Here is a 72,089-nt window from a genome sequence, read left to right on the forward strand (position 1 = left end):
GACTGAACAAAACGAACCTCGCCAAAAAACTGGTGTGACCAAATGACTAATTTATCTCAGCCTTACATTATTTAGCAGACCCTATTATACCAAACCAAACAAAGTTCTTTATGGTACAATGTTTTTGATCCATCGGTCTGTCAGTCCTGTTCTCGTTATTGCAACTCCTCTGAAACCACATAACAGAGTTTTATAAATCTTTGTAGATAATGAGGAAATTATGAAATTATCAATTCATTGATTTCCTATATACTCCTACAACAGTTTGTCATAAAATCTGTCTAAAGACCACAACAGAGTTTCATGAATTTTTTAGATAGCTAGGACATGCTATGTAAATGTGCATATTGGCAGAAAATCATGATTAAAATTTTTATGCCCCACCTACGATAGTAAATGGGCATTAGTTTTTGTTGAAGGTCAGGTCCAATAAACTTGAAACTTAGTACATATGTTTCCAATAATATGTTTTTTTCTAAGCTTAATGCCAAAGAAGGTTTTTTCCCCCTATTTCACGGTCCACTGAACAAAGAAAATGATAGGGCAAGTGGGGAACGGTGTACGATGGACACATTCTTGTTTTTGTCGAGCCTGCGACTTTTGTCGCAGAAAGCTCGACATAGGAATGGTGATCCGGCGGCGGCGGCGACAGCGTTAGTTCACTTCTTAAAAGCTTTATATTTTAGACGGCGAACGACCTGGATGCTCCATACTTTAAATACAGATGCCTTAAGTTTGGAAGTTTCCGTCTGTCACATGTCCATTGTCCTTGAACTCATTTTCATGGTTCAGTGACTACTTGAAAAAAAGTTAAAAGTTTTTGTAATTTCTCTCATATTATGGGTAACTATGTTTAGTATTTGCGTACCTTGGTCAGCATGCCCATCAGACAGTTTTCACTTGACCTCGCCATCATTTCATGGATCAATGAAAAGGGTTAACTTTTTGGTGGTCAAGTCTATATCTCAGATATTATATGAAATATGTCTTGTATATTTGGTGTATGGAAGGATTGTAAGGTGTACATGTCCAACTGACAGGTGTCATCTGATCTTAACCTCATTTCCTTGGTTCAATGGTCAAAGTTAAGCTTTTGAGTTTTGTTCGTTTTTTCTAATACTATATGCAATAGGTCAACTTTATTTGGTGTCTGGAAATATCAAGTGTCATCTGACCTCGACCTGATTTGTATTGAATGATTGTAAGGTGTAAATGTATTCCTCATTTTGGTCATATGACCTTGATCTCAATTTCTTTGGTCATGTTATTAATAAGTTTATGTGATAATTGTAGTAAAACTTTATATTTAGGTCTATCAACATAAATAAGGCGAGAAATTTCAACGTGTGTACTCTTGTTAGGAATTAGGAACTATGCCTTCTGAACTTAGAATTTCGGCCTAAATATACTTCTGCATATCTTCTGAAATTACACAACAGAATTTCATGCGTGTTTGAACTAAATAATCTGTTGAAATTTTGTTTGTTTAGTGACAATGTCGGGCTGTGAAGTATGTGAGCGTGCTCACAAAGGTTCTTTGATTACACACAGTCAATGCATTGTCTGTGCTTCCCAGATACAGTCTGTATGCATTTTCTTTGTTGTAAATTAAATTAAGTTTATGTATTGTACATCGTTCTTAGTCTTTATACATTGTTTATATGCTTTGACTATGAGTCTAAGATACTTCTATTGTCGGTATATCTTAGATTTAGTCGGTTAACACTGTCTATGGATCAGATACACAGTATGTATGCATTGTAAGTTGTTCCAAGTTGAAATAAAAGTCTGTATGTTTTGCCTGTTACTGCAAGATAAAGTGTGTGCACTGCCTGTGGCTCTTATATAGTCTGTATGCATTTTCTGTATGCTTTATCTATGGGTCTAATTTTTAGATACAGTCTGTATACAATCTGTATCTCTGACCCATATACAGTGTCCAAAAAAACTCTGTTTTAAGATCTCTAACCCATATACAGTGTGAAAATGATCTTTGGTTCTAAGATGCATTTTGTTTGATTGGCTGAATGCTTAGTATATATTGGTTTCGATATATGGTCTGTATGTATTGTATGGATCTTATATATTTGTATTTTTTTTCCATCTGATGAGTAAGCCTTTTTCAACTGATTTTTATAGTTCGTTCTTATGTTGTACTGTTACACCAAAGTCCCAGGTTTTTGGAGGTTTGGGATCCCGCTAACATGTTTAACCCCGCCACATTCTGTATGTGTGTGCCTGTCCCAAGTTAGGAGACTGTAATTCAGTGGTTGTCGTTTGTTTATAATATGTTACATATTTGTTTTTCGTTCATTTTTTGTATATAAATTAGGTCGTTAGTTTTTTCGTTTTTTCTGTTGAAGGCCGTACGGTGACCTATAGTTGTTAATTTCTGTGCCATTTTGGTCTCTTGTGGAGAGTTGTACGGGGCGCCGAATGGGACTCTTGTGGTTTTGTACTCAAAATTCAATTTTGTACGGACAAAAGTGACTTTTGTTCAACAAAAATAAGTTCAGTTTAACAAAATTTGTATCATACTACAAATTTAAAATTTTGTCATACAAAATTATCTATCAGCGGACAAAAGTCACTTTTGTCATGACAAAATTCATTTTTGTTACACAGACTAGAATTTTGTTACCTAATTTGAAAATTGGGCGACAAAAGTCAATTTTGTATTCAAATTAGTTTAGTTTGGTTTCTGTGAACTAATTTGCATACAAAATCGACTTTTGTTACACAAAATTGACAAAAATGAATTTTGTTACACAAAATTGACAAAAATGAATTTTGTTTCAACAAAATTGACAAAATTGACTTTTGTCTCAACAAAATTGACAAAATTGACTTTTGTCTCAACAAAATTGACAAAATTGAATTTTGTCTCAACAAAATTGACAAAATTGACTTTTGTCTCAACAAAATTGACTTTTGTCTCAACAAAATTGACAAAATTGACTTTTGTGAGACAAAATTGACAAAATTGACTTTTGTCTCAACAAATTTGACAAAATTGAATTTTGTCTCAACAAAATTGATTTTTGTCTCACGAAAGTCAATTTTGTCACATAAAAGTCAATTTTGTTGTTACAAAATTGAATTTTGTCGTCACAAAAATGAATTTTGTCGTCACAAAATTGACTTTTGTCTCAACAAAATTGACAAAATTGACTTTTGTCTCAACAAAATTAACAAAATTGACTTTTGTCTCAACAAAATTAACAAAATTGACTTTTGTTAACAAAATTGACTTTTGTCTCAACAAAATTAACAAAATTGACTTTTTTCTCAACAAAATTGATTTTTGTCTCAACAAAATTGACAGAATTGACTTTTGTCTCAACAAAATTGACAAAATTGAATTTTGTCTCACAAAATTGAATTTTGTCTCACAAAAGTCAATTTTGTCTCACAAAAGTCAATTTTGTCTCACAAAAGTTAATTTTGTCTCAAAAAAGTCAATTTTGTCTCACAAAATTGAATCTTACCTCACACAATTGACTTTTGTGATTTAATTTCCATATCAGGTAACAAAAGTCAATTTTGTATGAAAATATGTTTATATTTGCATACCTTTTAGACAAAATTGACTTTTGTCATGACAAATATGAATTTTGTCTACAAAAATGAATTTTGTCATGACAAAAATGAATTTTGTCTACACAAATGAATTTTGTCATCACAAAATTGAAGTTCTCACAAAACAAGTCTGTAGCACATAGTTTTGTAAGACAAAAATGATTTTGTTATGACAGAATTGAATTTTGTACAAAACCACAAGAGTCCCATTCGGCGCCCCGTAAGTTGTCAGTAGTGTTTGTGGGACAGAATGAACCCATAAAGGTGGACGTCGGACGCTGACGCTATATTTGGACCTGGGTGTGAACGCCGACGCCATATTTGGGCCTTAACGCGGACGCCATGGTCGACCATGAAATCGGGACGCGAATTTGAGGTTGGACCGTATGATTCGGACATCGAGACACCCACGCCATATTTGGGCTTTAAACTTGGACGCTATACCTTAATGTTGCATCAGACTACCCTTTAAAGTGACGTCATACCCTTAAAAGTGGACGGTATATTCTCGAAAATGGACGAGAATTTGTTTTTGATAAACGCTTACCCAACCCCTAGGTAATAAGTCTGTGATAATTCTGAAAAGAATCTTCTACCTCTTAAATAATTAACTGCTTATACATGTTTATAACAACTGTAAGAATTCTCCAAGATATACTATTTATATTAATCAGAAAAACTGTCACTCAATGCAGTAGGCGGAACTATTCCCGTGTAAAGAGAATTGGATTAAAATGTTTGATATCAATACATAAAATATTTGTCTTTATCTTTTTAATTTTTGGATTTCTTATCTTATTAACATGACAATCGTGAAACATTCAGTAGTATTGCTTTCTACGGAAGCCCATTTAGGACTTCCCAAAAATATAAAATTATTTGAATTCGAAATCACGAATTTAAATTGTTATCTCGAATTTTATAATTCGTTTTAACAGATTAAATTTGTGATAATGAATTGGTGAAAATCGTTATAACAGATCTTGTAATTCGTTATTAAGAATTAAATTCCTTATCACAATTTTTTGTAATTTGTGATAACGAATTGTAGAATTTGTTTAAACTGATTAAATTTGTGATAACGAATTTGTGGAATTCGTTACCACAGTTTTTATTGTAATTGGTAATTTCAGATTAAAATTCATTATCACAGATTTTTAGCTCACATGGCACACAGAATAAAGAGAGCTTTCTTCCTCACTCTGCACCCATCGCTGTTTATTACTTTTACAAAAATCTTCTTCATTAAAACCTTTTTGACAAAGTGAAACAAACTTGACCGCAATCAATTTAGTTTTAACGCATTTTACACTATACCTAGAAATTTTTGTCGTGTAAACGGGTGGGTTTATTAGCCAGTGACCCAGTTTACACACCGAAACTCTCCGGGGGAAAATATGTCTAATTCTCATATTTCTTGACCGAAATATTTTTATTTTTTATTTTCTACCAAAGTTTTTTTTAAGCGGTGAATATCATTAGTGTGTGTACCTGGATACATTTTACACAGATGCAACGGAAATAGTTTCACCAACATGGTTTATCGAAATGTAAACCTAGGGATGAAAATCTTAGGTTTTACACTTCGATTAACCATGTTGCCGAAACTAATTCTTTGCTTCTGTGTAAAATATATTAATTGGCGATACACACGAAGGAAATCGCCTGTCTAAGAAGACTTTAAATTAAGAAAAAGGAATACAAATGTTACTGTCACGAATTATGGGTATCAAACACATTTTTATGCCCCCGCCGCTAGGCGTGGGAGAAGTTTAGTCTAGCCCTTGTCCGTCAGTCCAGTCCGTTTTTCGGGTACGTTCCCAGAAATGGTTTCCGTTTGCCTCAACCAAATGTTATAAATTCAACTTATACACTATGCCAAATACTAAAACACACAGATACAATTTGAAATTGAAGGGCGTCTCTTTTATAGTTCGTGAGTTATGCCCCTTTACAAATGGTCAAAGACGTAGTATTTATTCTGTAATTTCCGCTCTCTACATTTAGTTTGCCTCAACCAAATGTTATTGAATTAATACACAATGTTTATTAACACAAAACACTGAGTCTGATAATCAAGTTTGAAATTGGGTGACGTCACTTTTACCGTTCTGAACTTGTGCCCATTCAGCGCTAATTTACAAAAACAAAACAAAACCAACAAACAACCAAATTAAGTGTCCAATCAATTTTGCTAATTTTTAAAATAGAAATCGTTAAAACTAAATTGCTCGTGGTCAAGTTTGTTTAACTTTGACCAAAAGGTTTCAGTAAAGAGAAAAAAGCTAACTTAACCCTGTGTGCCAGGTGAGGTAGTTCAAATTTAGGTGAAAATGTTTTTAATCTGGAAACACAAATTACATTAAAAAAGAATGTGATAACAAATTCCACAAATTCGTTATCACGAATTTAATCCGTAATAACCATTTATACAATTCGTTATAACGATTTTAATTCGGTATCACACATTACAAAAAATTGTGATAACGAATTTAATTCGTAATAATTCGTAACGAATTACAAAATCTGATATAACGATTTCCAACAATTCGTTCTCACAAATTTAAGCTGTTATAACGAATTATAAAATTCGTAATAACGATTTAAATTCGTGATTTCGAATTCAAATTATATTTGTGGGAGGTCATATGGGCGTCCGTAGCTTTCCGACTTATTTGAACCACTTAATTAATATCCTATGGTCCTGTTTAACATGACATCTCAAATAATTAGATTAAGAGATAAAGCACATCTGGTGATTAAAAATAAGTATCTTTATACACTTTCTTTCAATAACATGTTTACAGGTGTACACTTTTTTATTTGGTTCTAATTAACGGACACCAATTATAAAAATATAGTCTGTGACATTAAATAATTATCTTTATCTTTTAGATAAGCATGACAACCGTAAACATTGAGTAGTATTGCATTCCAACTCATTTCAACCACATATAATTACTATCATATGATTAGGATTTCAACCCAAATGATTAACTAAAACCACGTCTGGTCATTTAAAATTGTTTCTCATTTAACATAATCTTAACTATATATTTGAAAATTCCACGGTCGTAGTTGGTTTTTATCTTCAAAAATACACGGATAATATATTTAATCAATCAATATTTATATACAAGGAGTTTGGATTGGGTTTACAGAATAGAGAATAATGGACGAAAAAATAAATAAAGAATGATATGGGCGAGAAAAATAAAGAATAAAGAAATATGACCAAAATAAATATAAAGAATAGTGAAATAGGGACTGGTAAAATATATCGAATAGAGAAATATACGGCTGCTTTATAAAAAAATTATAAAGGAATACAAACAAATACGACTGTTACAGTATATAATTGCAGTAGCATTTTTTGTTTGTTTGTGCACGTGCAAGAATTATGTCCGTGCAGAGAAACAAGAACCGGTTTGAACCGGTATAAATGAGATGATTCTGGCTCTGTAGGTGGCCGGCTCTTAGCATACGGTCCAATCAAACAAGTTTTATGTCTATATAGTCCTTAACATAAAATTATGATGAAGATTACTAAATGCTTAAGGAAGAAAGATGATCAGGAGGATTCATTGATTATACAGAAACACAAAAATTTGTATTGACTATAAAAATTATTTCAACCGTATAGAAGATAAATTAGTCTACTGTACTTATACACAACACATTTTAGCCTATTGCAAGGCAAAATTTATGTTACTATTCAATATACCCTTTATCCCGCGGGGTGGCCTCTTTTACAAGACCTATACCTATTGTATTTATGGTTAACGTGTTCTAAACATTCATGAATTATTTGCCACTGGGCGTTAAACAATCAATTACTATTTCCGTTTATTTCCTTAAATACGGCGTTGAGTATAACAAAGCTGTAAGAGAGATACTAAAGGTTTCACTGGAAGTAACACTATGGACGAGTGTTGTTTATTTATTAATAGCGAAAACTCGCTTTCATCCATCGTTTGAAAATAACGTACGTGGCAATTTCAAAGTGCGCCTTGAAAAACGCTATACGTTGGATGGATCGTGGGAATGTGCATTGAAGGTGTCGTTCATACCGGAATTAGAAGCCTAAACGAGACGCATGTACTTCTGTTCCGATTTCGTGCACCAGTCGTACGTTAGGGAAAATCTCTCCATATTCTCCAGTCGATACGATTAAATGAAGATATCACGGACGTGACGTTTGGGAAACCAGTCTATTTCACGGTAACCAGGAATGAATTGTATCACATCGAATTTGTTTTGAGATACGATCATCTTCAAATATGTCGTCTAAAAGATGACCATGTATTTCTCTTGCTATATTTTCGAAGGAAGTGAAGTAAATCTATAAGAGGAAACTACTCACTGTCATTTAGGAAATTACGAGTATGTTTAATTGCAATATTTGCTGTAAAGTGTATGTGTGGCCGCACAATCTTCAAAGACATATAAGAAGTAAGCATTCTTCCGATGAGCCACTATACCACCCAGGTGTTACCCAGCAGCAGCAAAAGCAGTAACAGCAGCAGCAGAAAAAGAAGCAGCAGCAGCAAAAGCAGCAGCAGAAGGCTTTCGTGTTTAGACACCCTTTCACCATGATTGTGTCCGGTCCAACCTCCTGCGATAAAACTTATTTTATTTTATTTGTTTCAACACATAAAAAAACTGTGAAGTCCTAGTCCAGACAGGATCGTTTGGTTGTATAGAAGGTGGCAACCTCTTTACGAGGAACTACAACGAACATGCAGTGCTTCCACGCGTTGAATTCATTCGTGGAATTCCTTTTGATCTCGAAAGGGACGACTTTTTCGATCCCAACATTCGAAACATGATCCTATTAGATGACCTCATGTCAACATCGGACAAAGACTCCAGAATAAATGATTTGTTTACGGAAGGGTGTCACCATAGGAATTTATCGGTCGTCGTTTTTAATCAGAATTTATACTTTGGCAAAGACCCCACCCAGAGACGAAACTGTCATTATCTCATTCTCTTTAATAACCCCATCGATCGACAGCCCATCGTGACTCTTGGGCGACAGATGTATCCTTCTCGAGGGGACTTCTTTCTCCTGAAATTTGAAGAGGCAAAGAGGACACCTTTCGGGTACTTTCTTGTTAACCTAAAAGCTAGAACCCCAGAAGCCTCCAGATTGCACACAGAGGTCTTGCAGGTCGGTCAAGGAGAGACACCAGACGGACAGAGGGATGACGACCGTCTCTCGAATACTTTTGAAGACGATAGTTCGGTCTCATCAGACGAAGATATTGCCGACAAGACAACACATATTTCGTCAGAGGATGCTGAAACACGGAAAGATCTCATCGCCTGTCAGGATTGCGGAGTACTTAGTGTTTGCTCACCTACGTGGATGAGAAGCCCAACGTCAGCAAGGTTGTGGGAATCAAAACGGCATTGCCCTTAACGATGACCGGGAAAGATGTAGAGGAATGCTTTGAGTGGATTGCCCGTGACCGTTTGCTGTGCAGAAGACTTGCCTAGATATGTGAGCGACAGGCGTAGAAGGTTTGTGGTCAATACGGACAACTGTGATCAAAAGGGGAGACATTGGGTTGCATTTCATTTCCCCGCATCGGGTCCATCAGAATTTTTCGACTCCTCAGGACGATTACCGGAAAAGTACCAACGCTATTTCAGAAATGTACTCATCGTCAATGGACCGAAATACTGTGTGGTTTGCAATCAAATCCAACCCGATGATTCAGATACATGTGGCCTGTATTGCATTTACTACGTCAAATTGAGATGTCGGGACTCGAGATGAAGGACATTATCAACAACTTTTCATCCACTGACACGATTCAGAATGACAGTAAACTCGTAGCTCTATTTGGTTAAATGAAAAATAATGATACAAAAAAAAATAATGAAAAAAGAAAGAAAAAAAACAGAAGAAAAGAAAAAAAATCTTAAAACACCTACATGGATGTATAGCAGGTCTCAAGTCTTGAAAAACTCTTTCTAGGGTCACTAAAAGTATTCACCCTGGAGGGTAGCCTGGTCAAACATTAAGATATAGCGTCCAGGATTTAAGCCCAAATATGGCGTCGGCGTCTCGATGTCCGAGTAATATGGTCCAACCCGAAGTTTGCGTCTTGATTTCAGGGTCGACTATGGCGTCCGCTTTAAGGCCCAAATATGGCGTCGGCGTCTGCGCCAACTTTCGAATATGGCGTCAGCGTCCGACGTCCACCTTAATGGGGGTCATTCTGTCCCACAAACACTACTGTTGTCTCATTGACAATCATACAACATCTACTTTTTTATATAATATATGTATTATCTATACGTATATATTTTCTATATACGAATTTTACATGTTTAGATGATGCAATGAAAATTCAGAAGATATGTGGTAATATTGCCAATGGGAAACTTATCCACCAAAGACAAACGAATGTGAATCAGCCATGAGTTACACATATGTATTCATGTAAAATGCTATTAAAACCCATTCCTGACTAGATGTGACGAAAAACGAAAACTAACAGCCCGATTAATGTTGAAACGATAAACGTAAAATTAATATCAAAGACAACATCCAATAACAATACAGTGCTCCTATATATAGTCTACCAACAGTATTTATCTATACCTACCGTCGGTGGTTAACATGCAATACAGTACTCCTATTTACCGTTTATCAACAGCATTTGTCTATACCAACCGTCAGTGGTTAACATACAATATAGTGCTCCTATATACCGTCTATCAACAGTATTTGTCTATACCTTCTGTCGATAGTTAATATACAGTATAGTGCTCCTATACACCGTATATCAACAGTATTTGTCTGTACCTACCGTCGGTGGTTAACATACAATACAGTGCTCCATTACACAGTCTATTGACAGTTGTCTATACCTACCGTCGGTGATTAACATGCAATATAGTGCTCCTATATACCGTCTATCAACAAAATTTATCTATACCTACCGTCGGTGATTAACATGCAATAAAATGCTCCTATATACCGTCTATTATTATTTTTTTTCTAAACCTACCGTCGGTAGTTAACATGCGATATAGTGCTCCTATATTCCGTCTACCAAAGTATTTATCCATATCTACCGTCGGTGGTTAACATGCAATACAGTACTCCTATTCACCGTATATCAACAGTATTTGTCTATACCTACCGTCGGTGGTTAACATACAATATAGTGCTCCAATATAACGTCTATCAACAGTATTTGTCTATACCTACTGTCGGTAGTTAACATACAATATAGTGCTCCTATATACCGTCTATCAACAGTATTTGTCTATACCTACTGTCGGTAGTTAACATACAATATAGTGCTCCTATATATACCGTCTATCAACAGTATTTGTCTATACCTACCGTCGATGATTAACATACGATATAGTGCTATTATATATACCGTCTATCAAGAGTTTTAGTCTATACCTACTGTTGGTAGTTAACATACAATACAGTCCTCCTATATACCGTCTATCAACAGTATGTGTCTATACCTACTGTCGGTAGTTAAAATACAATATAGTGCTCCTATATACCGTCTATCAACAGTATTTGTCTATACCTACTGTCGGTAGTTAACATACAATATAGTGCTTCTATATACCGACTATCAACAGTATTTGTCTATACCTTCTGTCGATAGTTAACATACAGTATAGTGCTCCTATACACCGTATATCAACAGTATTTGTCTGTACCTACCGTCGGTGGTTAACATACAATACAGTGCTCCATTACACAGTCTATTGACAGTTGTCTATACCTACCGTCGGTGATTAACATGCAATATAGTGCTCCTATATACCGTCTATCAACAGAATTTATCTATACCTACCGTCGGTGATTAACATGCAATAAAATGCTCCTATATACCGTCTATTATTATTTTTGTTTCTAAACCTTCCGTCGGTAGTTAACATGCGATATAGTGCTCCTATATACCGTCTACCAACAGTATTTATCTATACCTACTGTCGGTGGTTAACATGCAATACAGTACTCTTATTCACCGTATATCAACAGTATTTGTCTATACCTACCGTCGGTGGTTAACATACAATATAGTGCTCCTATACACCGTATATCAACAGTATTTGTCTGTACCTACCGTCGGTGGTTAACATACAATACAGTGCTCCATTACACAGTCTATTGACAGTTGTCTATACCTACCGTCGGTGATTAACATGCAATATAGTGCTCCTATATACCGTCTATCAACAGTATTTGTCTATACCTACCGTCGGTGATTAACATGCAATAAAATGCTCCTATATGCCGTCTATTATTATTTTTTTTTCTAAACCTACCGTCGGTAGTTAACATGCGATATAGTACTCCTATTCACCGTCTACCAACAGTATTTGTCTATACCTACCGTCGGTGGTTAACATACAATATAGTGCTCCTATAAAACGTCTATCAACAGTATTTGTCTATACCTACTGTCGGTAGTTAACATACAATATAGTGCTCCTATATACAGTCTATCAATAGTATTTGTCTATACCTACTGTCGGTAGTTAACATACAATATAGTGCTCCTATATACCGTCTATCAATAGTATTTGTCTATACTTACTGTAGGTAGTTAACATACAATATAGTGCTCCTATATACCGTCTATCACCAGTATTTGTCTATACCTACCGTCGGTAGTTAACATACAATATAGTGTTCCTATATACAGTCTATCAATAGTATTTGTCTATACCTACTGTCGGTAGTTAACATACAATATAGTGCTCCTATATACCGTCTATCACCAGTATTTGTCTATACCTACTGTCGGTAGTTAACATACAATATAGTGTTCCTATATACCGTCTATCAACAGTATTTGTCTATACCTACCGTCGATGATTAACATACGATATAGTGCTATAATATATACCGTCTATCAAGAGTCTTAGTCTATACCTACTGTTGGTAGTTAACATACAATATAGTGCTCCTATATACCGTCTATCAACAGTATGTGTCTATACCTACTGTCGGTAGTTAAAATACAATATAGTGCTCCTATATATTGTCTATCAAAAGTATTTGTTTATACCTACCGTCGTTGGTTAACATACAATATAGTGCTCCTATATACCGTCTATCAAGAGTTTTAGTCTATACCTACTGTTGGTAGTTAACGTACAATGTAGTGCACCTATATACCGTCTATCAACAGTATTAGTCTATACCTACTGTCGGTAGTTAACATACAATATAGTGCTCCTATATATACCGTCTAACAACAGTATTTGTCTATACCTACTGTCGGTGGTTAACATACAATATAGTGCTCCTATAAACCGTCTATCAACTGTATTTGTCTATACCTACTGTCGGTAGTTAACATACAATATAGTGCTCCTATATACAGTCTATCAACAGTATTTGTCTATACCTACCGTCGGTGGTTAACATACAATATAGTGCTCCTATATACCGTCTATCAAGAGTTTTAGTCTATACCTACTGTCGGTAGTTAACATACAATATAGTGCTCCTATATACAGTCTATCACCAGTATTTGTCTATACATAGTGTCGGTAGTTAACATACAATATTTTGTTCCTATATACCGTCTATCAACAGTATTTGTCTATACCTACTGTCGGAAGGTAACATACAATATAGTGCACCTTTATACTGTCTATCAACAGTATTTGTCTATACCTACCGTCGGTGGTTAACATACAATATAGTGCTCCTATATACCGTCTATCAGCAGTTTTTGTCTATACCTACCGTCGGTGGTTAACATACAATATAGTGCTCCTATATACCGTCTATCACCAGTATTTGTCTATACCTACTGTCGGTAGTTAACATACAATATAGTGCTCCTATATACCGTCTATCACCAGTATTTGTCTATACCTACCGTCGGTGATTAACATACGATATAGTGCTATTACATATACCGTCTATCTAGAGTTTTAGTCTTTACCTACTGTTGGTAGTTAACATACAATATAGTGCTCCTATATACCGTCTATCAACAGTATTTGTTTATACCTACTGTCGGTAGTTAACATACAATATAGTGCTCCTACATGTGTATATACCATCTATCAACAGTATTTGTCTATACCTACGGTCGGTGGTTAACATACAATATAGTGCTGCTATATACCGTCTATCAAGAGTTTTAGTCTATACCTACTGTTGGTAGTTAACATACAGTATAGTGCTCCTATATACCGTCTATCAACAGTATTTGTCTATACCTACCGTCGGTGGTTAACATGCAATATAGTCCTCCTATATACTGTCTATCAACAGTATTTGTATATACCTACCGTCGGTGGTTAACATGCCATACAGTACTCCTATATATCGTCTATCAACAGTATTTGTCTGTACCTACCGTCGTTGGTTAACATGCCATACAGTACTCCTATATACCGTATATCAACAGTACCTGTCTATACCTACCATCGGTGGTTAACAAGCATTACAGTACTCCTATATACCGTCTATCAATACTATTTTTCTCTACCTACCGTCGGTGGTTAACATATAATACAGTGCACCTATATACCGTCTATTATCAGTATTTTTCTAAACCTACCATAGGTGATTAATATGCAATATAGTGCTCCTATATACCGTCTATCAATACTATGTTTCTAACCTGTTTCTATACCCACCGTCGGTGGTTAACATGCAATACAGTGCACCTATATACCGTATATCAACAGTATTTGTCTATACCTATCGTCGGTGGTTAACATGCAATATAGTCCTCCTATATACTGTCTATCAACAGTATTTAGTCTATACCTACCGTCGGTGGTTAACATGACATATAGTACTCCTATATACCGTATATCAACAGTACCTGTTTATACCTACCATCGGTGATTAACAAGCAATACAGTACTCCTATATACCGTATATCAAAAGTATTTGTCTATACCTACCGTCGGTGGTTAACGTAAAATATAGTGCTGTCTATTAAAATTATGTGTCTATACATACTGTCGGTGGTTAACATACAATAAAGTGCTCCTATAAACCGTCTATCAACAGTTTTCATTTATACCTACCGTCGATGGTCAATATAACGTATTATATGGTCCGTATATAGTGCTGATATACACCGTCTGTCAAAAGTATCTGAATTTACCTACCGCCGGTGGTTAACATACAATATAGTGCTCCTATATACCGTCTATTAACAGTATTTCTTTATACCTACCGTCGGTGGTTAACGTTAAATATAGTGCTCCTTTATATACCGTCTTTCAATAGTATTTCTTTATACCTACTGTCGGTGGTTAACATAGAATTTAGTGCTCCTATATACCGTCTATCAACCGTATTTGTCTATACCTACCGGCGGTTGTTATCAAAACAAACTATTTTCAATCGACAGTCCAAAGTTTCGTATCTATACTTCACTCTGAATGACTGATGACATTTATTTGACCAGTAACATTCCCTATTGTATTCATTATTTAGTTTTTTCCCTGAACTTGTCTGAAATATTTGCGGCTGTACTGATGGCAAACAACAATCAATCAATTTCTTAAAGTACTTCTTAATCTAAATAATATATTATTTTTTAATCTAACCAGTAATATGTGATCGGTGAATGTACGTATGACAATTACGCCAATTTTGAAAAAGCATATTTTTTTTCATTTGCGCACATTGACATTTTTTAATTTGCGCCAAATTGATTCGAAAGGTTAGGTCTGATAAATTTAGATGATAAAATTAAACTTGTTTAACCAAACGCAGCAATTCAATGAACACAAGCTACAATATAGATAAATGTGTGTATAGACACATGTTGAGCTCATGGGTATCATCATTTAATCACACTTCTGGTACCCGAACATTTACTTTCATATATGGAACCGATGCCATAAAGAAAAAAACAGGCTTTAACTTATAAACATTTTGATAAAAAAGGGGATGCTTTATTGTAGGGAAGATATCACAAGGTTGCAGTTCAACAGAAGTGTTGCATGACAATACTCAGTTAAAAAAGATTTGTGCATATGCAAATGTGCTTTTTATGTCAAACTGTTACAATCTTATTTTATAAAGTGCTACTTCAAGTGTGATGTACACTTGCAATAAACTTATCCTGCTTTCAATCCCCCTCCTCCTCCTCGTCACGTGTGAGCAAGTGGCAGGTGGCAAAAGGCCAGAAGGAATATTTTTGTTATTATATAAATAAATTCTATACATCTTATATGCCTCATGACTTGTGTTTACCTGTTAATTTGTGAAAATGAAGAAAATAAATTTGGTGAAAGAAATAAAAAAAAATAGGCGCTAATTAAGTGCAGATTGGCGCAAATGGAAAAAGCCGAAGCAAATATAATCTTTTCTCGTATCAAGATTTCAAGATTTTATTCATAACCTCAGACACATACTTGTGTACAAGAGGACAATAATATATACAACCATATTAAGATAATACATAGCGAGACAGGCGGGACAAACGAAACACAAATACATAGTATATTTTAAAAGACAATTGGTATAATTAGATTAAGTATTTTATGATTTTCTTCACGAAAATTGATAATTTCCTTTGAACTTGTACGTTACATATAGACAACAAGCCAGTGAATTTCTTCTTGCTTGGATTCATTACATAGTAATTTGGTACAAACTTTGATCTAAGAGCAGAAACATCAGCATTTTTACAGGTAAACAATATATGAAACTCATCCCCTATTCCCTCATTACATAATGTACATATTCTATTTTCCCTCGCGATCCCCGCCCATCTACCCGTCTCAATAGGTAACTTCAAATTCGAGCATCGAAGTTTAGATATGTAATATCTGTCCTTGGGTAATAATCGCAATAGATACGGTTCCAAACCAAACTCGAGTTTAAATTAATAAAGAATAGAATTCACCCCTATCAGATCAAATTGGTGTTTTCTTTCTTTTTTTCGTTCAGTTTCATCTAGTCTATTTGTTCATTTGACTCTGTCTCCATCACGACTAGGATGCATTTTAATTTATAATGTCTGTAAATTCAGAAATTAATGCGAGGTTTTTATTATTGCGACAATAATTAAGACTCGCATTTTGAAGTATTGCGTTTGAATTAATCAGCATTTTTTCTTAATCGTTGTAATCAAAATCTCATTTCAGGCTATAATGTCACTCATCGCATTAAATATTTATCAATTGCACGCAACAGATTTACATTCAAAAACTATGAATTTGATGTATATTTGACAAGATTAGTTCGTTTAAGGTGCTAAAAATTCTATAATTAGTGTATTATTCTCCCAAGTTTATTTGAAAAGGTATAATTCCTCTATACAAATGGCAAAATCTTTCATAAAATATCCAGTAAGTTGGATAAACGTTTACCAAATCATCCCAATACAGTTTGATTTATATATTCACTTTGCTATTCCGTTCTTGCACAGTGATATAGTTCATTTTGCGTCATCCCATATTCTAGCAAAGGGAGATTATCTCAGCATCACCGTTACATTAGTAATAGCTCTCGTACATAAAATAGTTAGCTCGAACTGTATGATCCTGTGTGATCTGATCTTTATATTAAAAGTGCATAAATGGTTCACATATGGGTCTTATTTAAACATTAAACAGTATCAAAACAATTAGTGCATTATAATATAACCAAATAGGCATGCAAAAAAGAATCAATAGGCAAAATATGCTTGTCTACCGTCTAATTCTAATTGCTAATATTTACTGTATTGTACATAGCTCAATTCCATTCCATTCCATTCAATTTTATTTATTTTTTAATTTTCAGCAGAAAACAGTATTTCTAACAATTAAATTGAATTAATTTGATATGACGTTGACACACGGTAATCACTCTCATGTTTTTATTTACATCGCTGTCAATCATCCGATAAAGATGAATATTCATTACTACCCTCGGTAGTTAACGTCCCTCGATGGTTAACTTTAAGTGCCTACCGTAAATTTTACGGACGCAATCACGAGTTGGTTGACCGTTATGGAATATCTGTTTCACAGATCATGATATCGGATATATATGTTCATTATGTCGTAACTACAATTATGTTCCATTGTCAAAAATGTAACTGATCGAAATATAGACAACTTACCGGGTTTATAATAATATAAGCAACACGATGGGTGCCATATATGGTTCAAATTCTCATATTTGATTTATAACAATGTAGAACATTTATCCAAACTACTATTTGTACTTACACAATTAAATATTGAATATCCTATATCATTGAACCAAAATGCCTCCTTGATCTATATATGTACAATGCATTTTCCAAACACAATCAACATGAACTAGCCACAATTTCAGTAAATGCCAACTAGGTATGCCCAGTCAATATTGTGTAATTTTTGCAATGTTCTGGCAAACATATAGAATGGTCAAAGTTTACTGCAATCTTGCAGCAAACATATAGAATGGTCAATTGAAAGTTTTCTGCAATCTTGCGGCAAACATTCTTTATTATCTTAACTTTCTGGCAATCTTACAGCAAACATTGACGTTTCTGCAAACTTGTCGCAAGCTTGCAGCAAAAAGGAGCTAGCAACAAACATCTGCAAACACTATTTTCTATTTTCCTGCAAACAATTCAGTTCCATAATGGAGGCTCCATGTTGAAGGCTGTACCTTGACCTATAATGGTTTATTTTTATAAATTGTTACTTGGATTACAGGCACTTGTTTTATCCAGACGGAGGTCGAATATCCATATTAATAGAAGGATAATCGAACTTCGTATGGATAGAAACAAGTGCATTTTTATATTGGAAGTAAAGTTGTGTCATTGGCACTCATACCACATCTTCCGGGCTACATCTATTTATAGTTATTGTATGGTGTGTTTTTGAATACTGGTTGTCTTTTTCTTGTTTCGCCATGGCGTTTTCAGTATATTTTTGACTTATGAGTTTGAATATCTTTCACCTCTCTGTTGAGAGAAGTATTTGTAACTTTTTGGGACATAAGGTTGTGCAGACAGATTCCATAGGCCTATCCTATACTAGCAGATACGTATAATCATGAACGCTATTTTTTTCTAATATAAGCTGTTCTATTTATCACTATTCTAAGTATAATAGGTAATACACAGTCTGATAAATGCTGGTAGCTGCATACACTGTATAAGTATAGTCAGATTATATGGGCAAACATGATCTGTGGTTATGATATAAAATATGCATTTAATGAAATTATACGGGGATATATAACGTGAAAGTACCCAAATTGCACCTATTTTGACACTTTTTAAACCCACGTTTATATATGCTTCAGACCAAAGTTTCATTGTGTGTTTATTTTGTAGATATATCATTATTTATTATACTAGAACACACCCGTGATATTGCGGGTCCGTGACTGAAATAAAGTATATAACTATGCGTAGGCCTTATTTTAGTATAATTGGTATTGTCATGCCGATTATAAGATGCACAGTTGTCTCTGTTTTCAAATCTTTCTGTTTGAACCCGTTTGACCTGGAACGTATCAATTATTGGTAATATTAATTATTTGGAAAGCAAAAGTTCCTGGAATGGAGTATTTTTTAATCAACAGCATTGTCCTATAAAGTTGACATCTTTGACTCGCTGTTTTACGTCATGCCCGCTAACAAATTGAAAACTGTACCTAAACGCCTTATTTTAAGTGCAGATTTTTAGTATTCGTATTGTTATCTTAGAAAGTCTTACTCAGATTAAAATACTACAATAGGGAACAATTTGGCAATAATTGAATTTAGTAGTGTCAACCCTGTGATAAATACTACAATAGGGAACAATTTGACAATGATGGAATTTAGTAGTGTCAACCCTGTGATTATGACCTGTGTATATAGCAAAATCAAATGCACCGTTTCGTGGTGCGCCTGTCAGATGCGGATCGTCCAGATAAGGTAATAGGTAACAGGTGAATCTATTGGTATCGGTATCGGATCCAATTTTAACCGTTTCTGTTCAGGTGACCAGTGGGCACCGTTCAGCGTAACTATTATCCTTGTGCTATCGGATTCGACCCGAACTTGTTTATTATTGGCAATATTAATTTAATATGTGGAAAACAAAAGGGTCTGGAGTGGTGTAATTTTTAATCTACATCATTGCCCTATATTAGCTATATATAAAGTTGAAATCTTTGATTTGTCGTTTTTACCCGATGACGGCTGACAAATTGGACCTCGTTATTTTAGTATTATCAAGGATTTGTATAGTAAATACAAATCCTTGGTATTATACAAATCCTTGGTATTATAGATGGTTTCACCAATTTAATTTTGAATCCATATGGAATCATAGAAAAAATGGTCTGAACTAACCTCCAAACCATCAAGGATTCTGTAATGAGGAGTACCAAAATTGCATCCATACTTAAATTCGCATCGTTAAATTCTAATAACAGAGCTTTCACAATTTGCTTAATTTCTTCAAATATATTGAATAATTGGATATTAGTCCATATAAAAAAAGAAGATGTGGTATGATTGCCAATAAGACAACTGTCCACGAGACCAAAATGACACAGACAGTAACAACTATAGGTCACCGTACGGCCTTCAACAATGAGCAAAGCCCATACTGCATAGTCAGCTATAAAAGTCCCCGATATGACAATGTAAAACAATTCAAACGAGAAAACAAACGGCCTTATTTAAATAAAAAAAAATGAACGAAAAACTAATATGTAACACAAAAACAAACGAAAACCACTGAAATACAGGCTCCTGACTTGGGACAGGCACATACATAAATAATGTGGCGGGGGACTTTTATTTTTAGTCCTACAACTAGCGGGATCCCAACCCTCCCCTAACCTGGGACAGTGGTATAACAGTACAACATAAGAACGAACAATAAAAATCAATTGAAAAAGGGTGCTTACTCTTTATTTTTTAAGAAATCGATACTTGTAACATATTGTATTTGCTAATTTAAAAAAAATGACGTTTTGAAGACTTCGGATGGCGACGTTTCCGTACATTTTACTTTTTCAGTAAATAGTCCATCTGTTGATAAATACTGTGAACGTCACAAGTTTGTGTATATCTAAATATGTTTACCAATATGTTTACCTATATTGAAAGACGTGCATTGTATCAAATCATAAAAATACAAATTGTTTAGTCTCTAGGCCATCTTGTAAGATTTCCGTTGCTAATTTTGATAAATAGATGCAATTTGGGTACTCTGTCACGTCAACTATATGACACATAACTTTTTGAATGCCTCGGCAAATTAAAATTCAGGAATTGCATTGAACATTCTATGACCTATAAGTTTTTTTTTTTTTATTAATAATTGATAAGATCACCAATTCTTGTCTATTATTTCAGCGAGTCCAACAATTTTGGTTTTCCTTTCTTCCGGTCAAGAAAGGGTGCTCCAAAAAGGAGGAGTTTACTAAGAGGATAAAAATCTAACTAACATCATAACATTAGTTTCCGTTCCCCTTACCTTTAGTTCCCTTGGATTTTTTTTATTGTGGATCATGGAATACAAGAATAAGATAAAAGGAAGAGACAAAAGCTGGTAAAATACTCACACATCTCCGATTTATGTGAGAGAACAAACTGAATGGGAATCAAAACAAATCGAAACGAAACGAATACTTTATTACATATGAAAAAATACCAACATATGATAACTAACGTATCGTCGTGTCATATGTTTTCGTATGTCATATGTTTTCGTATCAACCACATTTCGTCGGTTTCGACTGCATACGCGTACATTGTGGCATGTTTTTCTGTTTCTATATTTAGAACAACAACACCACTACAACTTGATATATTTAAAACATATTCAACGTCGCTTTTTAAAGACGTTAGAACAAATTAAATAAAACTGACCTATTTAGCCATTTTTATTTAATGTCAAAAATACGCATCACTAGAATAGTTGTGGAAAAAAATTCTGAAGGGTTAAAATAAAGTCCAGATATGTTTATTGCAAGTCAGACACCGGATCTTCAAGACATATGACTGTCATGTGTTTTTTTGGCCGTTTTAATCACAAACCATCGAGTTAAAATTAGCAGGGTTCTTATATAAAATGGTTGTTCAAAATCCAACTATTCAATATTTCATTGACAATTTTTTTTTATACATCCTTGATACATGAAGATGAAAACAGTCTTAACTTTTTATATTTAATCATAAATTTTGAAAACTGCATTTTATTTTAGAAAAAATAATGTATTTTGTACAAACCAGGTGCCAATCTGAAAATTAATCAAAATCTAAAAATTTCATCACACGAAACACCAACCTTACACTATTTACTAGTAATTTTTAGTACTGAAAAGTATTTAATAACTTTTTTTATGATTCAAGCGATCATCAGAACCACGACTTTAGAAAAAATTTATTTCCGGATTTTGTAGTCATTTCCTGTCCGTGTACTGATCCAATTTTTATTTCATACGAAAACATATGACGCCGTTTTTTTGACATACAAAAATCGCAAAGTAATCGGAAACAGTAAAAAATCGTAGAAATCATTGACAAAAAAACTAGATACCTAAAATCAATCTACAGGACATGCTTTTTAAATCTGAGTAAACACCTAAATAAAAACTCAACAGTAAAAACCGTAAGCAGTGAAAATTGTTATTAGTACGAAAACACATTACACGATGATAATTAATTATAAAAAGTGCATGTGATTATTTTGTGTAAACAGTTTTGATGTTTCAAGTGGTTCTAATAGTAACAGGTATCAAGTGATTGTTGTAAAAAGCAAAGACTCCAAATGTTGCAATGTCTTGTGTCAACATGGTCTAGTGTTTCAGATTATGAAATAGCAATAATTAAGGGAGCTACCATGTGATTTTTATTGGGGGGGATGAAAAATTTTGTCTTGAATTTTTTTTTAGTTGTAATCTCTGTCCTGCCTTTTTATTTTTCACTCTATTCGGTCCTGCCTTTTTTTTTTTTTAGTTTATCCTGACTTTTTTTACCATGTTCATGATGTTTACCATGTTTACCTTAAATGTCATCCTGACTTTTTTTTACGCAAGTGTCTCATCGGTTACACGCCATTATTCCGACAGCCCATTAGTCCGACAGCCCATTGGTCCGACAACCCATTAGTCCGACAACCCAACAGTCCGACAACCCATTGCTCCGACAGCCCAATACTCCGACAACCCATAAGTCCGACACTTATCAAGTCAAGTATCAGGGTAAAATATTTTTTGTCTCTCTGTATTATTACGTTTATGTAATAGCATATTTTAAGAAATAACTCCGTATATGGACCATAATTTGCTATTGGGCTCTGTTTCCTATAACTATAGAAAAGTGATAAAATGTGAATTACTGTAAGAAAAGTTGTAACTACATCTAAAGATACCATTATTTTTATCAACATACAAGTGTATGCTACTCTTCCCTAGAAAACAAATTGAAATATACGAATTTCAAAGATTCTACAACCGTATTTTTGTGTCGTTTCTCGCGTTACTTTTTGCTTCTGAAGAGCATAACGCTGACTGATTTATAGATAATCGTCACCGGCAAATTCGTAACTTTTGCTTTCAAATAACAAAGAACATCGACCAATAAGAATAGTGAGAAGAAAATGCAGAGAACTATAAGTATTTATGTAGCAGATGTAAGAACAGTGGCGTGATTGTTGTGTCCGATTTCGTAACGCAAATTTTAGATGATGTAATCTGCTTTGTTGTAATAGAATTCTTAAAAACAATATGCAAATATGAACTCTCGCGAGATGTTCAAACAGGTAAATCAGAGATGATTTACATTCTTGTTTTGATCTTCGTAATAATTAAGTAAGAAAATGACGTTATCGTTATGCGTTACATTTCACACGAAACAGAAGTCCAGTTATTTATTAAAATTGTTTTTGTCCTAAGTTCTAACTATTTCCGGTCATACGTGAAACATGTGACTAACATGTGATAACGCCATTACGGCCGGATGTACGAAATACTAGGTCTAAACATTGTTTTTGTTTCCAACGGGATGTTAGCAAACATAATCTGTAGACTTGTTTCGTCTTGTTTAAAAGAGGAAAATACAATTGTCAAAGAGATTGCGCCGGTGGTCTGTTATTTTTCCTATGTGCATAATGTTACATACGATCCTGTGTGAAAATAAATGCCCAATGACTTGACAAAATCGATTTCATATTTGACAGACGTTAGAACACACTTCGTTTCCCGATAATGACGTGAAGAGTCCTTGGAAAAATCAATCGAAATTACGTCTCTTATCATTGTACCTATGCTCGTTGGATTGATTTAACTTCAGCAGTAAATATTACTGGATATTTTAGGTGAATAAATATAATTTAATAAAAAATACATGTTAATATACCGTTACACTTGGAATGTACAAAGTTGGCATCTTGGTCACAGTTTTTAATTAATATTTTTTATTCATGTTCTGCAAACACTTATCAGAAACGCAATAAACTTGTCAAAGGAGAAGTAAAATTTTACCATGCATGACTTGAAAGGAAGTACTTTATTGATTTTAGCCCACTAAAGTAGGTTAAAATGTGGAAACCATGTAGATGGTGTACAGGTCACAAGTATCACATTGTGCCTATTTTAAAGATTTTAATTCCAAGTTAAAAGTTTTTTTCTTTACTGGATTTAAAGAATGTTACATTGCCAATGATTTGGAATAAATTGTATATAACTGGAATATCAAAACCAAATATAAATACATTTTTTTGGCTTAAACATCAAGATACAACGATTATGGTATCCTGTATCAATGAAGAAAATATGGAAAATTTTGAATAAATTGTACTAATTGTTTTCAAAACAAGCACATATTTAGGAAATTTATAATACTGTTACATTTAAGATGGATTTTAAGAAAAAGTATATTGTTCAGATTATTTTAAGCAGATTTTGCAATAAAATAAAACTAAAAAAATGCTTTCGGTTTCTTATGGTTTCCTGTCAGGTTTAAAAAAAACTTTAATATGACATTGAAAATAGATTTTAAATATTAACATGAAGCAAGTGACACTAGTAATGGTGTTTATTTATGCCTTTTGAATTATATTGTGCAAAATAAAGAAAATAAAATTGGTTTCCTGTTTGGTTTCATGTCGCGTAAACGGTGAATCAAAATGTATCAATTTTTTCTCGAAAAACTCAATTGTTCCATTCATACTATTCTAACACCAACACAACCCACAAAATAAAAGTTAAAATTTTAGAACTTATAAAAAAGGATACAAAAAGAAACCAAAGGCCGAATACCAAATTATGGTCCATATATTACATAAGACTAAGGTAGTTCGAATACTTTCTATATATTCAATTCGAAATCTGTATATAGAATAGAACAGTATATAGAATAGAACAGAAAAGAATATTTCATTTTCCAAATAACACAGTCTATAAAGAGCATACAAATCATGACCAACCAGTAATGGTGCGAGCTACTGGTGATACCCCCGCTCAAATATTTCGGTAAACAGGAAATTGTTGAGATGTGAATCTAAAAAAGCATCACACAGTATAACTGACTTATATAAACCTTGAAACCAAATTTCAGAAATCATTGTATTGTAGTTTCTGGGAAAAATATGACGAAAATGTTCAACTTAGCTCTCATGTAAAAAGTGTCCGGTAAACAGAAAGTTGTTGAGTTAAGAATCTGAAAATGCATCACGCAATAAACCCGACTTTAATAAACCCTGACGCCAAATTTCAGAAATCCTTGTAATGTTTTTTCATGAAAAAGAAGCAACGAAAATATTCACGGGGCGGACGGACGAGCTGACGGATGGACGGACGGTTAGACAGAGGTACAAATGTAACACAGTATACTCCCCACTTTTTAGAAGCGGCGGTATAATGATTGTGTCAACATTAAGACATTACAATACTAATTTATACTAGTTATATTTATTTCGCCATAAGCCTCAGTCACAATATGAGCCAAAACAAAATAGGAAAAAAAGAACTAACACATTGAAACAACAGTCAGTATCAAGACCTGTACTACATAATTCAAATGAACTAATAATAAAATCATAATTTTTCCAATAAAAATTAAGTTTTCTTGTGTTAACATCGAAGATTAATCACGTTTATCTAACTTTTTTAAGTTCTGACAAGTGCTAGACATATGCTGAAAGAGTTCCTCTCTCAAATTATTATGAAGGGAGCATTCGATTGAAAAATGACGCTCATACTCAACCTATCAGCTGTACAATACGATTTTATAGTATCTTGCATTTTATATTCCTAATGTAGTGGATGAGCACCGATTCTTAATTAACAATTGAACTACCTTTCTTAAAATCAATGATATCTAAATATTTTTCTCCTTGAAACATAATGAAAAATAAGTGTCAAGTATGCCACAAAACACATACTGTTTTTACAACTAGATAATTTGACAAAGACACAAGCGTGACAAGAATTTCACACATTGTCTTAGATTTTTTACTAGTTGTTATTGGCTTTTAAATTGCACTCGTTCTATTTTTAAAAGCAGTCATTTTGAGTTGACTGTTTGTTTCTTTGTCATATACAGTCCCTGAATATCACTTTTCCTCATGAATATTTAAACAGAGGTTGCCGAAATGTTCATGTCCGTCATACTTGTTTTTCGTAATAAGTTTTGTTGTAAATCACAAGTCCTGCACCTCCCCCAACCATTTTAAAGGAGGGATATTTTTCCTAGATTTTGAAATAAGCTTGGGATATAAAATTAGTATCCCTACAAATATATTGAGTGTCATCTCTCAGACTATGTATGATCTATCGTTTTTGGAAGTGACTTGTAGTTGTCTCAGTATTTCGTGGATTCACATTCCCGAACATGATACCGTATTCATAAAAAAACACCAGGCGAACTAGAACATCACAGACTGACAGTTGACACACAAACGACGAAATGTAAACAAATAAATACCCAAACACGTAAAACGAAAGAGGGTCGAATGTAAGGACTTAGCAGTAGCAATTAGCATGTGTATCAACTCCAATAGAATGAGACAACTATCCCGCATGGAAAGAATAATAGGGATCAAAACGGACAACCCCAAATATTGGAGAGAACAGAGTTGGTCTTTTTAAAGAAAAATTACCAATACACACAAGACAGATGCATTGTCGGAGTAATGGGCTGTCGGAGTAATGGGCTGTCGGAATAGTGGGCTATCGGAGTATTGGGCTGTCGGAATAGCGGGCTGTCGGAGTAATGGGCTGTCGGAATAATAGGCTGTCGGAGTAATGGGCTGTCGGAATAATGGTTTTCGGACTAATGGGATGTCACCGTCTCATCCTGCCTTTTTTTTTAACTCAAAATTCCTGTCCTGCCTATTTTTTTTCAAATTTCATCCTAGCCCCCCCCCCCATACAAATCAAATGGTAGCTCCCTAAGGTCAACTGTAGCTGGGAACAGTATATTTAACAGAAAATGAATCTGATACGCTTTTCAGTATGAAATTTATAAAATCTCAGACTTTCCGAGACTCCCTGAGATTTATGGATTTTGATAGCGTCTGACTGAGTGAAATATTATACGAACTACTCAATGAATAAACCACATAACTCTAACTGTAAATAAATACAAGTTTTATCATTAACATGATTAAGTAGATATATTTTGTCATATAAAATTACCAAAATAAGTTTGATTTATTTGATGTGAAGGGCTTTATAATAGTTTGGAATTTGTAAATCATCACAGCAATGGCCGCCATTTTTTTATTACCTTGTTTGCATTTTACACAATTCTGTAATGAAACGCTTGCGATTTTAACAAATTTGAAGTGACAGTAAAATACACATGATACAAGTTTGATACAATTGCATCACGATAAAACTAGATTGAATTACATTTTAATGATATTATTAGAAATTATAAGGATAACAGCAAGTCCGTTTTAAACACATGTTCGTTTCCATATTGTGTCTTTATTAACTTTGGCCCTGACAATTAAATCGACTACAATCAGGTAGTGTCAAGTCCCGTCAATATATGTTCCTGACTGTAGGCAACTCTTCTTCTACTAGGGTATACACAGTATTCCTGGCTGTCCTGAGAATCTGTCCTGCTTGAACTATTGACATCATACAAAAATCACTATCCATTGCAGTCTGCACCAAAAACTTTTTCAACTATTAGTCCGAAGACTTATATTCCAACATTTTTCTTATTGGTCAAAACAAACTTTTGCAAAAACTTACTAGTCCGAATGAAATTTTACTAGTCTGGGGCATCGGACTAGTGGCTAACCGTGCAGACTGCATTGTTGTGTCAGCAGTCAGGGCACTTACTTAAATGAGTGATTTTCTAAATCACTGATTCAAGTAACATATTATTCATAAAGGTTGAAAGTAAGAGTTATCTTTCTTTAATAATCACCTATTTAAGTAGTACAAATTTATCACTAGACTAAGTGATTTAATTTTAATGTAGTTTGAATATAGAATACTAATGATCCAGGGACTAATTATGTTTCTAAACTTATCAGAACCAACATCTGTGTTGTCTAGGATGACCAGGTCATTTCAGGTGATGACCTTGTACTGAATCTAGGATAATGACATAAAAATCACTTGTGTAAGTACCATACCTCAATTTCCTTCCCAAAAATCACTTCTTTAAGTATCATTATTTTAATAACCCCCACTAATTTCAACACCCCCGAACAGTGAAATTTTTATTGCGAACAGTAGAATTTTATTACATAATCTGAAAGATGAAACCTTGAACTTCACAGGAAAAATACTCCCACTGCTGGGAAAAATCTTTTAAGAAAGTATCAGTTCATTATGTAAAGCCATTATTATAGCATTTTTTCAACTAAAATAGAATTTTCAGCTAAATGATAGCATCAAAGGCATTAACCTTGCTACTTAAAAGAAGCAAAAAGTTTATTTTTTTTCAATTTTAATAATTAAAAGATATTATTTAACACCTACATTGTATGTGTTTAAAATTTTGAAAAAACTACAAAATTCTAATTTGTGACAAAACCTCGAATTTGCTACTCAAATAAGTGATTTAAAAATCACTTATTTCAGTAAGTCCCCTGACTGGTCAAGTCCCGTCAATATATGTTCCTGACTGTAGGCAACTCTTCTTCTACTAGGGTATACACCTTATCAGTATTCCTGGCTGTCCTGAGAATCTGTCCTGCTTGAACTATTGACATCATACAAAAATCACTATCCATTGTTGTGTCAGATATTTTGTATTATGACGTCAACATTTTAAGGGAACCTGAGTGATGTCCGGTAATGGACTGCATATAACGATAACAATGGATAAGGTGTATTATTATTCCTATACTACAGAGCTTTCAAGTGCCTGCTACATCATGTACATCATTTTGTACATACATGACATACATGACATATTGTACTTCAAAAAAGGATAACGAAATTTATAACAAAAATAACAAAGCTTTTATTATTTGTTAAAAAGGCGATCGTGACTATTCAACTGTGCATAATTTCACGCATGAATTACCAAGCATACTAAAAGTTTGTGTGGTAATGACATTTCACCTAATTTCAACATTTTCTCGCCAAATTTTGGGGGTTTGAAGGCAAAATATTTTTTTCCACTAATCAGTGACCTATATTTTTAGCTCACCTGGCCCACAGGGCCAAGTGAGCTTTTCTCATCACTTGGCGTCCATCGTCCATCATTGTCCATCTTCTTCCATTGTCGTTAACTTTTACAAAAATCTTCTCCGCTGAAACTACAGGGGCAAATTTAACCAAACTTGGCCACAATCATGATCATGATCATTGGGGTATTTAGTTTAAAAAATTGAGTGCGGTGACCCAGACAACAAACATGGCTGCCATGGCTAAAATCAGAACATAGAGGTAAAATGTAGATTTTGGCTTATATTTCTGAAAACAAAGCATTTAGCATGTTTAGAGCAAATTTGACAGGGGGTTAAATTGCTTAACAGGTTAAGACCTATCTGCCCTGACTTTTTCAGATGAATGAGACAACCCATTGATGGGTTGCTGTCCCTGAATTGATAATTTTAACATGTTTAAGGAAATTTGTACGTTTTTGGCTATTTTCTTGAATATTATTATACTGTTATAGATAGAGATGAACTGTATGCTGCAATAATGTTCAGCGTAGTTACAGATCTACATTGTACAACAAAGTACAAATAAGTCAACATGACCAAAATGGTCAGTTGACCCCTTAAGGAGTTATTACCATTTATAGTGAATTATTAACAATTTTTCATAAATTTTTGCAATCTTTTATAAAAATCTTCTCCTCTGAAACTACTCAGACAAATTTAACCAAACTTGTCCACAATCATCATTATATTAGGGTACATAGTTTTAAAAATGTGTCCAATGACCCTGCCCACGAACCAAGATGGCCAACACGGTTCAGTGATATTGTTGGCTTTTTTCAAACTACCTCTACCCTTTTTTATTGAGAAAATGTGGGTCATTTTGATCAAATTGGGAAATTTATAATAAACCCTGAATTTGACTGGAACTTCAATTTGGAGACACCCTTTCTAGCTCTACTCAGACTAGGTAAACCCTCATTTGAAATGAGACCCCTTATTATAAGTGATGTTACATAAGCATGATAAGTAGACCCTCAAATCTGCACATATAGTCATTTTAGGCATCATGGGCATGAAAAATGTTTTTAAAAAATGAGTATTTTTCAGTTTATATTCATCATGTTCATGCACAATAACTACTGAGACTGCACTGTTTGGGAAAAAAGTTGTCTTTTTGGGATTAATTTTACACCATTTTTTTTCAAATTTGGATTCTTCTCCAGGGGAAAAAGCCTTTCTTCTCTGGTAATTTAAGGCAAACAATATCACTGTGGTTAAAAATAGTACATAGTGTAAAATGCAGTTTTTGGCTCATATCATGCATATCTCTGAAACCAAAGCATTTAGAACAAATCTGACATAATAAAATTGTTCATTAGGTAAAGATATATATCTGCCCTGAAATTTTCAGACCAATCAGGCAACCAGTTGTTAGGTTGCTACCCCCGAATTAGTAATTTTAAGAAAGTTTTGCAGCTTTTGGTTATTATCTTGAATATTATTATAGATAGAGATGAACTGTAAACAGCAATAATCATGATAATGTACAGCAAAGTAAGACCTACAAATAAGTCAACTTGACCAAAATGGTCAATTTACCCCTTAAGGAGTTATTGCCCTTTATAAACTTTAAAAAAATTTAAAAAATCCACTGTAACTTCTGGGCCATACATGTTCATTATAGAAAGAGATATTTGTAAGAGCCTCTTGTTAATTTGCCTATTCTTTTTTGAAGCTATATTTCAACTTTTTATATCACAGTTTTGGACCAATTTTTTATATTCCGATAAAGTATGTCCATACCTCTATCATTTCATTGAAAAACGGTCCCTTTTATCATGTTTTAACATACTTTTTTAAGCTTGAATGGTCCGGGACCCTCTTAGTATTTTTTTCGGCTAATTTGATTCACTCTCTGCAAAGACTAAAATAACAAAAAAAATACAGCACTCATCATGCTTATAGATACTGATAGAAATCACTCAAGCCATCTTTAACGAACATGTTCAATACAAAACAATGTAATAACACGGAGGTGTTTAATGACTAAGATTAAAATTTAGGGCGTCTAATGGTAAGTGGAAATAGATTAATATGTCTTCTATGTGTACATGTGATTATGTACATTTTATTGCAGTTTACATGTTTCATATTACTGATCATGCTGATGGATCTGTATCAAAATGGTAAGGGAGCTACCATTTAATTTTTATGGGGGGGGGGGGGCTAGGATGAAATTTGAAAAAAATAGGACTTTTGAATTAAAAAAAAAAGGCAGAATGAGACACTTGCAAAAAAAAAAAGTTAGGATAAACTAAAAAAAAAGAAGGCAGGACTGAACAGAGTGAAAAATAAAAAGGCAGGACAGAGATTACAGCTAAAAAAAAATGCAGGACAAAATTTTTCAACCTAGCCCCCCCTATAAAAATCAAATGGTAGCTCCCTAATCCAATATGATTATCAATGATAATAGCTTGCGATTATGCCAATAGAGGAAAGACTCACGCTACCAGGCAACTGGTGTGCATGGTGTGAAAAAGCTACCAACATCTCCAAGTTGATCATTATACATAATAAGCTTTTCATTTATAAGTAAATCATGTAAATAATTCAAATACAGAAGCAAATTATTTCTTTTGAAACATGAGGAAAGGGTTGACAAATACAAACCATGTTATGGATTGGTTTTATTTTATGGAAAAACACTTTGTAATAAGTAATTATATTTTTTTTTTATGAATAATTTAAAAAATCTTTATAAATGATAACTTTTTAAGCAGCACATGCAAGACTTCATTTGACATAGACATGATATAAGAAGAACGACATTTGCATTTTTTTCAGGTCAAATGTATCCTCTACCAAAATTTCATCAGCTCACTGGCCTTTTAGATATTGTGATATCGTAGAAGTAGAATCTTGTGAGGAAATTTTTGGAACAGAATTATTGGACCAAATACAGGCTAAAAATACATTGCATTGTATAAACTCATGGAATGGAACACAGTAAGTTTTTGTAAATAATATTATGATTATCAATAAAATTGAGAATGGAAATTGGGAATGTGTCAAAGAGACAACAACCAAACCAAATAACAGAATATATTGCTGTTCTTCACCTGAAAGTCACAGTTAGGCCTTTAACATCAATAACATGGAGCAAAAAAACCCTCACCTCACTGCACTAATAATAGATGTCCTCACTTCATACTCAATATATAATACTTCAGCCTGTTGAATGGTCTGATAAACATATAAGCCATTAGATTTAATAAACACTCAGGATTCAAGTCACAAAATAATGTTATTACAAGATACAGGAATCTAATATTTGTTCTAAAAATATCAATGATGGCATTGTAAAATATAAAAATAAGGAGATTTGGAATGATTGCCAATGTGTCCACCAAAGTTCAAATGAAGTCATCTTTAAAAATTAGAGTTATCTTCCTTTGTCCAGAATTTACTACACACAATGTTTTATACAATGCAATATTAAATTAAAATTCCCACTGATAAGTTAAAGCAATTTTAAGAAAATCAGTTATTTATCTCTCAGTCAATACTTTTCATTATTTAAAAATCATAGACAAAAATTCATATTATAATTTTTATACGACCGCAAAAATTTTAATTTTTTTGGTCGTATATTGCTATCACATTGGCGTCGTCGTCGTCGTAGTTGTCGTCGTCCGAATACTTTTAGTTTTCGCACTCTAACTTTAGTAAAAGTGTTTAGAAATCAATGAAATTTTAACACAAGGTTTATGACCACAAAAGGAAGGTTGGGATTGATTTTTGGAGTTGAGGTCACAACAGTTTATGAATTAGGGGCCAAAAAGGGGCCCAAATAAGCATTATTTTTGGTTTTTGCACCATAACTTTAGTATAAGTAAATAGAAATATTTATGAAATTTAAACACAAGGTTTATGACCATAAAAGGAAGGTTGGGTTTGATTTTGGGAGTTTTGGTCCTAACAGTTTAGGAATAAGGGGCCCAAAGGGTCCAAAATTGAACTTTGTGTGATTTCATCAAAAGTTGAATAATTGGGGTTCTTTGATATGCCGAATCTAACTATGTATGTAGATTCTTAATTTTTGGTCCCGTTTTCAAATTGGTCTACATTAAGGTCCAAAGGGTCCAAAATTAAACTTAGTTTGATTTTAACAAAAATTGAATCCTTGGGGTTCTTTGATATGCTGAATTTAAAAATGTACTTAGATTTTTAATTATTGGCCTAGTTTTCAAGTTGGTCCAAATGGGGGTCCAAAATTAAACTTTGTTTGATTTCATCAAAAATTGAATAAATGGGTTCTTTGATATGCCAAATCTAACTGTGTATGTAGATTCTTAATTTTTGGTCCAGTTTTCAAATAGGTCTACATTAAGGTCCAAAGGGTCCAAAATTAAACTAAGTTTGATTTTAACAAAAATTAAATTCTTGGGCTTATTTGATATGCTTTATCTAAATATGTACTTTGATTTTTGATTACGGGCCCAGTTTTCAAGTTGGTCCAAATCAGGATTCCATATCAAGTATTGTGCAATAGCAAGAAATATCTAATTGCACAATATTGTGCAATAGCAATTAATTTCCAATTGGAGTTATCCTTCTTTGTATAAAATAGTAGTTGATAATATATGTTGGAAATTTGCCGGACATGACTATGATGTCATTTTCTATTTTTATTTGCCAATAACTTTATGTAAATAACTTCATTGGAAATTTGCCAATATAAAATGTTGCTGATGAAGCTTTTTTTCCTTATCTTATCTAAAATGTTTTTAGATAATGTATGTTGGACATTTGCCAGACATGACTATGATGTCATTTTCTATTTTTATTTGCCAATAACTTTATGTAAATAACTTCATTGGAAATTTGCCAATATAAAATGTTGCTAATGAAGTTTTTTTTATTGTTTTATACAATAAACAATGTATATTCACTTTTACTACCAACCAATCTTTACCATTCAGTGATAACAAGCACTTTATTTTACATTTTAATATTTTATGATGTATTTAAAAGAGTAGTTATTGTTGCAAACTCCATTAGAAATTTGAATTGATATCAGTTTTGGAAAAAGGGAAACAGGGATGTGAAAAAAAAGGGGGGGAGGGGGTTAAATTTTTCTCATTTCAGATTTCATAAATAAAAAGAAAATATCTTCAAACATTTTTTTTGAGAGGATTAATATTCAACAGCATAGTGAATTGCTCAAAGGCAAAAAAAAACTTTTGAAGTTCATTAGACCACATTCATTCTGTGTCAGAAACCTATGCTGTGTCAACTATTTAATTTTAGATTAAAAAAGTTTGAAGAAGAAATCTTTAATTGATTTGTAAAATCTTGACATTTGTTTTGTGTAAAAAAAACCCATGTAATGTCAAAAATTTGATCACAATCCAAATTCAGAGCTGTATCACGCTTGAATGTTTTGTCCATACTTGCCCCAACTGTTCAGGAATCGACCTCTGTGGTCGTATAAAGCGGCGCCCTGCGGAGCACCTGGTTGAAATTTATTGTTACAGAATATTCTCTCTTGTTTATTTAGGATGGTGAAAAGCCGACAGATGATATCCAGGCGTGAATTGAACTATGAAAATTCTCATAATCAAGCTAAAAACCTTTTCAATGTACTTCTTTTGAAACATTTTGAAGAAAGTTTTGTCTCGCAACAAGGTGTTAGCTTGCCACCATTTGAGATATATGTAGCTCCTGGTTGTTATGTAAAATATAAGCCAAAAGTTGATATTTGTTTATTGGGCCAAACTTGTGATAGAACTATCTGCCTGAACATAATTGAAAATGTAAGTACACACTACTGTTTACTTTAACTTCACCCTTATCCTTTTGTATGCTAACATCTGGGCACTGGGGGCTTTAAGTGTTATCCTGGACCATTCTAATCTGTCGGTCTGTCTGCTCAAATAGAATGATTACAGGGTAAATACATGTTTATATGGCAATCTTTGTGAGACTTTGACATCATATTCACCATGTTCTTTGTCAATCATTGGTCAAAGTTAAGTTATTTTTAAAAATTTTCCAGATAATATGGTCAATATATTTGATGAATGCAATGATTGGAAGGTGTCTAGGAACTGACCTCATTTTCATAGTTCATTGCTAAATGTCAGATTTTGTGTGTTTTTTTTTGGTCTTGATATTAGCAATACCTTATTTATATTTTGTATTTGGAAAGATTGTATTGAGAACACATTAGTCTGACAGGTGTTCTTAGATCGATTCTACAAGAAATATGTTTAATGTATTTGATGTCTAAAATAATTGTTTATTGTACATTTTGTCTGTCTGGTAGTGTTCAGCTAAACCTTCACCTGATTTACATTGATCATATATAATGTTTAGTTTCCAATTTTAATCATTGAAAATTCAATCTGACACGATAAATAAAGAATCTTTTTAAGGCATGTATGCACTCTTACAATTATGTACATACTGTTTTATTTGAAATTCTTTTGAATTTCGTATTAAGAACAGTAGTCAAATATGGAGGTCTATGATGAATTCAGGAACAATTTTAGACTTATTGTTGGAAATCACACTTTGGCAAATGCTTGGTGTGTAAAAGCACACATTTATAAAAACACATTCTTTTTCAGGGTTCAAAGCAGAATATTGAAGATAGTATGTACCAGACAATGTTTTGCACATTAAGTGGATGTAGCTCGACAGCCTACTGCTTTGTAATAAAAGAAACATTTGGAGGATGTTTCAAGGTATGGCATACAGGATATTGGAGATTATTTTGATACTTTAATTCTTTATTATTTGTAAGATACCAATTTTTGGTGGATTTCGTAGGTACAGCAAAAACTAGGAATTTGAGTTTTGGGATACGATTGCTTTCAAGCAATCTGTAGACTTATACCAGTGGCTCAGGAAAATTCCCTCACGTCAACCGTTTTATTCTAAACATTAAGGACCATCTCAGATTCTTATGATTGTCTTGGTTTAAAAGGTAAAAAAGAACAAAGGGATTGAACTTAAACAACTTTTCTATAATTTTCTCTCATAATCTTCATGTTTGATATTTCCCTTGACTTAAATGCGTGTTTTTAACAACACGTAAAAAATCAAAATCAAGCAGTGTTTATGTTTAGTCTTTTTTTAAATTTAGTAGCACGTCAGAGGGAATTCCCCAGTTGTGATAAAAATGCGAGAGTTCTCTGAATTCCGATAAATCTATTTCTGTCATATAAGAACTGAAGTGAAGTTTTACTTATAAGTCACCGTTATTCAACTGATATTTGATATTGTACTTCCATAAAAAATAGAGAACCATTTAGGTTTAATATACGTTCTTACTACAGGGTTTGTTTAGGTAATTCTGCGCATTCGTATAGTTTTCTTGACTTCAAGGGGTACTAGGTTAAATGGTTGCTCTGGAATCCCCACTCAATTGATTAATTTATAACTCATGGGATCCTTTCTATGTATGTCTGCTATTGAGGGTTATTGTTGTTGCAAAATTTTAAATCATATGCATCATTTAAATTAAAAGAAATGTAGTCCGTTATTTCCAATACCCCTTCAGGCGAAATGGAGTCTTCCATATTATCGTTTCGAGTTGTCTCCCTTCCGGATGTCACTTTCGTGAATTCTGAATTAAAACAACATGTTGAAAAATAATAACTCGTTCTGTCGATAAACGTCGTATTATATTAAAAACAATCGCAATTTAAACCAAGGAATGTGTACGGAAAGGAGTCATGATCACTGACCCAAAGGAAATTAAATATTTAAAGAGTTAGGAATGGGGTTCATCCTAGAATTAACGTAGAAAAATAGGTGATAAGATATGAAGTGAAATACTTCTCTCTCTCTGAGTCTCACAGTGACTGCTGTGGAAAGTAAACTTGAAATTGAAAGTACAAAAATAAAACACAATAGGCCTAAGTACATTGTTCATACACTTCTAACCGGGATTGGCTTTTTTGTAACTATTCAGATTACGTAAATTACATTTTACATCAGTTGAATTAGTTTTGAAAATAATATTATCCAGCTACATGTAGACATGTGTCAATGAAAACAATGGCAATCGTATCCCTCAGAGCAATCTGCTCTTTGATTAAAGAATAATATCTATTTATTTTTATATACAGGAATATAAAAAATGTATGCTACTAAAGCAAAATCATAAAATCAAATATAAAAAAAATGCAAGTTTCCTGAACATGCTCAATGCATGAAAAATTGGTACCATCAAAAATATGTTAATCAAGAGATGATTGAAGATTTAGTATTAAGAAAACAAAATGAATTCTATTAAAATAGTTCAATCATGAATATAATGTTAGGGAACCGAGGAAGATTGTCTTTAGGGAATATTCAAACTCATGAGCTGAAGTCAAACTGACAATGCCAAGGCAAACATCTAAAATTACTAAGAGAAAAATAAAAACAAAATCATGACAACCAGTCAGGGATATAACTCTATAGGGTTATTACAGGAAAAAACATACATTTGTTATTGTGGACTAAAAAATCAAAGAACTGTGATAACATATGTATGTTACATGTTTCAAAGGGACAATACACATCATTAGTTTAGTTAAAATGTATAAAAGTTCTATTGATATTACTTTTTTCTATATGCTAAACTATTTAAAGATATAACAGTTCATAGTTTGCCAATTTTGCATAGTACACCTATATGTTATTACAGAAAAAATATGCCTGTAATAACTAAAGGGTGTTATCACAGCTTCTCTATATCACTTCAAAGCATTTGCTCAGACATACATCATGCTTAATTACAATGTATTTTAATTTATTGTAAGAAATAATGACCAGAGCATGTAATGAGGTTCTGCGCAAGTTTCTCAGTAATTCCCAAGTGTCTTATATAATAAGTTACATTCCTTTAAAAACTGAGCCTTGTCATCACAGCTAAGTTTATCCCTTAATAGCCTCGACTCATTGATTTACCATGGTCCATCAAAAATGTATTAATTTAATAAAAAAAAACAGTTATCAAGACTTTGCATTTAGTTTCTGTGTAAAGTCTCAAGAGTTCCCTAGAGCCCACTATAAATGAAATAATTTTACAAATAACAAGCATATGTTATTACAGATTTAGAAAATTTAAGGTGAAAGTATCTGTAATAACACACACAAATTATTTCCTGGAATAACCCTATAGAGTTATATCACTGACTGACAACATAGAAAACTAAAATATGCACAATAAAAACACCACCTGAAAAACTTAATGGATTTAACATTCCCAGGAAGTGAAATTTCTTAGTTGTCAAAGAAGAAGAAATATTTGGAACTCACCCTGCTTCTGCTCATTTTAAATACCATAACGGCATAAGTAAGGAAAAAATATAGATTCTTTATTTTGTTTAGTTGGGTTGAAAATTTCTGAGCCAAACAAAAAATGTTTAATATTATAAAGGAATTATTCATACAATGTAGGTAACAAATGTTTCTACTTTACATGTTTCAGGTGTATGCTGGGAAAATTGAATGGCCGCCAGAGATGTTACAAATGATGATGATTTGTGGTAGTGATGTTTCTAGACAATTAGGATTTAATCATTGCATTCATTCTCGACCAATAAGTGCGAAATATGCATACCTTGGAACAATAAATACCAATGAAGACGATTGTCCAACAATGTCTCTGTTTCTTAATACAATAGATTCACTGTCATTGATTAATGTGCCTCGTTTTCTACCTCTAACTCAAAGTATGCAAAGTGTTGTGGACAAAAGAAAAACAACACACAAGCATATTTCAAAATGTATACTTGATAGAGAAAAAGGGTGCAATGACAAATTTGAAGAAAGTGCATCAATAAGCTAGAAAATGGATTTCATGTTTCAAATTTACCAACCTTGCAGAGAGAGGCAGCCGCTTCCTACTTATCTGCTCATTTAGATTATTTGGTCTACAGTGACAAAGTATCTTGCAGTCTTTTGGCAGATGGTTACCATGCCTAGGACAGCATTTGGTCAAAATGCATTGTTGCAACAACTAAGTTGTACATCAGTTATTTACTTCCCACACTTTTCAAAGGACATAAATATATACATGCCTTGTGATTTGACATCTTGTCCTAGTGCATAGTACACATGTACATAGTTTTATATTATACATATATATTAAATAAATAATATGCATGCTGTATTTGTCATATTTTGGAGTATAGAAGTAAGAAATTTCAAAAAACACATACAGCAGTTCTGATTTAAGGTTATGTATTGTTTATGCACACCCTACTGGAAGCAATATGAATGCATTTTTGTGGTGTTTTAAAACCTTATATGATGATTGCTTCATATATACTTCAATTATCATTTTTGGTATTATTGTTTTAGTTTTTATACTACTGTTCTTTGATATTTTGTGTATCAAAAACAAGAGTTAATAAATAAAAAGACATACTTGTATTTGTTTTTTTAAGTTTATTGATTTTAAATTTGTAATCATTTTTATACAACCTCACAAAATTCGGTATATTGGTATCATGTCGTCATCTTCAGCATCAGCATCAGTGTTGTCCAAAGACATTTGGTTTCTGGACAATAACACATGAATAACTTTAGTATAAATAAATAGAATCTATGATTTTTAACACAAGGTTTATAACCACAAATGAAGGTTGGGATTTATTTTAGAGGTTATGGTCCCAACAGTTTAGGAAATAAAGGTCCCCAAAAAAGCATTTTCTTGTTTCCAGACAGTAACTTGTGGAATAGTGTATGGATCTTTCTTAAATTATACCACAAGTTTCAATACTACAAAAGTATGTTTAGGATAAGCTTTGGAAGAGGGGGAGGGCCATGGCTCAAATTGTTTAGGAATTAAGGGGAAAACAAGGGTTTTCTGGTTAATTGACAATTTCCCAAGTACAATGTTATGTTTGAATTAATTACCTCCCTTACACGTTTTTAAATTATGTATGTATAAATGTTGTATTGTCTTGAGATGATTAGCTGTCAATGTATTTTTTAAAGTTTGTATAAAAATGCTGATTATAAGGTATATTTATTTTAGCCATGGTTATGTAAGTCATTATCTATGACTTTTATGATGTATTTTTAAATACATCATAAAAGTCATAGATAATGACTTACAAATAAATAAAAATGGTAATTATGGATGCAAAATCCATTGGAAATTTGAATTGATATTATGACCATATCTTAAGAGAAAGATTGTTTTGGGGAAAACAAGGAGGGGAGGTGAACAAAAAATGGTAGTGGGGGTAAAAAAGAAACTAACGGGGACAATCTTTTCTCTTAAGATTTCAGAAATTAAAAAGAAAATTGGTTCAAATATTATTTTTTTTTGCAAAAAATAAAAGGGAGGGGGTACATTTGCAACAGCATAGTGCATTGAACAAAAGCAAAAAAATGAATATGAATTCAAATCGTATAAGCAGTTCTCTGATTACAGTTCTTTTGTGTCAGAAACCTGAGTATTAGGTGTCAAATATTTAATTACAATCCAAATTCAGACCTGTATCAAGCGCGAATATTGTGTCCTTTTTTTGCCCCAACTGTCCAGGATAAGAACTCTGTGGTCAGCTACGCTCAGTGAAGCAATTTATTTGGTATAGGGGAAAACCATATAACATGACTTTATATAAGCACTACAATTTTAGCAACTCGAATAATGTAAAATGATTCCTAGCTATAGCGATCACCCAGATAAGCATTTCGATGATTAAATGAAAAGGTCAAGTTAAAACTAGGAGTCAACAAAATACTTATACTTAAACCTAATGGTATAAAGAACAATTTATAAAAAGAAAACAACAGAGTTGTACTCTGGCATGTCTTGTGATCTGAGAGAGAAGGAACTTTTACTCCTAATTTGGCATCCATAACTTCAACATGACAATCCAGTAATAATTCATAATCGGTAATTTCGTGTTTTGTCACCCATGACATGGATAGTCGAATGAATTTACTCTTATTATAATGGGTTCATCAAACTTTCGTTGGATACGTCTGCAAAAGGACTAAAGCACCAACAGACGAAATCAATTTTGTCAATGAGGGGAACTTATAGCTTGCAATGCGGTATGGTTGAAGGCCGTACAATGACTATCATTTCTTACTTTTACATTATTTGGTCTGTGGTAGCGAACGATTTCATCGGCTATTATACCAGAATTTATTTTTACATACTCCCAGATGATCATAAAGAACAGTTCTTGCTTGCATTGTTTGTTATTAGGCAAATACACATTAGGTGCACAGCGAAACAAGTACATTGACAGTACAAGAGAGGACAAAGAATAAAGATGTGTTTTTGTTAAGGGCAGTCATGGTTTAATTTGACAGAATATATATGTATGCCATCGAAGGGGGCATTATGTTTTACCCTTGTCCGTCTGTACGTTTCTATAAATATGTACGCAAGTACATGCATCCAAAGTTTGTTTTTCTTCAACCAAATGTTATGAAACTGATACATACTGATTTTAACCACATAATGCAGATTGGCTTTGAATTGTAGTTGCGTCACTTTCACCATTGTAAAGTTATGCCCCTTTTTAATGAAAAAAAAAATGATTATTTTTTTGTTTCCGTTCTCTATCTTTAGTTGGCCTAAGCCATGTAAATGTATTTAATAATACAAAATTAATAAAAATCAAGGTTATGAAATGTAACTAGAGTGTATAAATTATTTAATATACTAAATACTACCATAGAACAGTAAACAAACTATCTGACTCAGGTCTTGTTATGTTACGCAGTGATATAGGATTTCTACAAGACTGAGCTATCATCTGAAAATACACAAAATCTTTTATTGTGATACAATATCTGGATTATTATCTGTAAGATGTACCAATGAAAGATATATAATAAATAGTGTTTAAAATCCTCTACACAAGGACTAAAATATTTGCTACTCCTGTTAATTATTTTTATTTTGTCTTTTTAATGAAGACCATGTAACAGTTCAAAATATATTTTTTTTCCTTTTTGATTTTTTATCTGCTGCGGGTGATATATTGTTACTGATAATTTGTTTTTTTTACCTCATCAATATTATCTACACGACATACACATTTCAACAAACCCTGTCTATTCAGTATTAAATGTCACATGCATAGTTCCTTTGTCAAATCTTGTCGCTGCTTTGAACTCTAATAATAAAGTTCCTCTTTCTAAAGTTTTCTAAGTTAAGAGATTTTTCTGTTGGTGATTTATAGGTGTCAGTTTGTTTTCTACTTTTGAATGTCCCATGGGTATCTCCCCTTTTTCAGACTTACAATTTAGGCCTTCTAGGATTCAAGCTCAGAAGTTATTGGTATTGCATACATATAATTTCAACGCTAAGATATAAATATATTGAGAAACCTACCGATTTTACTTTTGTTTAGGTAACGACCGAAGTATTGATCTACACGAAAAAATGACAATTTATAATGATTAAAAAGATTCTAAAGGATAACTATTGGTTCTCTCTTTTTTTAACATCCGAAATGCATATGGATATGAAGCGGGTCACATATTAAACATATGTCGTCCCAAACTCTCCTTGATTATTTCAAACGTACCTCTATCCGTCCATTTTGACAGGAAACAACAACACCAGCTACATCGGTCAAAGTATTGTCTTTCCATACGGCTACAGGGGAATAAGGTGTAATTGTATTACAAATACTTAAAACCTAAAAAGGAAAATTCATAGGCAAATTTGTGGAGATGTTAACAGCACGCGAATACAAATACAATTGCCGACTTACACTTCTTTAAACTTTGGCAACCACGTCTCTTTATCTTTAAACGGGAAACGTTTAACGACATATGCTATCTAATAAGAAGAATTCTTTTAAAACAATGTTCCAATTCTCTCAGGTAATGATGACGAAGGCTATCATTCGCCCAAAATCCTATGTTTATTTTCCATAGCGTCGTTTGGAATGGCAATTCTTAAAAGAGCTAATTGTATGCCTTTACATTTCAGTATTCTTCAACTGCGTACAACATTTCAATTCTGGTATCTATGTGTTAATTTATGACTACTCTGAAATTCTGGTGTCCTTCCTAAGGGGATCACCAGCCGAGTAGTCTGTACGTTTCTGCTGACATGCATGGTATGGTCATGATTATAAATATTTGTTTACACCACTTTTTTTCTCTCTCAAAATTCTATGTATTTTTTCCCTCATAAATATAATACTTTAAATAGATATAGGAAGATGTGGTGTGAGTGCCAATGAGACAACTCTCCATACAAATAACAATTTAAAAAGTAAACCATTATAGGTTAAAGTACGGCCTTCAACACGGAGCCTTGGCTCACACCGAACAACAAGCTATAAAGGGCCCCAAAATTACTAGTGTAAAACCATTCAAACGGGAAAACCAACGGTCTAATCTATATAAACAAAACGAGAAACGAGAAACACGTATATATTACATAAACAAACGGCAACTACTGTACATCAGATTCCTGACATAGGACAGGTGCAAACATTTGCAGCGGGATTAAACGTTTTAATGGATCCAAACCTTCTCCCTTTTTCTGAAACAATAGCCTTTTTTGCACAACCTCCTGACATTTCGGTCCCAAATGACCCTCATCTCGAACATTTTTACCTTTTTATTGGGGCGTCACCGATGATTCTTTTATAGACAAAACGCGCGTCTGGCGCACAAATTTTTAATTCCGGTTTTTATGACGAGATTAATCATATACTCCCATTTAAACTAGGGTAATGATTCCTTAAGACATAGATGACTGATTTCCATGATATCATATCTGTCAATTCCAAAATCTATGTACATGTTCTTTATTTTGTCTCTGTCACAAGGTGAATCGGGATATTGAATAAGCATTTGTTTACATGCAAAAATGATTTTGCAGTATGACATGTCATATGCAGCCACAATATATCAAATTATTAACAAAATAAAACAAAAGAGTTGCATCTTAACAGATGCTGTATTATGGTAAGAAGAAAGGGTGAACATTAAAAATACCACGAAAACATACGCCTCGAAACAAATGCAGAATATAAGTGTACATGACAAATGCCACAAAACCGTACAGAAAAACTAAAGATCAATTGAAAAGTCCCTACAACTATCGGATTTTAACTCATTTGCTACAAAAAAATTCAATCGGAAAGTCTCTAATCATATGGCAAATCAAATGACAAAACACATCAAACACATCAAACGAATGGGTAACTACTGTCATATTCCTGACTTGGTACAGGTATTTTCAAATGTAGAAAATGGTGGATTGAACCTGGTTTTATAGCGCTAAACCTCTCACAGTACGACAGTCTCATTAAATTCCGTTAAATTGTCGAAATATGAATACAGCAGTCATCACTGTGTTACAATCTTGAAACAAACAATTTTACAAAAAAAATACAAAAGCATCTATCAAATTAAAAACACATTCATTGCTTCGCGTGTGTGATGTCAGAAAATGTATACGTCAAATAGGAAGAAATTTTATCGTTCAATTATTCTACAAAACAATTTTATAATTTCGCATGGAAAATGTTGACATACAGGGTTAAAAATCAAAAGTATGTTAGAATTAATATCAGAAATGGACCGAGATATAAAATTGTCCAGAAGTTCTTTAGAATTTCGAAGAATCCACAAATGGTTAATACCACTACGCGATCAAATAAATTTTGTTTCTTGCCGTTCAAAATATTTTCTAATTCATAATAGAACAATAACATAATGAAAGGATTTTTTATAGTACAGAGTCACGTTATAAGAACCAAAGAAACATACAAAGTCGCATATACAAAACACACCAGCAAAAATGAAAGATAATACAAACACATTGACGGGATGTATAAGTACCGAGCCACGTGAGAGGGTAAATATGCAATCATTTTCAAGAAGTAGCTGTTGTGGGGTTCGTTTTGCTCAGTCTCATTCGGAGCATCCTTTATCCTTTTTCGTCTTACATGTATTTCTTGCGAAGATGACTTGTTAATTTTAATGTTAATTTGACGTTTGAATTGCATATTTTGCATCCTCTTACCTGTACCCCTTTTGTCCATTTAGTAGAGCTTGGCGTGGAACAACGTTTCAATAATACTGCATCAGCCGATTTACCCACACATTTTCTCGCATTTTGATTTACAATATTCATTCCAAAAGCTAAATCCATCAGTAACCCAAATTTGTTACACGTATGTTCTGAGGTAGTAGAGACTGAAAGAGAATGTTAAGATCCTTTCTATAGTTAATGTTATTATTTAGAACATTTTGAAGAATCAGTTCTTAGATTTAAGAAAAAAAAAATCAGACAAAAGTAATGACTTTGTTTGGTCAAATTTTTTTTTTGAATGAAATGAAATGTTTTTTTTCCAATACTAGAAGCTCTAATTTTCCTGTAATTTGAATTGAATAGTTAAAGCCACATTTTAATGTTTATATCTTTAGTTAATATTCGTCAAATATCGATGTATGTTATGTATTATTTAAACCATGTTTACGTACACTGTTTCGACAATTTGTTGCAAATCCATCTTTATACTTTAAATTTTACTGTTAAATTTATTGACAAAGTCTTAAAATCAACATAATTAAGGTACGCTGCATATTAAGATATAAAATACCTTCAGTATTCAATGCAATTTAAAATTTAATCATAATATTATTATGCTTACTGCTTTTAGTTAAAGCACCGAAAGTGGAAATTCCATTACCTGAAAGAAATGTCTGATGTGATATAATAACATGAAACCAATTTGTTAAAACAAGGGAGTTAACACTTACATTATGATTGTTTTAATCTCAAACTATTAAAAAACAGAAAGCAATCTTCCCAAATAATAAAAAAATCTGTTTTGCAAACTGTAAGGTAAACAATGAAATTAGTCCTGTAAATAGTGTGGTTAAAATTTCTTCTATTGTTAATATTTTTATTGGAGCACAAATTGTTTATATTTCTTAATTTTCAGTATGACATTTTTATATTGTTTTTGTTAATTATATCATGTTTAGGAGATAATTTGCAAAAAAAAGTAGAGAGTAAAAACTTAGATTTGTGACTCTCTTTTTCAACTGAAACAGAAGATGATAATTTCTTTCTGTCATAATCATTGCTGATCCGGTGATGGATTCGGTATTGGCTAAGAAACGTGTCACTTATTTCCAAAGGCAAGGGACAATATTTTCTCGCATTATATCGGACAAAAGTCAAGAAACATACTTTTAATAATCTTTAATTGATTTTTCTCTAAAGCTTGTAAAGTAACACTACCTTTTTATATTTAAAGTTTTAAAATGCATCATAAAAGACGACTCAGCATAGAAATATCTGGTTCTAAAGAACCTTCCAAAATTGCCCAATATATGTAACATAATTTGGTATGTAATACGAAAATTCATCAAATGTGAAATTATATGTTGATTACAAATTGTTTGTTTTATGTTATTAAATTTAAAATGAATAGAATTTAGGGATAAAAGATACCAGAAGGACAGTCAAACTCATAAATAGAAAATAAACTGACAACGCCATGGCTAAAAATGAAAAAGACAAACAGACAAACAATAGTACACATGACATAACATAGAAAACTAAAGAATAAACAACACGAAACCCACCAAAAACTAAGGCCTATCTCAGGTGCTCCGGAAGGGTAAGCAGATCCTGCTTCACATGGGGCACCCGTCGTTTTGCTTATGTGATAACAAATCCGGTATATAGTTTCATTCGGTACAATGTAGGTAAAATTTATGAAAGAGAAGGTGTTTGTAGTTACGACGCAAGGCACATATCCGATATCATTTGTGAAACGGTTTAACCTGTTACATAACTTAAATGAATTTAATATAAAAAAAAAAATACAAGAATTTGAATATATGTCATTTCAACAAATAGTACATTTAGAATATTACTCGCAGTTTACAAAATTTCTAAATTTTCAGCAGCATCATCTTGTAACAACGCAAGGTAAATTTCACAGCATAGTTAACATGTATATGCTACATTATATTTTAAAATCACAAAAAGTAAGAGACAACACAAACATTCTATCAGGTTACATGATGTTATCAACCTTTATTTCGCGTTCAAACTTTTTAGCCATTTTCGCAGAGAATTGATACGTGATTTTCAAATCAGTGACCTTGAAGTAGTTGAATAAGAACAATCCAAGTTTTACATGTATGCGTTTTTTTAACTACTCGCGAAAGACGCGAAAGTTAATAAATCGCTCCAAAATATAAGTAGGTTTACAGCATAAAATTTCGTACCACAAGCGTTGCAAGTAAAAGGACAGAATGTTGATAATACTCCACTACATGAGTATCTATTACATGTTAACCTTGTGTCGTCCTTACACGAAGTTGACACACTGGTGGATTGTCTTGATGTTGCTGAAATATATAATTTAGCAATAATAATTAATTTCTCCTCTTGTAAAATTGTCGATAATTCATGGCATTAAAGAAAAAGAACGAAAGACGCATAACATGAATAACAAAAGCAAGTGAGCTTATATTATATCACAGGAATGACTTAAACTTAAAGAATCATTGATGCAATAAATTATGTGTAAGTACTAATCATTAATCAGTAAATTAAGGACAGGTAAAGAAAGCCTAGAAATATCGTACTAACTTTAAGATATTTATTATTTATACAGGCGCTGCTGGAATATTGCTTCACAGATATGATGATTGACTAATGGAACAGTCGAAATCATGATTTCAAAATAAAACAAAAGAAAAACAAACAAACAAACAAAAAATGGAGTTGCGTTAAATAATTATATATTAAATAATATCTTTGATTATCATATGATAGCATAAAATTGTATTGCACAACACAGGGTTGTTTACAGATTATTAAGCAAAACAGAGAGAGCATCTAGAATAGAGTCAGTAAATAAAGACAACACTACTATACCGGTGTTTTAGATTAATTCATAAATCAATTGAGGAGAATAAATCGTGATCACAAATAAAAACAGAAGAACAACAGGAACACCGAAGCGCACCAAATTCCATATTCCTGACAGGACATCTCAGAACAAAATGGTGGATTGGACCTGGTTTAATGGTTAGCCAAACCTCCCGCTTTATAACAATGTTGAAAATAAATAATACAGACAAATGCTAACCTGTGTTGGTTTCTGTAGTAGTTGCTTCTGTGGTGACTGGGTGGAAAACTTTCGCAGTTAGTCCTTGTATAAAAGTAAATGTTTGATTGCTAAAGTCATTGAAAAATCTGACAAGGTGGTAGAGATATATAGAGTATGAAACAGGTTACACATGTATAAACAACAATGATCTTTGTGTAGTCTGAAATGGTCTTGACCAAGGCTCGACCTGTCTCGACCTGTCTTGACTAGTCTCGACCTGTCTTGACTAGTCTCGACCTGTCTCGACTAGTCGCGACTCAGTCTCAACCAGTCTCGACCTGTCTCAACTAGTCTTGACCTTCAAATTTAGTTTTGACTGGTGTAAATCAGCTAATCTAACTAAATTAAATATTGATGTTACAAAATTCAAGCTTATTAGGTAATTTGATTAATTGCTGTGAAATGAAAGAATTTAATTTTACAATAGGCATGATAGGTAAAAATAAAAATTATTATATAAATTCAGATAGGCATCTTTAATTTTTTTTTTGTAACTTTTTCAAATCAACTTGGATTTTCATCTAACTATGCAGCTATCTTATATATATCTTAAGCTTACTGAATCCCATGTAATTTAGTTTTTTGTTGTACTGCTGTAAAAGTTAAGAATTTAATTAATTTTGGGAAAAAAAGCTATGATTTGCAATTATGACAAAATAGAGATAGTACACTTTAATTTTTTCAATAACTTTTTCAAATCAACTTGGATTTTCATCAAACTATGCAGCTGTCTTACATATGTATTAAGCTTACTGAATCCCATGTCATTTTTTTTGTTGTATTCCTGTCAAATTCAAGAATTAAATTAATCTATGTCAAAAACAAAAAACAAAATGACATGGGATTCAGTAAGCCTAATATACATCTAAGAAAGCAGCATAGTTTGATGAAAATCTCAGTTGATTTGAAAAAGTTATTAAAAAATATTAAGTGTATTATCTCTTTTTTGTTCGAACTGCAAGTTCTAACTTTTTTGACATAGATTAATTAATTCCTAAATTTCACAACATTACAATAAAAACAAAATGACCTGGGATTCAGTAAGCTTAATATATATCAAAGACAGCTGTATAGTTTGATTAAAATTCAAGTTGATTTGAAAAAGTTATTAAAAAAAATTAAAGTGTACTATCTCTATTTTGTTCAAACTGCAAATTCTAATTTTTTTGACATAGATTAATTTAATTCTTGAATTTGACAGCAATACAACAAAAAACTAAATGCCATGGGATTCAGTAAGCTTGATATATATCTAAGATAGCTGTATAGTTTGATTAAAATCCAAGTTGATTTGAAAAAGTTATAAAAAAAATTAAAGATGCCTATCTGAATTTTTATATAATAATTGTTATTTTTACCTAATGAGTAATGTAAAATTGAATTCTTCCATTTCACAGCAATAAATTAAACTACCTAATAAGTTTGAATTTTGTTAGATACATATTTAATTTATATGGATGGGCTGATTTACACCAGTCAAAACTAAATTTGAAGATCAAGACTAGTCGAGACAGGTCGAGACTGGTCGAGACTGAGTCGAGACTAGTCAAGACAGGTCGAGACCTAGTCGAGTACACTTAAGTACAGTCGAGACAATGTCGAGTACACTTAAGTACAGTCGAGACAATGTCGAGAGTGGTCGAGTAAAATGTGTGCTCGATTTTACTGGTCGAGCACAAAATCTGGTCAATTCAGACTCTAAGCAGTTTGTATTGTATTTAATTGACAGTGTTGAACTGATTATTTCTTAAGTGTAGCATTGTTCAGTGTGTATACATTCTCAAAATGAAACAACATGGATCAGATTTGATTGATTAGAACACATAATCTGTCTAATATGTACAGATTTGTTGACATCAACTAGAACGTTTTGGGTAATAGATATAGTATCCCAAATTATGGATTTGATTACTAGTAAAACGTAATAAAACATGAAAATGTAATATTGTGAGCGTGACATGGTGTCATAGGACACATACTCTTGTTAATATCTCTTGAAACTCGTTGTTCAGAAGTCATTACAAATAGTATTTGTCGTTCAATCCTGGATTAGACACATCTATGGGGAATTCAGCTTTATGTCGCTCTGATCATTTCAATATCTAAACGTCGAAAGGAAGAGACTGCATCTCTGAAACCATATGTAGTCGGAATTTTGTAATACAGTGTATCTTTGAAACAATCTTCTTCCCACAGAAAACGCATTTTGTTTTGTAAAAGGAGACTGTTATCGATCCGTGTATTTTACGCTTTCGCGCCCTGCTCTTTCGATGTACTGCCCGCGAAATTTGAAAACTCTTTGTTTCAACACTTGCTCAAATGTACCGCGATTTCGCGGGCATCTTCTAGTGTGTACAAAAGTAACATATGCAATTTGACATCCACGATAATAAAATTGTCTTACCTGAACATAAACCGCACGTTGCCTTGCAATAATCTTTCAGTACAAGGTGAGAGCAAGCTGATTTCTGACAATTTATTGACGGATCATCAAAACAGGGTGCAAGGGAGGTAATTGGTCCTGTAATAAAAATAACACCAGCAAAGCATAGAATTACACTATTTGTTCTTTTAGGGTACTGTGTATTCGATGTTATTAGTAATAAACGGATCTGGTCATGTGCTTGGATGCATTTATGTTATGAGTGGATAAAAAAACTAACCAATCAAATCTTTAATAGTACCATTCATAAAATATTCTGCTATATAGTTGTTAGGGAACAACAATATAACTTCAAAAGGGGAAAAATAATCTGGCAAGGCAGATGACAAAATGAAATATTCTGAATCCAGATTTCACCAATGCCTTATATTTTTAAAGAACAGACAAATAATTCATATCGATCAAAACCTAAAGAAAACTTCAACATATATTGAATCAGATAAAAAAAAAAAAAAATACCCGATACCCTTTTTGGAGTTAGAAAGTTGCTCCCCTAATACTTACTACATGTATTACAAGTAGCTGAACAGAACTGTTTTAAAGCACCGTCACATAAAGAGGTATCACAGGTGACGTGTGGATCATCTAAACAAGGTTGAACAACTGGTGAAGGGGTCATTGGAATAGATTCTGTAGAGGTAGTTGGTACAGAAGTTGTTGGGATTGAAGTAGAAGTTGTTGCTAATAATATTGGAAACAATTGTTTAAATGTAGTACATAATTGTTACATAACAAACTTAGTATTATTGATACGTTATTTTATCTAATTAAAAAAGCTAATGCATCCAGACTACTAGTAAAACACTCATTCAAGAAACAAGGCATTTAATCTCTTGATTCCTGTTTTTATTTAAGAATTGAATGCTTCTTTTTGTAACTTCATTGGGGTGTAAAAGCGTTGACCAAAGTACATTTTGTATGAAGCGCTTCATATTAAAAATGTGCGCACGGTCAACGCTTTTACAACCCTATGACGTTACAAAAAGAAGGATTCAATACTTATGATTACATTTTTTAAGCAATGATCATGAAAACACGAATTTTATTATTGTTTTATTTAATTCACCGGTGCACTTTATTGTGGGACTACGTGTTATCATCAATGAAAAGTTTTATTGAGCAATGCAATTGCTTACGGAATAACACGTAATGTACAGTTAGCCAATCAGAATAAAGTATCATAATAAAATATATAAATGTATGATTGGTTTTGAATATATATTCGAATATCACATTTTGAAAATAATTCAGAAATTAATAAATGAGTACACAAAACACTTTTTCCAGAATACTATTGATACATAATCTTATGTTAATTAAATAGCCAATGCATCCAAAACCACTTACAAAACACTCATTAGAGAAACCGGGCTTATATTCTCTTGATTTGTATTTAAATAAATATATGAATGTTTTCAAATATTGCATTTTGAAGAAAAAAAAATCAGAAATAAATGAAAGAGTACATTAACACCTATTTCCAGAATAAGAAAAAAGAAATCAAGAACTTTCAAAGCGATATGTGTTTTTATCGCTATTTTGTGTATTTTTCCTTTCATCTTTTTTGTGATAATTTTCATATCATTCTACTCGCTTGAGATGGATAATTATCGCTAGAAACTAAGCATACACGTGGCGTTGCTAACGAAATTGACATGTAATTGACAACGTCTTCATAAGTAAAATAGCGATAAATAGATTATCATTGTTCATCTCAACTCGATTGCCTTTCTCGCTTTCGCCGTCCCGGCTCAAGCGAGAAAATCAATCTCGTTGAGATGATCACCGATAATCTATAAGTACAGGCCGACAAAGCAGACAATAACGTAGTAGCGGTTTGTCGTAAATAATACATGTCGTGCATATTCTGAATCCAGATTTCCCTTAATAGCTTATAGTGTTAAATATTGAGAGAGAAAAAAAAGCGGTTTGTGTTTGTACAGGTCGACAAAGCAGAAATCAATGTAGTATTGGAATAACGTAAATACTACTGGGACGTTCTTGATAATGACATTTTAATTTGATCTACATTCAAGTCTATGCGCCCCACAAAAATTCATATCGTAACCTATCATGTCATAACCACATCACAGCTTAAGGTCTCGTTTTATCATTTGAAGGTCCCTACTATGTATTGGTTACCTAAACTACACACAAACCAGTAAATTATCGTGGATCATCTAAACAAGGTTAAACAACTAGTAATGAAGGAGTAATGGTAAAAGATTCTGTAGAGGTAGTCGGTAAAGAAATTTTCGGGATGAAAGGAGAAGTTGTTGCTAATAACACATGATTAAGTTTGGGAGCAATTGTTAAAAGCAAAGTACATAATTATCACATTACGAATTTGGTACTTGTTATTGAACTTTTTTTCACTTTGATTTAGATATATTGCCGAAAGCGGATGATGAAAAATACATTGTTTCAAATACAAATTTTGCAATAAATAAAGTTTCGACATGACATGACGAAGAAGAAGATAATAAATTGACAATTGATGTTTTGATGTTTTTTTTTTATCATAAACTATTTTCCCTTAACTGTAAAGATGTACATAAAATGTGTCACTTACCTTGACATAAACCACAAGTTACCGGGCACTGCACTTGTAGGATTTTGTCTTCACACACACCATCTTGGTGACAATGGACTAGTTTATTGTCAGAGCAGTGTTGAACAGCAGTTATCGGACCTTCAGTTAAAATGTTACTCTCCAAACAACATTGTTTAAGATACTTTAAACCAACTTATATTCGCGCATACTTTATTTCGCGTTTTATCCTTTCTAGTCCACTTCTCGGCTATTTATTTTCGCGAATTTTTAATTTACTTGATATAATTAAATAAGGAAAGATTCAAGTTTTAATCATTCCCGACGATTTATTTTCGTGTTATTTATCTTTACGCGAAAATCGCGAAAATAAATCGCTCGCGAAAATAAGTTGGTTTACAGAAGGTAATAGATACAATGTAGTACACGCGTTTGTTACACTAAACTTAGATTTGAATAACAAAAACCAACAACATTCCTTTTAAAAACAAATGCAACTTTCCCTCTTGAAATGCGTAAATCAATCAATGTTCTTTAAGTTTTAAATACATTTCACTAAAAGCTAAATAAATGTCATATTACATTTAAATTGTGTCCTAGTAGCAATAAATATTTAAGGACTTAATCGGTGTGTTACAAATAAAAAAAAAAGATGGATTTATTTTCACAGGAACGGTTAATGAAGTGATATACTAGTTATTGCATTTAAAATGGTTTTGGCATCCATAGGTTAGTTAAAACTTATTTTCCTAAATGAACTGCCGATTCAAATAATGTTTATAAGTAGATTTTATAAATCCTGCATTATTTCGGATCGAGTTACATTTATGACTGGCAGTACCTCAGACCAGCTAAGACTATATTTTGTAACTTCCCTTATATAGAAACTATATATGTCCTGTTACATTTCCGTATCCTATTAAGTGCTTATCCTGTCGGTAGCAAGACTGTGCAGACTCCAGTTTTTATGATGTGTCTGATTTTACCCCACATGAATATGTTCATGGTTATCTGGACCATGCGTTTTTTTTTTCGTTTTGTTCTATGCATGCACACATATTTTGTTCAGAAATGTTTTGGTTTAAGTAAACAAAATCATACTGTATAAACCATTATTTTTTTTATAATTCCTGCTATCATTTGTACGTACAACATGATGTTACAAAGCATCCAGAAGCTTTATATGTAAAACTTACTGCATAGTTTACAAGTTAAAGGACAATAGGACTGTAACACACCATTACATACGGATGCGATACATACAACTCTAGGATCATCTTTACATGTATTGATATCTGTGCCTTTAATAGAATCAACTAAAAAGGAAACACTGATATGCAACATTGAACAAAATTCAGAGGAAATTATCTTTATATTATTAAATTCAAAATATCAAATAACCAAACATTCTTTGTCTCTGTATACATATACAATAAAAAAGCAATCCAGTTAGCACGGTCTTATAATTAAAGATACTAAAATAGTCGTCTGAAATATTATTTGACCGATTGTGATATTTTTACTTAATATGAGTTCGATTGAATGGCGGTAGGTGTAAAGAAAAGACACTTACTCTGTTGAAGCTTCCTGTCACACTCATTTTAAAACATTATACTCCTTCAGTGTTTGTCTCTATGATTATTTTTCGCATGCAATATCTAGCTTTTGGTGTAATTATGATCAAAACGATTATTGCTGATGTTCTGAATGGGTAATGTTTAGTTTTCTGTGCCACAGTTGTGATTTTGAAACTGTATTTTTCTCTGTCAGTTGTTATAAAACTCACTGTTATTAGTGACAGGGTGCTTTTTTATTTTTCAATTTCAACCAAAGGCCCGTTGTTTTTGTATTAAACTTACGAAGGAAGGCATCTGCGAAGGATATTGCAATACCTATAAGAGAAGCAAATGTGATCGTGAGGTATACAATGTGCTCTGTTTACGTAAATATTGAATTGATTGTTTAGATTTAGTAAAAAATGAATAAGAATAACTAAAAGAAAACACGATTGATTGAAACAATAACATGTTTATTTGTATTAGCGAAAGTGAGTCTCAAATAACATGTTCTAAACATTCCATTAACTCACCATATATAACAAGATATAAATTATCTACGCCACAAGCGTAGCGCGTTTCGTCTAACCAAGACTCATCAGTGACGCTTGCTCGAACTAAAATAGTTAGAAAGGCCAAATAAAGTAAGAAATTTATCGTTATGGAATACTTGTTTCACAGACCCGTTCTCTTTTTCCCGATTGTGATCTGGTAAATAAGATATATCAACTGGTTTGTACTTACTTTAACATGACGACGGGTCCTACATGTGGCACACGATCTGCTTTCTCTTTCGAAGCACATGGTTTTAGGTGGGATTCATGTTGTTCAGTCTTTCGTTTTTTATATTGTATTTTTGTATATACTATTGTTTGTCTTATGGTCTTTTTCTTTTTTCCCTTGGCATTATCAGTTTGTATTTGACTCATGAGTTTGAATGTCTCTTTGGTATATTTTGTCTCTCTTTTATAACGTTAACATGGTTAGAATATAAAACTGTCAAACAGTTCAGAATTACTGTTTCTGAAAATTGACAAAATGTGTTTAAAGGATAGAACATATGTATTGGGTATATGACATTGCAAAAAACATCCTAAAAACAAAATTAGTTTTGTCGTCGGTTTTTCCTGGCGTAAACTTTTCCTTGACTAATTATTTTTGATAGCCCCTTGGTATCTTATTGACATTTTTATAAGCATACACACAGATACGAACACAATTCACTAGTTGTGGTACAAGCAGATGGTATTTTATATGTAACTATGAACATATTAATATAGACTTACCTACTAAAATAAGTTCCATAGTTTACCACCTTTTCTTATCAACGGACGATTGTGTACCTTATACACGTACACTAAAGCATGGTGATCATCTTATACATAGCTGATAATGTATACCAATTATATAATTATATATAATAACATTACAAAGTTAGATGGTCATCTTTTATTCACTGTATGTTATTTATACGCGTGTAACAGTCATGACAGTCGTCTATTATCATTGCAATTGTTTTTGAATCTGCATGATTAAGATGAATTGATCGTTGGTGCTTATAACAGTTATCAGCACTCCTGTTATTTCAGTAAAAGGTATTTCACATGCTGCTTTCCGACGAAAATGAATATCAATCAGAAAGCCGAAAAAAATAGAATATGAAATAAACTCATCAATCTTCCTATATTTGACTTTCTCAAAGTTTGAAATACACAATAATGAGTACACTAGATCTTAACCAAACACAAGGATAACCCCTACTCTTTTAATGTTTCTACAAAAACTAATTTAACTACAGAAAAAGCATTGTATATCCCCTTATAGGGAAACTTTATTCGATGCACTATTTTTTTTTCCTTAAAAGAAAATCATAAATATGAGACTTACAATTTAGTACGCCATGGGCGCGGTTCGTCGTTCAAACACTCATTAGTTGCGCTCGAATAAAACACATTGGAAGGTCATATCGAGTGAAGAAGTTAAAAACCATTAACAACGAGATTGCAAATATTTGGGGAAAATCTGGTTATCTGGACATATATGCTTTAAACGTTTGGAAGTGTAGTGTGCCTATTCAATATTGGGCAAAGTAAGTCTTAACGAGAAAATACACTTGTTTCTTGAATATTTAGTAGAAATACATATATATACATACAATTTTGAATTGTATGAAAACTAAACGAGGTTCTGCCATTTTGTATAATTACTATTATACACTAGGCCAGATAGCATACACAAATATCTCTTTCAACAAAATTTCAGCCAAAGTATCTACTGTCAAGTGATGTTATGAGTAGGAATATTGTAGAAAAAGAGAGTGTGCAATCAGATAATATCATAAACAAAACATTTGAGTTAAAAAATATTGCCATTTGTTGAATTATATATATAGGTTTGACTTATTTCTGCACATATAATTCATTTGCAGATCGCTGCAGACTGGCATAGGGTTTATTTTTTAACTTACAATTCCTCCAGAGTTACCTCGCCTTGAAAACTTGGAATATAAACACCATTATTCTAAAATAAAATATGTAATCGCGATTTACGGTAGATATCCTAAAGGACCCATACGAGCTTCAACAAGTTATCTGTTACATATGTAATGTGTGGAGGTAAAACTTGTGTTTTCTATAATTTCTTTATTATTAACTAAAAAAAAGTCCAAACGACCTTGCGATTTCAGAGAAAAAATTCTTATAAATTATAATAGTTTGTGTTAGTATTAATGACAAAACAAGGAAACCTTATATATCCAATGAAACACGTCTTCATGCTTTTAAATTTTAAAATAACAACTTTCTTAGTTGAGGGAGGCTCATCTCTCAGAGCAAGTGTTATATCGATAGTGTTTTGTATGGAGTATATTTTGTCGACACATTTGTGCAATATGTTTTTCTCGGTTCTAAAAAAAATCAAAAAATATTCAAATTTGGTTTGTTTTCATTAAATATAATTGGACGATCAAGTTTTTGACAATTTTAAAATAATATAAAACCGCTATATTGGGGTTTGTGGAATCATCTACACTATGTTTCCGGTTCTTAAATAATTTGATATGGGTTTGAGGTTCATTGCATATAGTAAGAATTCAAATTTATGTACATGTTAAACTTAAGGTCATACACATTGCAATAGATTTCTCGTACAAACAAACCACTCTATTGCCAATAAGGCACACTTACATGTTAGATAATTATGTAAAACACAATTGATACAAAATGTAGGGAAACGCAAAGACAAACAAAACACTATGCAGAGAACGAATGATTTTGCAACATGAATTCCACGCAATGGCTTATGCAATAATAGTCATATAACCTCAGTAGTTGATAAACTAAATTTGAAATTGTCTAGTACAATATATAAAAATGAATTGCTCGGCTATATTTGTGTGACACTCCCCTGCAACATATACATATTCAATTGTACTTCTATATTTCTAAAGGAACAACACTTTTCCAAATCCTCTCTTACCAATCATACTAATCACTGACTTATTTCACAGACACAAGGACCATCTGAAAGTTCTTGATCTACATTTGTACGTCATATCATTAAATATAGATTCAATATTTAATCATATATTAAAACCAGGTTCAACCCAACACTTTTATTTCCCCTTTAAAAGTGTCCTGTACCAAGTCAGGAAGATGGTCATTGTTATATTATTGTTCGTTTCTGTGTGTGTTGCATTTTAACGTTGAGTCGTTTGTGTTTTCTCTTATTTTTGAGAAATTGAGATAAGACGTGGCACGGTACTTGTCTATCCCAAATTCATGTATTTGGTTTTCATGTTATATTTGTTATTCTCGTGGTGTTTTGTCTGATGCTAGGTCCGTTTCTGTGTGTGTTACGTTTCGGTGTTATGTCGTTGTTCTCCTCTTATATTTAATGCGTTTCCCTCGGTTTTAGTTTGTTACCCCGATTTTGTTTTTTGTCCATGGATTTATGAGTTTTGAACAGCGGTATACTACTGTTGCCTTTATTTACTAGCTGATTATTATAAACTAAATGCATGCTCATCAAAATTTATTTATAGTTTATCTATATCAGTGTCAATAGGTTATCTATTTCAACAACATTCTTAATAAGATTTAATAAAGCAACGGATATTTCCTAATTTTATGTCTTTTCGCCATATTTGAACACTACCTGACTCTCTTTTTTTCAAATAATAATCTGAACTAGCCTGTGATGATATTCAATTTGGTCATTTTTCTTTATTCCCCATGACATTGATCTTCGTTAACGACATATGAAATTAACTTGCACTTAGGTATCTTCCGCCATTACTTTAAATCAAATTCGGAATTCAAAACAAGTTGTACCAAATATAAATATAGTTTCAGTCGGTTGATTTTATGAATTAAAATGAAATTATTTTCTTCTGAATTGTCTGCCCATAGATGACGTTTAAGGTTAAGTGTTTTGTGTGATTTGACGATTAAATCATTCGGTACTACAGGGTCTTAACTTTTACATCCATGCTACTTGTATTTGATATTTTACTACTAGTATTAGATATTTTGCTACTAGTATTTGATATTTTGCTACTAGTATTTGATATTTTGCTACTAGTATTTGATATTTTGTATCATGCATTAAGCATGTTAATAGATTGATTGATTTAAAATGATTGTGTTAATTGAAATATATATATGATGACATTTCGAACTGATTTGTAATTTGTATAAGATAAATATTATTAAATGGTTGTTATTAAACCAGCCCTCGGCTCTGTCGTGTGGTATTGTACTTTACTTTTTTGTGTTATTTTTAGTTTGATTATTATCTGTGGTTGTAATATAAGGGTGTAAACGGAAGAAGAACTAAGGCTATATGTCCCTTAGATTATAAATTTTTATGCTTTGTATGATTTGAACATTTATTAATAATAGATAACAGGATATTATCGATATCACATAATAGAAGAGGTTGAAAAAAACCTGTCGTTATCAAAACTGATACTAGAACGTAGCTGAGGAAATGCACTAAAAAGGATAAAAAAGAAAACTTTTAGAAGATACGTTGACCCAGTTGTACGACCGACAAATGAACGTTTTATCGAAATCATCGATTTTAATTTTCCGAAACCCAGTCGAAATAAATCATATTCCTTAGGTAGGACACTCAGTATCTTTGATCGTTTATTGGATGTGTAATATATTATATACTTTGGAGTATATGTATAAGTAGTATGCATATAAATAATTGTTAACATGAAAGGCATAGTAAATCAAAATATACTGTTAGATGAGAATGAAACACGTTCATATACTAACAATGTCATACATTAAAATAAATCAAAATGCAGTATGTCTACCTTGTTTTGCTTTAACTACTTAATCAATGTTAATTATGGCTATATATTATGTCTTCACTGATCAAAAGAAGATGGTATATGTATTGTTTATGAGATGTCTATATCCTAAGAAAAAACGTAAGCACGTGCAAAAATTAGAACGATGAATTATCAAACGCATCAGGGTACTCAAATAGTAAATCACGGAAAAAAGACAATTGAGTGCCTTGAAATCAACTCAAATACTATCATAACGAGAATGTTACTGTCTTTATACATTGGATGTTAATGATCAACTCCGAATTCTATAGTTAACACTTACAAAAATTGACATTCTGTATCTCAGTCTATGGAAGAAGCGTATCGATAAAAACTTTTCCTATATCACATAGCGATATTGTCTAATATCAATTGTAAATATGCAGACATTCGATGCAGAAAATGTTGTTTTCGTCAACGAAAAATTAAGAGAATACTAACTTTAAAACTTATTGTTCAAATATAAACAGCAATTGAGTCTAAATATACATTCAGAAGTTAGTTAGAAGCTAAAGTTTAGGACCGTGTAAAATTTGAAGTGCTGTGTTTTTCTTATATACATAAATAAACAAATGCTATTATTTCTTATATCAACGCGATACTTTTAAAATATCATAGCGGTGTTTTTGTTATATCAATATGAGTACTTATTAGTAATTAAAATATTAGACTGCTGTACCCATATTTTGACAATTTCACCTAGTATGTCTGTTTTGTTCACGCATCGTTGTAAATATGACAGAATTTGATAAGACTGTCATACACGTGAGAGTTTGAATGCTATAAAACCAGGTTCAATCCACCATCTTCGAAATTTGAAAATGCCAGTACCGAGTCAGAAATATGACAGTTGTTATCCATTTGGTTGGTGTGTTTTATCAATTGATTTTACCATTTGAAAAGGGACATTCTGTTTTAAATTTTCCTCGGAGTTCAGTATTTTTGTGATTTTACTTCTTAGTAGTATTGTATGTAAATATTAAGCAGTTTTAAGACCATTGCTTAAATTCAAATTGTTTTTGGTAATATCTTACAAATTTCTCAATTGGTTTTGGAAGCAAAGCTAATCAAATAAGTATTTAATAAACAATGTCGTTATCAAATAGCTAAGTATCAAAATGATTGTTCACATATATAACATGTCGCAAATTGTATAATGAGCGAAACGAAATAATTTATATCCGAAATGCTCGCAACGCACGCATGGAAAACTTTCTTTATTGATAACAATGAAACTAACTTGTGACAAAGATGTCCTCGTTCAGATTAATTCGACAAAATCTGACGACCTGTACTTTTGAATCTCCTTTTTTTTATACAAATTAGACCGTTGGTTTTTCTGTTTGGATGGTTTAACACTAGTAATGTTTTTGTTCCTATATGGCGTGGTGTTCCTTGTGAGCCAATGCTCCGTGTTTAAGGCCCTACTTTGATCTATAATGGTTTACTTTAAACAAATTATTAATTTGATGGAAAGTTGTCTCATTCGAACTCATGCACCATCTTCTTATATCTATAAATCTTTAAAATTTCCCCTTATAAATAACTGCGTTCTATTCCTCCAACTGAACGATCTGAATTTATAAATATAGAAAAGATATATACACATTTTTAACGTCAAAAGACGTTTACATCATCTCTTTAAATAGAATTAGTCGGTTAAACCATGTGAATGAAAACTATAGACTGAACCGGTTGTTAACACTTTCAACTATCAACACGGTCAAGCAACATTTTCTAATGATAAGTTCATGTAGGCGTAAATTTTGTCACAGTTACGAAATTTTAGTGATATTGATCCTAAAACATTAAACCGGTCATGATCTAAGTTTGTGAATTATGTACTTTGCAGTTTTCTTGATATTTATTATGAAGTGTCATCATACTCATTTTATATTAGAAAACTATAGCAGTTATATTAGAAAAGTATCGCATTCATAAATTTGTGATATCAAAAAATCATCGCTATGATATAAGGCAAATATCGCATTGATATACTAAAATATAGCAGTATCTTTGACTTATAGGTGATTTTGGCTTAGCAAACAATTGAATTCAACTCAATTGAATTCCACTGAATTTGCTACATGATATTTACAGAATGTGTACATTTACAAATGATAAATTGTGCATTTATGTTTGATTTATTAAAGAATTCAATTTTTTCGTTTAAATACACCTTGCTTGTTATTACATAAAATAATTCATGGAAATTATACACCAAACGTATGTCGTGTTAAATGTCACCATGTTGTAAGAAAAGAGTCATTACTTTATGTCGAGAAATCTGCCTTCCTTCGTAAAAATGCTAACATTCGTCTGAAATTTCCCACAATGCAACTCGTTGATATAAGACAATATCGCTTGTTGATATAAGAAAAGTTTTTATCGAATCGCTTCTTCCATAGACTGTATCTATTATAACACCATCAGCATCTGTTGATAATTAAGTAAATGTTCAATATTTAAAGCCGTACGGTAACCTTTATTGCATGCAGTTTTGTATATCATTTGGTCTCTCGTATTACTAGGTTTATTTCCCTTGATCTGGAGGGGTTTACGAAGTTCGCGTATTCAAGACCTGTCAATCTATAGACATGACTTTAGGGATACATTTACCAATAAGATGTCCAGTTATTCGTCCCATATCATACACTCAGTTCTTTTGTATATGTATAAAACGCGTTTCGTGACACTGGTAGGTGAATAGAAATTAATAATAATTATAATGGCAATTATCCTTATCACAAACATCTTCAAAAAAACTGTCCGTATGCAAGTTAAAACATAAGCTCCACCCGATCAGTTGCAATAACATTGGTAATAGAGAGTTGTCACTTGTTTATATTATATTTTTGTTATTTTTGTTATTGATTAGACGTGTTATAAACAGAAAAAGAACAAGATAACGCAATGCCTGGATTGAATATATATTCTAGCAAGACGTTGCACTTTTTCTGAATGTGAAACGTAACATATACTCACCTTTCCCATAACATAAAGAAAAAACACGTGGAGTTATTCAATTCACTGATTGTTTAATTAGTCATTGTAATGACGGCATTCTCACATTGGACACGCACTTTAATCGATTCCCACGATAATATATCAAATACTAAATCTCAATGAGAGGATCAATATATTTCCTCTTATTCTAATGTCATATTGATATTTATTATAATTGTGTGTATACTTTGATATATTAATCTACTACATTATAAAGGGTAAACTAACACTCTTGACAAAGTCAAAATTTCAAATTCAAACAATGACAAATATGGAGAACAATACACTTATAAATTACGGTATTGTATTATAAGAAATATGACTTCAGAATGGTTTCGTTTTAATTGTGATTTTTAGAAATGTTGCTTAAATTTTATTTTGCAACACTTTTGGCATTTCCCCTACCAATTCATTAAACTGAGTTGTCGATAGCTAACATTTGTCTTAATATTATCATTAAAGGCCAATTTAAACAATTTGTGTCCAAGTTCTATGTATTTCCTTTTAATTTTACTATGTTATTTTCATTTATTTCCACAAATCCAAATATATTATATATGATGATTTTGGGGCTCCATTTATCTAACATTTATAGAAAATTAGTCTAAATTCCATATCATATTCTCGGAAGTGTTTTTTCTCTCTCCATATTTTGATTGTCAAGACCTGCATATTTTCTAAGTGATGAGCCTGAAAAGGGAAACATAGAATATTTATACATATCTTTCAAGACGAACTCTTAAAAAAATATATGTGCATGCAACTGTTGGTAAATATAAGACATGTTTGTATACCACTTCCAGAAGGTTTTCCACGAAAAAGATTTTATTTGTTAATGATGCCACGATAAAAATACGTGTTTGATGTAGGTATAAGGTAGGTAAGGCTGATCTGAATTTAAACTTTCATTTGTAGTCGTTCACTCGCCATGGTTTTAGTCCTATGTTTTTTCTCAACAAATACACCAACCTAACTATAGTATGTATGAGTAGGTTTACAATTTATCTTGTTCACGTAACAAGGAGAATACTACTCATATAGAAACATGAAATGATGATTAATACACGAAAGGATTGAAAAAAGAGATAAATACACGTACTTAACAAGGATACACCACAGTCATAAATAATTTTCCAAATGACGTACTTTAACACTTGCATGTTTGCTGAAGGTTATTTGAGTGAAAGTCAACTTTAAATGCGAGACACTTAAACAATATATGCTACCAGAAAAAATGATTTAAATAGTTTCCACTTCACCTAATTTTGGTTTCATATCCTCATCTTTTAATGATTACATAATGAAAGGAAAGAATTAATATACGGTCGTGTTCATTGACTTATAGTTATCTTACAAAAGAAAAGCTTAATAGAAAATATTAGCAGATTAAGACTTATTTAATAATTATAACTAATTATGAATTTTAAAACGAGTAAGAAACTAAAGTTTCAACTCCCTCAGGCAAAGTTGGCTTTAGATGAATTTGGCTATTTGTTTTAGGTATTTTTGACATATAGCTCTTCAACGGTTTCGGTACTTATACATCGTCGGATTTCAAATGTTTGGCTTTGAGCGTTCCGAATGAAGGTAAATCCAGAAAAGCGCTTCGGACGCATGAAATTATTAAACCTGTTGTTTTCAATTTTTGTTTAATCTTTATTTTTCAGACTTATCTTTACTTTGGACACACATACTGTACTTTTGTCTTTTAAAAGATATGCATGTGGATATTTGTAAACAGATTTATAATATCGTCGTTATAAAAGAAGGATCTATTTTTAACATGATTCATTTTAATAAAATTATTTTCAATTTAGAGGGAAAACGTTTTTTTCGGCTGTTAATTTAGATATTGTAAAAACAAGAAGACATCGTTAATTTTCATAAAAGTGTTAATCGACAAATAATTACTTTTGTTACAAAAAAAAAAAAAAATAGTTTGATAGAAATTACAAGCAGATGAAGACAAATTTAAAATCTTTTACCAAAATGTGTATTATTATTAAGTGCATACGATACAGTTTCAATGCAATGGTTATTTTTTTTTAAAGAAAATCTGCACCCCAACTTTAATTTACCTTAACACTTCAAATATATCATAAAAATAATACCTGCATGTGATAAAACTAGAAATAAATGGGGTCAACAATTTTACTTGGACTTAAATTATTTTTTTTCGGACATGGCATGTCCAAACTTTTGACAGACATACTGTACTTTTGTCTTTCAAAAGATACGCATGCGGATATTTGTAAAAAGTTTTATAAAATATCTTCTTTATAAAAGAGGAATCTATCTTTAAAATAATTCATTTTAATAAAATTATTTTGAATTTAGGACATGTAGGAGGGAAACGTTTTTTATGCTGTGAATTTATATATTGTAAAAACAAGAATACATCGTTAGTTTTCATAAAAGTGAATACAAATTATCTTTTTACAGTATTAAGTCAAATGTCGTTTCGAAATGAGACTTTTATTTACTTGTTTTCAAGCTAATGAAGAAAATATGTTGCGTTACATATATCAACTTCATTACCTCCCATGTAACTCTAACATCTCCCCTTCAGTGAGCGACTGATCGATGGTTCATACTCAGTAGTTATGTACAAGATGTATGATATTGGTTCTTTGGTAAACTATTAATGTACTATTACTTATTGGAATTTTGGATCCTTAATGCTCTTCAACTTTGGACTTGTTTGGCTTTATAAATATTTTAATATGAGCGTCACTGATGAGTCTTATGTAGACGAAACACGCGTCTGGCGTACTAAATTATAATCGTAATCCTGGTACCTTTGATAACTAATTATTCAAATCATAATAAAATTTTTAAAAATGTGTACAAAAATTGAGATAAAGGATTTCAGGGTATAATGAATCATTACTTAAAATACTGCTATGAGGAAAGAAATTGTATGGGGAGCTTATTCATAAAATCGATGCTCTCAATCCGGAGTGCTTTTGAATTGAACATTCAATGCTTTGGAAATCCGTAAAATGTACGTTTTGATAAGGAATAAAAATTTTGAAACATATGGTGAATTGCAAAATTTAGGAACAATTCATGTTTTATGCTCTTCAATGGTCTTCAACTACAAAAAGCTACTTTTATTGTCCTTTTCAATTTTTTGACTCGAAGGTCACTGATAAGCATTTTGTAGGTGCATTGCACTTCTGGCGTTTAAAACGTTCAATTCGGTTATCTATTGCGAGTTTATCAACACTATATTTATTTCAAGGTATTTCCAGTAATAATGATAAACAAGGGTTTTTTGTTTGAATAAAACACATATAGAGTTGGTATGACTCAATCATGTCAATAGCAAACAGATGTGACTTACATATTATTGATATATGCATTCGTTACAGTTTTATCGAAGCTTAACACGGAATACATATCGGTTAAGCTTGTTGTACACATGGACTTCGGATTTATGTATTTACTTATATTTATCTATAAATAATCAACGCGACTAGACGATAACATGTGTAGGTCAAGGAAGTTTCTATGTCCGATGCATATAAAACCTTTCGATACCAATTTAATTAGAACTGAGAATGGAAACGGGAAATGTGACAAAGAGACAACACAAGACTATCGGTCGTCAATCCAGCAATAAAATCCAACACAGGAAGCGGACTTCAAGTGGACTATGAAAAATTATATATATATTCGAGATCAGCAACAACGACGTCACTCTGAGCTCTGAAACATTTAGATTAGCTAAATTAAGAGAAAAAAACTTCCATAACAAAATTACAACGAGATATACAATATTTAAGAAATAATTCATGGAAGCCATAGATTTGTTGGAAATTTACACATGGCCTGGGCCGTGATATTCGAATTTTATCCTGAGCGTTAGCGAGGGATAAAATTAACGAATATCACGGCCCAGGCCATGTGTAAATTTACAACAAATATATGGCTTCCATGACACTGCATGAAATGATGCATTTAATATGAAATTAAATGCATATGTTATGCATATTAAATTTCAAATTACAAAAAATATTATGCATTTACTTTGCTGGAAAATTTCTAATTTAATATAGATTTAAACTAAATTTAATATTGCAAATAAATTCCCAAATTTCAACCTAGTTTAAAGGTATTTTTAAATCTAAATAAATTTCAAATTTAAAGAATTTAAGTATACACTAAATTTGAATAAATTTCTAATTTAAAGAAATGTTTATGTAAATTAAATTTGAATAAATTTCTAATTTAAAGAAATGTTTATGTAAATTAAATTTGAATAAATTTGAGATTTAAAGAATTTTTAATATAAATTAAATTTGAATAAATTTCAAATTTAAAGAAGTTTTGATATAATTTAAATTTGAATAAATTTAAGATTTAAAGATCTTTTAATATAAATTAAATTTCAATAAATTTCAAATTTAAAGAATTTTAAATATAAATTAAATTTAATTAATTATGTAATTTAATTACATGTAAATTCAAATAAATTTCTTGTTTATGACTTATTTAAATTAGAACTTCCATCAAATTTAATGCAATTTAAAGTCAATATAATCCTGTATAACTACTTACAAAACAATAGTGCAAATGAATAATAAAGAAAAGGCAGAATTTTTCCCTCTGCTTTTTGGAAAAGGGATGTTGGGGATTTGTTTTTACTTTAACCCAAATATCTGGTTTGAAAATATCTAATTAAATAAAAAAACAAAAATTAGGAAAAACAGGAATTTTTAATGGTGATAACTTTGTAGCTACTGTACATATAAAATTGATCCTCCAACTTTTCTGATCCATGTTTACAAAGTATTAGACTTGAAAGGCATGGATTGCTGCTCTGTGTATTTACAGTAGAATAATATTTGTGGTTTCAAATGGCAATGTGCAAATGTATAATTTGTCAGTAACATTGAAGACTGTATTTTTCAGATGAAACTTAAACAATAATCCAACGAATACATGTCACTCATTTGCAAAGCTCAATACCATTTTGTAAATATGCCTTTACCTAAATGTAAAGAATTGCAACGCATCTGAATTTATATAAGAACTTGAAGAGTTAGAATCTAAGACATACAAAAAACACAAACACAAGATATAAACTATAGGACAAGGCTATCTATGTGTGATTTGGATTTTGACAATGGCAGCAATATACAATACAGGAGATAACAAAAACTTTTGGACAAAGCATAACCATACACAACAATTTCTAGCATTTTCTTATTGTCATCCTGTCTTGGGCATAGTTATTTTCACTTCTAATCGGGTCAGAATAATAAAAAAAAACAATTTTGAGTTATCTCCCTTTGTATATACTTCAATAAAAGAAACAAAGTATCTAACAAATTAATTTTATTCAGATACTGACAAATTAGAGTTGTTTTGGTGATAAATTAAAATAAAATGTCAAAAAGTTTGTTATACAATTTTAAAAACATTTAAAACAAATAAAAAAACACTTTTGTTTAAAAAAAGTCAAGTTCTACATCAAAGAACCTCATCAAATTCAAACTAATTAATAAAATAATGGTTATTGACAAATTAACATGCTTACTTGTATAGATTATTTAAGAATCATAACAATTGGGTTATAACAAAAAGCAAACATAGGCACCTCTAAATTTCAAGTTTGGCATCATAAAAATATTAATGAATAATCTCCCCTGCTAGCATTATTTGTCAATTTTAAAAACTTCAAAAAGCAAAAAACAAAAAACATAACATTATTTACATGATTAACATAATTCGTAAATTCACAAGAGTGCACACACTGAAATGTCTCGCCTTCTTTACTTATCATTGATATTATGTTGATAGTCCTAAGTATAAAGCTTTATTAAAAACTGTCACATAAACTTAACATTAACCAAGATAACTAAACAAAGAGCAATGAACCATGAAAATGAGGTCAAGGTCAGATGAACCATGCCAGGCAGACATGTACAGCTAACAATGCTTCCATACAACAAATATAGTTGACCTATTACTTATAGTTTTAAAAAAATAGACCAAAACACAAGAACTTAACACTGAGCAATGAACCGTGAAAATGAGGTCGAGGTCAAATAAAACCTACGCGACTGACATATAGATCATAAAATATTTCCATACACCAAATATAGTTGACCTATGGCATATAGTATTAGATAAAAAGACCAAAACTCAAAAACTTAACTTTGACCACTCAACCATGAAAATGAGGTCCAGGTCAGATGACATCTGCTCGCTAGACATGTTCACCTTACAATCATTCCATACAACAAATATAGTAGATCTATTGCATAAAATATGAGAAAAACAGACCAAAACACAAAAACTTAACTATAACCACTGAACCATGAAAATGAGGTCAAGGTCAGATGACACCTGCCAGTTGGACATGTACACCTTACAGTCCTTCCATACACCAAATATACTAGCCCTATTGCTTATAGTATCTGAGATATGGACTTGACCACCAAAACTTAACCTTGTTCACTGATCCATGAAATGAGGTCAGGTCAAGTGAAAACCGTCTGACGGACATGAGGACCTTGCAAGGTACGCACATACCAAATATAATTATTCTATTACTTATAATAAGAGAGAATTCAACATTACAAAAACTCTGATCTTTTTTTTCAAGTGGTCACTGAACCATGAAAATGAGGTCAAGGACATTTGACATGTGACTGACGGAAACTTCGTAACATGAGGCATCTATATACAAAGTATGAAGCATCCAGGTCTTCCACCTTTTAAAATATTAAGCTTTAAAAAAGTTAGCTAACGCCGCCGCCCGATCACTATCCCTATGTCGAGCTTTCTGCAACAAAAGTTGCAGGCTCGACAAAAAAAACATCCTGCTGCTCGAACATTGATTAAAATTTCATTCCAAATGCTGTATGCAAGAATAAAAATAATAAGGTGTAATGAAATACTTCAAATATGTACAATTGAATAAAATAGCACACAAATAAACTTTTATCAACAAAATTATGTAATGTCAAGCAAAAAATTATCAATATTGAATATGTACTTGGACAATTGAAGAAAATAATAAGTTTATATGCTTATAAATATATTTGGTGTATTGACTGTCTCCTGATTAGTTAAAATTTTTTAGTTTTATTTTCAATTTTTTTTGTTTACAAATTTTATGAAGTCAACATGTGCATGATGTGTGTACTTTGTTATTATTTATATAAATAAAATAAAAAAATTCTTTGAGCCTTATTTTTGATAGAAATTTATTTATAATGAATGGTAATAACTTATTTTGATTTTATTGAACCATAAAATTAATTTTCAACTATTTACATTTTACATAATCCTCTTCGCAGATTACCTAATGTGAAGATTCAAAAAGTTATCTCCCTTTGACCAAGCGATTATAAATAATGTGAAATCTTACAGGAAAAATCTTGACAGCAAATACAAGACACTGAAATGAGCCACACTCAAATTATTATTCAGCATTTAATTAATTAGAAAAGGCAACAGAAAGTTTAAGTAAAAAGAAATATGTGTAGCTTAACCAAACACATTAACATAATCTGATGTCACCGATATGCTGCACTTGTAAATAATTTTAATAAAAAATGCAAATGTTGAAATAAAAGAGCAGTAATTCATTATTTTACTTTAAAAAATAATCAAATTCAATAAACCAAACCACTTCATTTTAAGGGTTCCCCCCTTAAACTGAAAACTGTCAACTATAATTCAAAAGTAAACATGAAGGTATTTTTGTTCTTGCAAATTCCAAAAGTGTACCTTTGAATTGGTCCTTATTAAAATTTAAAGAAATTTTTATTGATATCTCTCAATTTTGTGTCATATGCCCTTAAGTAAAAATCCATGCAAGTTCTGTACATTTCTTGTGACAAGGCCTCTCTGATTTACTTGGACCTCAGCTCTTTGCCTTGTGCATTCAGCTGTCTCTGGTATTTACAGTCTAGTAAATGACTTTAGTTTATCCATGTAAGATTTAAAATCTTGTGACAGTCAAATCCCAGTTGTGATCAGGCGAGTTTATCTACAGAATCACTGTCCCAACTTGACATTAAATCAATTTGCATGGCCTTTCTAAGTTTGTCCTTTTCTGACACTGGCAGTTTCTTGGTTTAAAGGGCCTTAGCTCTATTTTGTAGCTTCTGTAATAAAGTAATAAAAATAAATGTTTAATTTTATTAAATTGACAAGTGATATATATGTGACAAAAGCAATAATTTTCTGCATGCAATTATTCTATCTTAATGCAGTTGTAATCAAAATCATATATTTAAAAGATATTCTAATGAGTGACCCAAAAATATCTCGTGGAATAACTCTATAAAAAGAATAGCTAGAAGTTGTGATAAATTTTCTATTTTCAATGGACCATGAAATTGGGGTAAACCATTATTTTATCCTTAGAAAGATCATAACATAAGGCACATGTATATTTATTTTTAAGTTAATTGGTCGTTAACATCATTAACAACTATCCTGACCAAAAACTTTTACCAAAACTTGAACCTAAAGCAGAACAGATGAAAGAATAAACAAACAAAAGCATGGATCATTAAACATAAACCCCTTCTACTATTGTAGGCTGGCATAACAATTTATTACAACTATTACACATTGTGATTTATTTATCAACATCAAAAAAATTATTGATTTGTATCAGTTTAGTTTTTCAATTATATTTTAAAACTAACTCCTTCTATCATTGTTTGGTCTTATTCACGGTGTAGAATATATACAACTTTTATAATTTGATGTGTGATCCCCTCAGGGGTTCAGGCTTATATTTTGGCAAGTGTTTGATGTGTCTATGGGCACTATGGAGGTCTAAAATTAGGTAGCACCCCATTTTTTCCCTAGGGAGATTGATATTGGAATAGCTCATTATTGAGTTTGTTGTCTTTATCAATTTCAATATAAATCACAATATCAGGTACAG

At 32.0% G+C, this 72,089-nt stretch overlaps 2 protein-coding genes and 1 long non-coding RNA gene across 3 annotated transcripts in view; 1 reads left to right on the forward strand and 2 right to left on the reverse strand.

The window, feature by feature from the left end:
- Positions 1 to 21,019: 21,019 nt before the first annotated feature.
- On the forward strand, positions 21,020 to 39,564 carry LOC139498427 (uncharacterized). The gene is made up of 5 exons (XM_071286811.1): positions 21,020 to 21,099; positions 31,975 to 32,136; positions 34,691 to 34,946; positions 35,763 to 35,879; positions 38,618 to 39,564. The coding sequence occupies exons 1-5, from the start codon at positions 21,059 to 21,061 to the stop codon at positions 38,975 to 38,977; spliced, it is 936 nt and encodes a 311-aa protein (XP_071142912.1). The 5' UTR covers positions 21,020 to 21,058; the 3' UTR covers positions 38,978 to 39,564.
- Positions 39,565 to 41,796: 2,232 nt separating this feature from the next.
- LOC139498428 (uncharacterized) lies at positions 41,797 to 56,187 on the reverse strand. Its single transcript, XM_071286812.1, has 12 exons — positions 56,106 to 56,187; positions 55,123 to 55,155; positions 54,460 to 54,579; positions 53,285 to 53,404; positions 51,217 to 51,393; positions 50,674 to 50,790; positions 48,249 to 48,311; positions 47,380 to 47,502; positions 45,786 to 45,824; positions 45,155 to 45,327; positions 42,693 to 42,806; positions 41,797 to 41,915 (listed from the first exon to the last, which is right to left on the reverse strand). The coding sequence occupies exons 1-12, from the start codon at positions 56,122 to 56,124 to the stop codon at positions 41,829 to 41,831; spliced, it is 1,185 nt and encodes a 394-aa protein (XP_071142913.1). The 5' UTR covers positions 56,125 to 56,187; the 3' UTR covers positions 41,797 to 41,828.
- A 12,310-nt stretch (positions 56,188 to 68,497) lies between these two features.
- The window catches only part of LOC139498429 (uncharacterized), a 9,849-nt gene continuing 6,257 nt past the window's right edge, over positions 68,498 to 72,089 (reverse strand). Inside the window, exon 4 of the long non-coding RNA XR_011657935.1 lies at positions 68,498 to 71,295. This is a non-coding gene — a long non-coding RNA (uncharacterized lncRNA). The remainder of the gene's footprint in view (positions 71,296 to 72,089) is intronic.

Source organism: Mytilus edulis, chromosome 12 (assembly GCF_963676685.1).
Source record: "Mytilus edulis chromosome 12, xbMytEdul2.2, whole genome shotgun sequence".
Classification (NCBI taxonomy): Eukaryota; Metazoa; Mollusca; class Bivalvia; order Mytilida; family Mytilidae; genus Mytilus; species Mytilus edulis.

What these genes read in the sequence shown, in the direction of transcription:
- LOC139498428 (XM_071286812.1), bottom strand. An exon ending in TACTACAGAAACCAACACAG is followed by an intron (nt 47,503 to 48,248) that starts GTTAGCATTTGT and finishes TATATATTTCAG; the next exon opens with CAACATCAAGACAATCCACC. An exon ending in TTTTACTTGCAACGCTTGTG is followed by an intron (nt 45,825 to 47,379) that starts GTACGAAATTTT and finishes CATTTCTTTCAG; the next exon opens with GTAATGGAATTTCCACTTTC.
- LOC139498427 (XM_071286811.1), top strand. Translation starts at nt 21,059, where the DNA reads ATGGAATACAAGAATAAGATAAAAGGAAGAGACAAAAGCTG. An exon ending in AACTCATGGAATGGAACACA is followed by an intron (nt 32,137 to 34,690) that starts GTAAGTTTTTGT and finishes TTGTTTATTTAG; the next exon opens with GATGGTGAAAAGCCGACAGA. An exon ending in CATTTGGAGGATGTTTCAAG is followed by an intron (nt 35,880 to 38,617) that starts GTATGGCATACA and finishes TACATGTTTCAG; the next exon opens with GTGTATGCTGGGAAAATTGA.